General features: G+C 50.6%; 3 protein-coding genes across 5 annotated transcripts; 2 read left to right on the top strand and 1 right to left on the bottom strand.

The window, feature by feature from the left end:
- Positions 1–301: 301 nt before the first annotated feature.
- MPST (mercaptopyruvate sulfurtransferase) lies at positions 302–8,548 on the bottom strand. 2 transcript variants are annotated; one of them, XM_028115575.1, is made up of 3 exons: positions 8,459–8,548; positions 4,059–4,686; positions 302–871 (listed from the first exon to the last, which is right to left on the bottom strand). In XM_028115575.1, exons 2-3 carry the CDS (start codon positions 4,651–4,653, stop codon positions 573–575), a joined length of 894 nt encoding a protein of 297 aa, XP_027971376.1. In that variant the 5' UTR covers positions 4,654–4,686; positions 8,459–8,548; the 3' UTR covers positions 302–572. The 2 variants fall into 2 exon arrangements, with proteins under 2 accessions (XP_027971376.1, XP_027971375.1); XM_028115574.2 differs by lacking the exon at positions 8,459–8,548 and adding an exon at positions 8,362–8,452.
- A 198-nt stretch (positions 8,549–8,746) lies between these two features.
- On the top strand, positions 8,747–21,285 carry TST (thiosulfate sulfurtransferase). Of its 2 annotated transcripts, XM_028115576.1 has the most exons (4): positions 8,747–8,842; positions 9,211–9,288; positions 9,529–10,144; positions 20,824–21,285. In XM_028115576.1, the coding sequence occupies exons 1-4, from the start codon at positions 8,747–8,749 to the stop codon at positions 21,120–21,122; spliced, it is 1,089 nt and encodes a 362-aa protein (XP_027971377.1). In that variant the 3' UTR covers positions 21,123–21,285. The 2 variants fall into 2 exon arrangements, with proteins under 2 accessions (XP_027971377.1, XP_027971378.2); XM_028115577.2 differs by lacking the exon at positions 9,211–9,288.
- A 7,341-nt stretch (positions 21,286–28,626) lies between these two features.
- Positions 28,627–47,708, top strand: CIMIP4 (ciliary microtubule inner protein 4). Its single transcript, XM_028115685.2, has 5 exons — positions 28,627–28,690; positions 32,751–33,193; positions 34,968–35,112; positions 47,300–47,410; positions 47,611–47,708. The coding sequence occupies exons 1-5, from the start codon at positions 28,669–28,671 to the stop codon at positions 47,706–47,708; spliced, it is 819 nt and encodes a 272-aa protein (XP_027971486.1). The 5' UTR covers positions 28,627–28,668.
- The last annotated feature ends 13,240 nt before the right edge of the window (positions 47,709–60,948 follow it).

The raw sequence follows: 60,948 nt of genomic DNA, 5'->3' as shown, positions 1-60,948 counted from the left end.
TGTCTTGACATGAGATGCACAGGTGTGCACTGACCTGGGTGGGTCTTTGGGTGGCACTCTAGACATATCACAGCAAGATTCATCTTAAATAGCCTGGAAGCCAGAAGCGAGACCCCCACCTTCGTGGGGTAGAGGACAGCCTGCTAGGGGCACTCTGGTCACAGGAATGGAAGGGCTCTGGGGCTCCTGCCCTGCTCAGAAGGCAGGCACAGGATCCCCAAGACCCTCAGGCTCCACAGAGCTCCCTTTGCTGGGCATGCTGGAACCACCAGCTCCGCAGCAACACCAGGCAGCCCCCCAGTTAGAAAGATTTAGCCCTTGGCTATTTTATTTCCTCAACAGTGGAACAGAAAGGAGGTAGGGCCCCAGCTCAGCATGTGGGGCAGCTGCCTTCCCCTGCGCCCACCACCACCTTCTCTCCTGCCTCCACTGGGAGCCCACAAGTCAACGGAACTCCTGGCCTCTGGGATGTCCCCTTATGTGCCACCTGACTCGCAGGAAGAAACACACACTCGGTCAAAGCAGAGTCAGAACCACCAGGCCTGCCACAGCTCCCTGGGTCCTGGCCAGCCTCAGTGGGTCTTCCCCCGGCCCTCGGAGATGACTTCCTCCGGCTGGGCGCGCATGTACCACTCCACCCAGGAGCCGTCGTAGATGGCCACGTTGGGCTTGCCGCAGAGGTAGGCCCCCAGTGCCACATGGCAGGCTGTGACACCAGAGCCACACGTGGCCACCAGCGGCTGGGACAAGTCCACCTTCTTGTCCTGGAACAGACGGTGGATCTCCTCAGGGCTCTTCTCCAGGCCCTCCTTGGTCAGGAAGTCCGTGAAGGGGATGTTCACCGTGCCGGGGATGTGCCCGGGTTCGATGCCTGCAGCAGGAGGGCAGGAAGGAAGGGACAAGTACAAGGGTGTATGAGATACGGCCACTGCAGTGTGAGAGCCTCCCAGGCAGCCACGGCGCTGAACCCTCTCTACATGCACCATCCCACTCAGTCCTCACCGCTAGGCAAGCCAGGTGCCACTTACACGCACCCCTATTTTACAGGGCATGCTGAGGTTCGGGACTGCGCAAGGCCGCGCATCTAGCAAATTGCTGGCTGGGATTGGGACCTACGACTCGGACCCCACCAGAGTCGCACTCTGCCCCCGGCTTCCTTCCCAATCACCCATGTGCTCGGGGGGCAACAAAGATAAATAAGCCCTCTGCCCGGCTAGGACTCCTTGCACTTGCAATAAAGGAACCGATCGGGCAGAGTGGCCAGTCATCACTGAGCCATTACAAGGATGAGGGGTGTTACAAAGGCCCTACGGAATGTCATGGGACACATTATAAAAAGATATTAACAGTAATAATAATCCTTGACATTACTGAGCACTTACTTTGTGCCTGGCACCATTCTGAACCCCTCCGCTGTATCTTCTCCTTGAATCCTCCCCAAAGTCTACGGGACAGAAATGATCATCCTCCCCTTTACACAGATGAGGAGACTGAGGCACGCAAACTCAGGTGCCCAAGCCAGAGAGGCCCCAGAGCTGATGCTGTTCACCGCCAGGCCATGGGGGGCAGGGAAGCTTCTCTGAGAAGGCGCTGTGGGTGAGTCACGTAGAGAGGTCTGGGCAGCGGGGACCGAGAGCACCCCAGACTAGGGAAAGGGTGGGTAATCGGAGGAGGCAGGAAATCACGTGGTCTTTAGAGGGGTTAAAGGTCACTGGGCAAACGTGCGGACATGGGGGAGCTTGAAACCGCCTGGATTAAGACGTAGGGCTTTGACCTGACTACAAGGGGAAACCAGACTTCCATTTTCAAAGATCATTTCGATCACAGCATGAAGAACCTGGGCAAGGCTAGAGAGCCATTCATTAAGAGGATCATGCCCTCCAAACTTAATCATTTTGCTTTCACCATCCCCTATGAGGCAGGTGTTGCTAAAATTCCCACTTTCATGCCAAGGACTGAGATTTGCAACAGAATCAACCCTCACAGCCTATGATTCAAAAATCTTGGCCATTCAGACCCTAGGGTGGGGCTCTAGACTAGTGGCTTCTGCCTCAGTTTCCCCCTGCAGTGGAGTGACACTCCTCCAGGGAGCCGTTGACCCATATCGGTAATTATTGCCAGGATTTAGCATATAGACAGCGCTCCAAGTCCATGGGGAGGTGGGAGTGCATCCTGCATCCCCATGTAGGTGCAGAAACGGCTCACTGGGAGACATCACATAGAGACCAACCCAGAGCAAGGAAGAAGCAAGCCCTCCTCACAGGTTGGCCCCCGTCAAAGCAGGGCTGTCCCTGTGCCTTGAACCCCCACCAAGCAAAGCATGCTTCCCCCTACCCTGCCTGACCGATGTGACTCCTCATTGAGGGGCGCGCTTGTCCAGGTCTCAGCCCGTGCAGTGGGGACAATGACAATGAGGTGATGTCCGCCACTGACCTCGAGGCAGCCTTTGCATGCGCTGGCTCAGTCCACCTCCACAACAAGCCTGCTAGTGTGTCCTATCATTGCCTACTTTATGGGTGAGCAAGCAGGGCTGAGGTAGCATTAAGCACCTCTGTGAAGACCTGTAACCACAGAAGCACACATTAATTCTATCACCTCCCATTTCTTAGTGCACTTTATGTGTGCAAACACTGCGCTGAGCGTTTCATCCATTCATTCTCATTTGACGTTTGACCCTCACTGCGTCCCGTAGGCTCTGTTTCTGCTCTTATTTCACACGATGCAGAAGCTGCAGTTCAGAGATTAGGTTAGGTGACCTGCCAAGTGGCTCTCTGCCCCATGTTGCTCTCCCTCCCTCCCCCAAGGGCTGAGCTGAACGACCTCACGGGTTCAAGGTGGCATCCTTATCAGGTTGAACCACATAAAATTGCCACCTATGTAGGTTCAAAAAAATAGCTGGCTATCAGTGGTTTCCTATGGTTTGACCTAATGGCAACACTGCTCTGCACGGTTCCATGTGGCAGGGTCCTTCTCAATTCCCCAAATCTCTCTGGGACATTGACCCCATGCCAGCTATCGGGTGAGTCTTCAGGATGCACTAGACGCATGGCTGGTCCTTGCCGTCGGGCCATCCGAAACAATGATAGGACTGGGTAGCCCAAACTGCTCTGTAAGCCCAGAACAGAAGCCCCACCCCTGATTCGGGGGCATGGGGGATGCAATTCAGGGACAGACTCCTAGAGGAAGTGGCAAGTACCTTGCATCCTCCCCAAAGAAGGCATGAAGCGAAAAGCCTGGGTAATTACTGGTTGCTCACTGCAGTTAAATGGACTGCCTCAGTTCCCTGCTGGGCTGCCTCCTGACCTCGAGCAAGGTAGCCATCCTGAGACCTCATTTCCTCCTCTGTCCAGTGACAGCACCGACCTTTCTGGATCATTGAGAGGCTCACACCAACGTGGCCACTGACCAACCTGTTTGTGGGGACCCCTGCCCACCTGATCCAGGGCTTTCCTGCAGTCTCCTTGCCTGGGGGAACCCAGCTCATAGGCAGAGGCTCTGCCCCCACTCAAGCCCCAACCACCTCTATTCAGTTTCTCTCCAACCTGGGGCAGCAACCCCTCTCTCTCTTTAGTGCCCCCTCCAACCTGCCCCTGCAAGCCTTGGTCCCTCCAGGGGATGTTCCATTCACTCCCCCGCCCCAGACTCCTCCCCCTCCTGTCGGCCTCCGTCATGAGCCGGGATGGTGTACACCCAGCCCCTTGGGTTTTTCCCAAACTGGGCCTGCCTGCCATCCCTCCAGTTCCGCAGAGACCACCCCCTTACATCCATAGAATCGGGGTGGGGCTGTTTGGCTTCTCCCCCTTATGCAGGGCGCCCTGGGTTCCCAACGAGTTTCGGGTAGTCACTGCCCCGAGCACGGGTAGGGGTGGGGATGGGGCAAGTATTATTGTCCACTCTTTAGGAATAAAGCCAGTGAAGCTTAGGGAGGGAGGCAACTAGAACCCAAATCCCGGGCCCCCATTAGGTGTCCTTTAAAGGCAGGGACAAGGCAGAGCTCAGGGCGCACGTGCGCCCCCGCCCCAGCTGACCTCCCGCCCCTTTGCGCGCATGTTTGTTACCGTCTCGGGGCTCCGCCTCGGTGCCCCGGAACCGGCCGGCGGCGCGGGCGTCCACCACCTGGAAGCGCCGGGATTCGAGGTTCTCCTTGATGTCCTCGTAGGTCTTGATGAAGGTGGGGTCCAGCGCGGCGCGAAACTCGGCGGGCTCCGGGCGGCTTTTGCCCGAGCTCAGCGGGAGGCCCAGGCGCAGCCAGTGGCGGAGGCCGCCGTCGAGCAGTGACACGGCCCGGTGGCCGAAGGCGCGGAACATCCACCAGACGCGCGGCGCCGCGTAGAGGCCCTGGTCGCTGGCGTCGTAGACCACGACGTGGGTGGCGGCGCCCACGCCCAGGCGGCCCGCGTACTCCGCGAAGTGCGCAGCGCTGGGCAGCATGTGGTCGTAGGGCGACGTGCGGTCGCTGCACTGGTCGATGTCAAAGAAGGCGGCGCCCGGGATGTGGCGCTCCTCGAACTCGCGGCGCGCGTCGCGGCCCAGCTTGGGCAGGTACCAGGAGGCATCGAGCAGCTGCAGGGGCTGCCCTGCGCGCGGGGCCCGCAGTACCTCAGCCACCCACTGCGCCGGCACGAGCGCGCGGAAGAGCTGCTGTGGGGCCATGGTGGCGGCGGTGGCGACACTGGGGCTGCAGGCCTGGGCGACAGGGAGGATGTCAGGAGGAATTGAGGAAGAGGCCGGCCGGGTGGCGGCAACCGCCTGCACCGCTGGGGCTGGCCCTAGCCGACAGGGGCGGTGGAGCCCCGGGAGGGCAGAGTCCAGGAAGCATAGAAAAGCGGCGGTGGCGAACCCAAGGGCAGACTTCGGTCACCGGGGCCTCTCTTCCTCTCCCCCCGCCAGGACATACACAGCACAGAGCAACAGAATGACCCTGACCTCTGGGACAGGGCCCAGCGGGCCCTTTACCGCGGCTGGCTGGGGGGTGGGGTGGGGACGGGGCTCAAGGCGGCAGGCAGGTAGGGGCCAAAATTCTAGCCCTCCCTCAAGATGCAGCTCTGCTTCACTTGCCACCCACCATGGTCCCTGGTGGAATTCATTCACTCATTCATTCATCAAACGTTTACATAAGGAGCCTCATGGGACTAGTAGCTGGGATTTACTGACTCCTGTGCGGCATTTAATCTCACAATACCTTAGAATACTGCAGGACACAGAGTAGGCTCTCAATTAATTTGTGGAACAAGTGGCCTCAAGAAGGTTGGTAATATTCTGTTTCACAGAGGGCGGGCGACACTGAGCGTCATGAAAAGCCTCCACGGCCTCTCTGTGGGGCTTTATTAGTCCTCCCCCCTCCCTCTTACCCTCTCGGGTGGCACCAGGTGACCCCACCCCTGCCCCCAGCTCCCCACCCGCCGCTCACGCCGAGGCCACGGTGCAGGCCGCCCCAAGCGGCTGTGGACAGCCATGCTTAGGGCGAACCCAGGGGCAAGGCTTCCCTGCTAGACTGCAGCCCCCTACTCCGCTCAGACCCCAGCTTGGCCAAGGTCAGCGGCTAAAGTGGTGGTGCCAGGCTTCACACTGGGCAGCCTGACCCCGGAATCCAGACGCTGGCGGGCAAGCACTGTGCAGGCTCTGGGGGCCCAGCAAGGGCAGATTTTGCCCCCTGAACCTGAACTTTGTCTCTGAACCTTCATGCAGCAGGTGCAACAGTGACTGTGCCTCACCCCCTCTCCCCTCCACTCCCCTGGGGGCCAGCAGCTGAGAGTACACCAGCCCATGACATGCCAGGTCACAACCTTCCAGGGTCAGGATATTCTGAACATGTCGAGCCCTTGTACAAACAGCCCCTGGTCCGTTAGATGCCTTCCTGCAGGTCAGAGAAAGGTGCCCCTTCTGCCAGGGCACGCGACTGGGTGAGTGGAGTGTGAGCTGCAGGTCGGGCCCCCTTCCCCCTTCATCAGGGCAAAACCTTACCATCCATAACCGGCAGACCTGCCACGGAGGGGTAGGGGTGGGTAGAGAACAGGTGCTTTGTGGGCCAGGCCACAGGCTAAGCACCGCAGCCTTTAATAGTGGACCTATGAGGATGCCTGTTTTCTGCATGAGGGGACTAGAGATGTGAGTGCCTTGCCCTTGCTCACACAGCTTGTCGGGGTGGCCTCAGGATCTGAAGCCAGAGTTCAGCTCCTGAGGCTGGACTTCTTCCCCAGCCCTGGGTCAGTGATGACCGGGGCCTAATGAGTCCACAGTGTGACACCTTGTGCCCCGGCCCCTCCCAGACTCATTGCAGTCTGGCTTTTAGAAAGTCACTCTACCCCATGGCCAGGCCCTGTGCTGGACGCTGAAAAACTCTTGATTTTGCCAGGCCCTGGGGTGAAAGGCCACAGGCCTGCTCAAAGGACAGTATAATTGAGGAAAGTCTGGAGTTCAGTGTGAACATGGAGGGGCCACTACCTTAGCCTAGGGTGGGAGCAGAAGAGGTGGGAAATCTTCCTGGAGGACCTTTTCAGGGGACCCCAGAAACTACAGCTTGAGTTTTAGGATAAGGTGGCTGCCAAGGGGTATTTGGCTAAGGGGTGATTCCAGTATCTGTGGGTTACACCACAGCTGGATAATGTTGGGGGATGCTGCAGGTCCCTTCTTGTGGAACCCATCTGTGAACCACAGTGGCTCCCCCCCATTCTTGGAGCTCCTGGTTTTTTTCCCGAGGATTCATTTAGAGTAGAAAGAAACCCGGATTGTGAGTCAGAGCCCCAGCCTCAAGTCAGTGTGAATCACTCCGCTCCTTAACTAGCTGTCTGAGGGCAGGCATGGTGGGCTCCCTGGCCATCTTCACTTCTTATATTGGAGCGTCCAACCTTCAGCTCTTACAAGGGGAGATTAAATAATGAATATTGAGGGGCCATCATAAGGCACCGCACATGGCTGGTTTTAATAATTTCTAAAAACAGCTTAATAAAAATCCCATTATTTCTGAGAAGTTATTCTCACAGGTGGACTTTCAACAATAGCAACACATCTAGAATCTTGGAATTTCAGGATTGGGTGGGACTTCAGAGCTCTGAGGTCATCCTGCCCCACCCACTCCCACTTGATTGGCAGTTGTCACAGAGGCTGAAGGAAGGAGAGGAGGGTCTAGGGGAGCAGGCTGTGTGTCACTGAAGGGCTTAGACCTGGCCCTTGGGTGCTGGCCAAGCCTGGCCCACTACAGGTACGGGTGCTCTGGGAGTGAAAGACTCCCAAGTCACAGGGGACAGCCCCAGGCCCATCTCAAGAGGGTACACAACTGCACTAGGGGAATTGTGGGCCCCAGGCTGCCGTCTGGGGTGGGCCCTGTGGAAGAATTGGGCCTCAAGGACTTGCCCCAGCCTACTCCTTCCTGGTACCCGCTCTGCACCTCAGGGCAAAGCACAAAGTTTAGAAGATTTTCCAGGGAAATGCTTGTCAAAGTATGCATTTTTCCACTTCCTGTGAGAATATAATTATTTCAGAGTAAAAAGAATTTTTAAAAGAGGGATGAGAAAAGCATTCCAGACATATGTCACAGACATATGTATGCAAAAAGCTGAGCAGGAGCAGGGGTGGCCCACCAGTTTGGAGGAACGGGTTGTTCCATTTTCAGGAATTATGTGATGTGGTTGTGAAACAGCCATTGTTAAAAAATGAAATTATACAAACTTACAATTAAATAGGTTAATCAAAAACAAAGGCCTGGGGCGCCTGGGGTGGCTAAGTTGGTTAAAAACAAAAGCATTTTTTTTTTTTAAGTATGAAGCTTTGGGGGTGAGCCAGGTAAACAAAGGCAGCAGGCAGGCCACATGGGCTTCAGATCTGAGATTAACAACTGAGGGGTCTCAACCCCACTGTGAGCCCCTGGGGTAACTCACTCGGCCTGTCTCTCTGGTCTTTAAATAAGTTTCCGGCCTACTCCGCAGGGTTGTTGTGGGAAGTCGGTGAAACCCTAGGAGCAAAGTGCTCGCCGAGCAGGCCTTGGCCAAGGCTCGTTTCGTTTCACTCCAGCAAGTTCTTTGCCAGTTTCTTCTCTTGTAGCCTCTGGGTCACTCGGCCTTGCCTCCACGGCCTCTCTGTGGGGCTTTATTAGTCCTCCCCCCTCCCGCTTACCCTCTCGGGTGGCACCAGGTGACCCCACCCCCGCCCCCAGCTCCCCACCCGCCGCTCACGCCGAGGCCACGGTGCAGGCCGCCCCAAGCGGCTGTGGACAGCCATGCTCAGGGCGAACCCAGGGGCAAGGCTTCCCTGCTAGACTGCAGCCCCCTACTCCGCTCAGACCCCGCGGGGGAGCCCCGCGCCGCGCACCCCAATGATCGACCTCCCCCTAAAGAAAGGCAAGCGCGATGCCGCAGCAGTTACCCGGGTCTCGGGCTCCGGGCTTCCGGGATCGGTCATGGCCCCTGCGCAAGGCGCCCCCTCCCCGCGCCCGAAGCCGTCCCCTCCTCCCGCCACCAACCTGCGGACGGCCAAAGGGAGGAGACTCGGGCACAGCCCACCGCCGCGGCCACTTGGAGCCGCTGCTGCCCGCGCCTTCCACTCGCCGGGCCAGGGGGACACCCGCGCCGCCGCGCCGCCGCGCCCCCGCCCCGCGCCGCACTGAGTCTCCCCGCAACACCCTGGAGGGTCCCCGGGGTCCGAGGGGCGCGCCGCGCCGGGGGGGGGCGGCCGGGGACGGGCGCTGGGGGGCGGCGCGGGGCGGGGATCGGCGGGGCGGCGCGCCGTACCCCCCTCCGGCGGCGGCGCGATGGTGCGGGCCGGCCGGGGAGGTGTGGGCTCGGGGTTTGAACCCGCCAACTTCTCCAGCGGTCAGGGGCGAGAGCCAGGGCGCCGGCGAGGGCGAGTGAGTGCGGCCGGGTGGGGCAGCGGCCAGGCGCCCGGGCCGCTCGGGATTGGGCCGCCGGTCTGGCCCCTGCGACCCACCCAGGGGAGGGTCCCCCTGGCGAGAGCGCGGCCGGGTGCCCAGCAGGGGCAGAGGGCACAGAACCGGGGCTGGGCGCGGGGCTTCTGGAGGCGAGCGAGCCCTACCTGGCCGCTGAGATTGGCCGCGGGCGGGCTCGCCAGAGGCGCGGGCGAGGGTGCGCGCGGGGCCCCAGCGACCCCTCCCCCAGGCGCCCACTCGCCCACCTCCCCAGCCAAAGGGGTTCTAAGCTCAACAGGTTCCCTCCCCCTCCCCCGTCCTGGGCCTCATTCCCCGCTCTTTTCTGGCAGGATCCCGAGGACGAGCACTGTAGAGCTCCCGGGCCCGGGCGCCCTCCCCGCCAGCTCCCCCTTCTGGGGCCCTCGGAGGTTCGGCCCCGCCCCCTTCTGCGCTGGGTGGGGGGGGGGGCCGGGGAGGGGCGGGGCGGCCTTTCCTCGCTGGAAGGGGCAAAGCTTTCCCACAGCCTGCCCCGGTGCCGCTGGGTTGCTGGGCTGCGGCGAACACGCCACCCTGGGGGAGTGCGGTGGGAAAAAAGCTCCTCCCAGATCCCGCCCCGCTGCACACACAGACCTCATGCCGCTCTCTTTCCTGGTTTCCACCCGCGCCAGGTGATGCGCAGAGCTGAAACCATGGTTCATCAGGTGCTCTACCGGGCGCTGGTCTCCACCAAGTGGCTGGCGGAGTCGGTTCGGGCTGGCAAGCTGGGGCCAGGCCTGCGGGTGCTGGACGCGTCCTGGTACTCGCCGGGCACCCGCGAGGCCCGCAAGGAGTACCTAGAGCGGCATGTGCCCGGCGCCTCCTTCTTTGACATAGAGGAGTGCCGCAACACGGCGTTGCCCTACGAGATGATGCTGCCCAGCGAGGCCCACTTCGCCGACTACGTGGGCCGCCTGGGCATCAGCAACCAGACGCACGTGGTGGTGTACGACGGTGACAACCTGGGCTGCTTCTATGCGCCCCGGGTCTGGTGGATGTTCCGTGTGTTTGGCCACCGCACCGTGTCAGTGCTCAATGGCGGCTTCCGGAACTGGCTGAAGGAGGGCCACCCGGTGACATCTGAGCCCTCACGCCCAGAGCCGGCCGTCTTCAAAGCCACACTGGACCGCTCCCTGCTCAAGACCTACGAGCAGGTGCTGGAGAACCTCGAGTCTAAGAGGTTCCAGCTGGTGGATTCACGGTCCCAAGGACGGTACCTGGGCACTGAGCCAGAGCCAGATGCAGTAGGTAGGTGTCCTGGTGGGTGGGTGGCCCCTGGGGAGTAACACCCCATGGAATGATGGAGAGTAAGGATGTCTGGGACCCTCTCCAGGTGGTGCCCTCAGTTCCTCCCGCCCCCCCCCCCCATAGGTAGGTCCTGGTCTGCATCTGTGAAATGAGAGAACAGACCCAAAGCTAAAAGCTATTTCAGCTTTGACCCACGAGGACCTACATATGTGTTCCCATAGCCGCGTGCTAACAAGCAACCTAGCATCGTATGAGGTGGCATCAGCAGAGGTGACTGGTGACATCTCCACCCACATCCATTGCCCAGCACGACTCCCCACCATGCCCAAAGGTATGTCCACGAGGCCACACATGCATCTTTGTACAGAGGCTCTCAAGGACGCCTAGCTTCCCAGGGCCCCCCTAGTTCCCCAGAAACCCACAGAGACATCAACAATGTCCTGCCCACAGCACCTCTTCCCTCCTTCCAGCACCCCGGGCCCCCTGACCTTTCCAAACAGCTGCAGCCTGCTTGCAGAGCTATAAAATAGCTGCCATTTCATGCTAAGCACTCAACACTGCATTATCTCATCCAAGAAGGCTTAATATCCCCATTTTAGAGAAGAGGAAACAAAGATGTGAGGACATTAAGTTACTTGCTCAGTTAAGTGGCAGAGTCGAGATTTAACCCAGTGCTGGCTAGTTTCAAACCGGGTGGCTCATCCTCTCCTGCAGACAAAGGGGAGGCCAGGAGGGTGCCACATTTTTGGAGGGGGGGGGAGACTCAGGAGAGGAAGTGCTGAGTTCTAGAACCTCCTCACACTGAACCTTAGAAGTCTCACCATCCCCTTGGCTGGGTTTCCTGCTTGGGCACCTCTCGTGGCCGGGACCTCACTGCTTTGGGGGCCTCTCCAGGCTGGCCTGAGCCCTCAGAGTGGCCGACACCTCCTGGTTCTGAGCTCTGTCCTTGGGCAGGGTCTGCAGAACCTAAGTCCTATGCAACATTTTTCCTAATTTGTTGAAAAATGGCTCTTCCTTTCTGTGCCTCTGAGGGAAAGAACTGTGTGAAAACTGTTTTGAACGCTCTTGAGCTGGAGGTCCCGAGAGGTCACCTCATTGGACAGAAGGGAGACTGAGGCACACGGAGGAAGGGGCAGGTCCAGGCCCTATGGCTAGTTAGTGGCAGAACCATGGCTCTCTCCAGGCCCCATGTTTTTCCTGCCCACCTTGCTCTCTGGCGGTCTGGGGTTGAAGATTCAGAGATTTAAGGCATGGACCTCCTGCAGCCCCCTCCTGGCCTTGGTCCAAGATGCCTTCTCTACTTGGGACTTAACACTGCCTTCGGGGGAGGAATGGTAGAATTGTTTCCCCAGCTGCCTCTCGGCTTGCCCTGAGCGAGCTGGAAATAAGTGAAGAGATGTCAGATCCCATCTCCTCACCCCTGTTTCAGGATGAGGGCACTGAGGCTCAGAGAGGGGGGTCCTTCCCCATCGCCCTGCTCCCTACTTCCTCCCACCCCCTCCAGATCCCGGGGAGCATGGATCCTTCCTCCTGTGAGGTCAGCCCCTCCTTTGTGGCGGGACCTCAATCTAATCTCTTGGCCCCTCTGGATTCCCTTATTAAAAAACGAGAAGAGGAATGCCAAGCCTTGCCCACCTGGCTGTGTACTTACTTAAATGCATTAGTGGCTGGAAGGGTATTTTGATTTGAAAGGTAAGGAACCTGCAAAGGGCAGGCCATCTAGAAAGCATGGGCGTGGCACTTCCTTCCCTCATTCACTAAAAGGCTTTGCTGGCCTCCAGCACAAGTGTTGGGGGCACAAAGGCGCATGGGGCTCGCTGACTTCATGGTCCCCAGCTTGGCGTGGGCTCAGCGGTCCAGATGTAACACCCAGGGGTGTTGTGGATGGCAAAATGCTGGAAGGAGCATCCTGGTGGAGGAGCTGGGAGTGGGCCTTGGACTCCCAACAGCTGCTTCCTGCTGACATGATGCAAACACCTTCCCTGGCCCCAGCTTTGTGTCCCCAGTGCCTTTGGTCCTGTTTGTAAGGGGCACAAGGTGAGAGGCAGACCTGAGCTTGCATCCTACCCTGGGCAGCCTCGGGGCAGGCCCTTTCCTCCTTAATGAAAGGAACGTGCTCACCTTACAGAGCACTGGGGGAAGCCAGCCAAGGAGGTGGGGAGGTGGCAGTGGATCCAGCCAGTGTCTTTATAAACCCTATTCACTTTTCCTCCTGCCTTGAGGGCAGTGAGGGTGATGAGGGCAGAGATTGAGCCCCTAACGGGCACTTTTATCTGCAAAATGTTTTATGCATGTTCTCTCCTTGACACCCACAGCAACCCTGCACAGGGTGGAAGGTGGGAGTTAGGACTGACCCCACTTTGCAGGTAGGAAAATGGAGAAGAGGGTTCTCTAAGGAGGCAGAGTGGCCAAGCTTTGACCCCAGTCAGCAGGCCTCAAAGTGGGGCCATTTCCCAAGGCCACTGCTGTGTAAGCAAACACAGGGCCTGGAGGGGGGGGGGGAAGGTCACAGCTTCACAGTGTAGTGTTGCTTCATGGGATCCTGCGGCCCCTCTGCCTATGTCCCTCCCCTCCCTGGGGCTGGGGGCTGGTGTAGGATGGGGGCAGGAAGAGTGCTGAGCTGCCTCCCAGTGGCCAGGATTGGGAGCTGCCCACTGGGGCTGCCTGCGCTGGATTGCTTTGTGTCTTTAGGAGGAAAGCAAGAAAGAGCCAAACAGGGTTTCCTGGCCGGGAAAACCCACACATATCAGTGGCCTGAGAGACATTAACTCACCCCCCTGACTGGTAATAGTTCACAGCCTCCTCAGGAGCTGTGAGCTTCCTGGGGTAATCTGAACCCGGCCCCCAGATGCAGAGGGCAGGGAAAGACCCAAGAAAGAGGCCACCCCAGGTCGGGTGGTGGCAGGTTTAATAAGGGAACTTACTTACTTACAAGGCTTGTCTTGGGTGGCCAGCCACAAGACGAGATTTCCACACCCGCCTGCCAGATCTTGAAAGCTTATACAGAAGCCTTAACTCGGTTCAGTCCCATACACACTGTCCAGCTGGTCTCAACCCCACATCACTATCTCAAGGCCATGTCCTTGGGGCAGCCTCTGGGAGTGGGGAAGGCAAGCAGAATGCACATTCCAAGGACAGGGGACGGGGAGAGGAACCTCCAGTTGCCCCGGTCCAGCTTATGGGTCAACTGGTGGTTATGTGCTCTCCATAACCCTCTACCCCTCCTAAGGGCTCTTGGAACTTCACATACCCCCGCTTCTGCATTGTGCCCTGAGCGGTCAGCAAGGGGTTTCACGAGCATGGTGGCAGCTCCCTTGGTGGCTGTCTGGCTACATTGGAGGCAAATGCCATAGCAACAATAGAGGGACATACAAGAGAAAATACAGAATAAGACAATGATTCCCCCATCAGTGATAACGTTTTCCATCAAGAGCCCCGTGATCCAAACCATTGATTTATTAAGTCCCCTCGTGTGGGAGTCAGATTGTTCAGGGCCTTCCCTTGTATTCTCATGTGACTTAATAAAGATGACATAATAGACTCATCAGACACGACCATGCAGCATTGTGTTTGGATAATGGCACAGGTACCTCCTTGCAAGACAGTGATGATGTCTAAGGCACCCTGTTTTGGAGGACAGGTTTTCTCATTGAAGATCTGTTGGTGTTCAGTAAGGACAGGTTTTGTTGGCTATCATTCGAGGCTTGCTGGGTGAATTTAGTTAAGGGCTTCTGTGTGTGCTAGAACATCCTCCAGGCCGACAGAGGGGAAAAAGCAGCCAAATGATTGTACCAGTGAGAATCAGAACGTGCCCACCTGGCCTTGAGGAGAGGGAGGTTGTCAGCTTTAGGACCTCTACCTGGTTGTGCACACCATACATGTTGGCTGGGGGAGACGGCACTGTCAAGAGTGAGGAGATGGATTGGGGGCACCATGTGGCAGCCCAGCACCCCCACCTCTTCTCTTCCAGTGGCGCTTATTCTGTTCCAGGTATAATGCATTTTAGCAGGTCTGCCTTAGAGCAGGACCGTGAGATCCCAGGGGAGAGGGAGCAGGTCTCCCTCACCCAGGCATGTGAAGTCACTCACCCATCCTGGTGGGACATCTCATTGCAAATTCCAGTAGATGACACCTTGCCCACATGTGATGGGGCTTGGTGTTCTCAGCGGCGTAACATGTTGATGTGTAAGGAGCAGGGCAATGGTTATCTCCCTTGATTTCCATACCCTTATAGCATTGGGTGTCTGGGCAAGGGTCCTCAGTCTGGCCTATGGGGCAACAGGCCCTACTGATTGATCATCCAAACATATGAAAGCCTGGGACACTGCTTTAGTGACCCAGCCAAGGTGGTTTTACCTGGGAGTAATTTAATCTGCTGCTTTAATATTCATTTTTCCTTTTTATCAGCCCTACTGCTGGCAGATTATAGAGGGATGGGGACGTCCCTTCTATGTCATGTTCTTTTGCCCAGTTTTGCAATATGACCCCCAATCGCTGTCTTGTCGATGAGGGTATCTAAACACCATATTCCGTTTCTCTAATCCCCTCATGGTGGCAGCCTGGTTTGTAGTGGCCAGGGAAGGCTGGGGTTAGGCCAGATGTCGTGTCCACACAAACCAGGCATAGGAAAAACCCTCACTAAGGGGGAGGGGGCGATAGAATCAATTTGCCAATCTGTCACCAGTTGGGAATTCTGCTGAATGGCCCCAGGCTCCTTTGCCTGTTGCCTTTTGCATGTCGTTTACAACACACGGGACATGCTGTTATTGCATTAACCAAGTCAACCTATTTCAGGGGCAAGCCAACATCCTTGGCAATATGCCAACCCACCTGGGCGCAGTGGTGGCCGCTCATTCCATGCATCCAATCTGCTATATGCACTGAAGGGCCAGTCGCTAGGGATTGTACCCAGGCTAGGGCATCGGCCTCCTGACTGCCAGGGAGGGGGCCTCAGTGCCCCATGGGCTGGGATATGGAAAAGTGAGGAGTGCCTCAGGCTCTTGCAGGCAAGCCCAAATATCCCTTTGTCTATCCTGACCCGATAAGGACTCATAGTCATCCACCCCTCAGCTTCCCACTGCCCAAGCAATAGGGTTAATCTGCTTAAAGACCAGGGCTCAGGAGTGACTACGACCGCTGGCTGCTGTGGTGCCTTCCTCCCTGAGCTTCTCCATCTGGAGCGGCGCTGTGGACACTGCTAGGAGCCGGTGCTCTATGGGGGTACATGGAGGTTTTGCCCCCTTCCAGAGCTGGGACCAAAATCTTAGGGGGACTCTCTCCTATTGTCTGCCACAGTGCCTGAGCCATATCTTCCAGAGTCCCAGACTCATTTACTCAAATGGGAGCCCTGCTTGGGAGATGCCCAGAGATTTAACATTTCATTAGTATGTTTACCTTCTCAAAAGCAGCTTGCTGAAAGAAAAGTCACCCTTTCTTTCCCAGGCTGAATAAGGGACAGCAGCACTGTGCCTCAGGAAATACAAATCCTCAAAAACCCTACGATCCCTACAAAGGCTTGCATCTCTTTTGCCTTTTTATAGGTTGGATGGACTTGTGTCTTACCAGTCACACCGTCTGGGAAGATGTGTGTCTTACCCAACCAAGCGATTCCCCAAAACTTTATTACAGTGCCTGGGTCTTGGATTTTCTGCAAGTTCACCACCATTCTTCCCTCACAGATGTTCCAGCAAAGCCTGCAGCATGTCTTGCAGCAGATAAAAGTTTTCACACGTTAATATTAGAGCATCAATGTAATGGGCGCATTTTACTGACGTGAAGAAGGAGAGTCGGCACAGTTCTGGGGCTACCATCCCGTGTAATTAATTCTTACTTAGGTCAGTGGTATGATCTTAGTTCTCAGAAACCTCTATTCGTCCGTCCGTCTTGCCCACAAATCTCCCTAAAGAGGAGACCCCTTTGCAGGAAATGCTTTTGCAAAAGCATCAGAGTAAAGGAATAGCTCTGATGAGAATTCATTCTAACGCAATTGACAAGGAAATGTGCTTATTTTTGTGATAGATATTTTAAAGTAAAAACCAAAATTATGATTGGTAACATGATACCGGGACATATAAAATTTTGGGGAATTTTATATACTCTTGGGAACCACTCTTATTAATAACTTCCATATAAATAGTTCCTAAGAAAAGATTAGCATCACTTCCTACTTGACGATGCTTCCTGTGTAATTTAACATATGAAATGTCTGATTAGTTTAATATTTCTCTCTTACAAGGAGGAAAAACAAATCTTTTGAGCTGGGCCAGGAAACTCCCCAAGTTAGTTCAAGGTCAATAAAGCTTCATTTAGAATTTGATTTGGGGGAAGTTTGTCAAAAATATCAAAAGGTTTTAAAATACATGCTCACGTAGGATCATGCATCATTGTGAAACAACATTCAGTTATCCATTTAACCAAAATGACAATTTAAGCCTTCAAAGGCAAATAGAGAAATTGCATAGTTGTAAAAAAAAAAACAAAAAACAAAACAAAACAAAAAAAACAAACCACTTAGCTCTTTTAATAGAGGAGACTCCATTTTCTTAAGTAATCAAAGACTTGGTAAAGACTGCATGAAACATGGGAATTTATTCTGATAAAACACAGAATCTTTGTTTACTAGGTAGGTACCCTAAAAGGCAAAGAAAAGCCTTTCATGATCCCATCAAGAACAGACCAATCGTCCAAGAAAACTTTATGGCAGATGAGAGAAAATTAAATTTCAGTTTTACATAAGTTCACTTTGATATATAGCTTATTTTTAAGCTAATTAAATAGAGCTCTTTTACAGATTAATTTTGGTAATACCTTCAGGAGGTAGAAAAAGGTATATTTAACATATATCCATAGACATATGTCAACATACAGATAGAGACCCCGTAACTTAGCCCTCAGTGAGTAATCCTGGGGAGACTGGGGGCTAGGCTTTGGACAAGGGAACCTCGAGAACAGTCTGTATCCCTCCCCAACCCCCAGATTTTTTCCTACAGTCTCTGTGGGTACTGTTTTGGTTATCTCCTAGGGTGTTTACATTTCAAAGACATGATAAGATTTACAACTTTGGGTTTAGTTTTCCCCTAGGTTTGGGGGCAATTGCTATTGGAAATTTTCCTTTGTATTAGGGGTGGGAAGGAATGGGGCATCTCCCTTTCCTCCTCGACCACAACATCCTCCTCTTCATTCTGGTCTCTTGGCCAGCGAGCCACCTCTCAGCACCCTAATCAGCCTTTGTCACAAGCTCCTGTGTCTTAATCCACAGCATCTCGTGCCTTCCTTGCCTTGCAAAAAAAAGGGGTGCACTAAGGTCCCCAGCTGACTTCTGCTCTCCCGCCTTGGCTGCCAGCCTCAAAGCCAGCAAAGTAGTGGATACCTGCACAGCCTTCTCTAACCTCAGCTCTTCCAACTTTCTAACTTGACTTTGAACCTCTAGCTGGGCACCAGTGTCCAGCTGAACTGCCCACAGTAGAGGCCAGTGCACTGTGACAATCATTCCATTCATTTCTCTGGCGCAGTGCTGCGCATAGTTCCTTAAACAAGCTCAATAAAGCAGCCGGAGTTTTGGGGATGCCCCTAGACTCATGCAGAGGTCCACAAGCACCTAACATATGGGTCACCCCTCCCCACATAGAGGTCACTGGCCGACGTAGGATTTCCCGCACGGATGCCTCTTTCCCAAGGCCCATTTCTTCAGCCTCCTGGCTGGCTGGCCAACTTTTAGTTACCAGCTTCCTCCGGAGCCTCCCCGGGGCAATCTGAAACCAGTCCCAGAGGCAATGCAGAGGGAGAGGCTGAAGAAAAGGGCAGGCCACTCCAGATTGGTGGCGGCAGGTTTAATAAGCAAGGGAACTTACTTACAAGGCTTGTCTTGGCCTGGCCATACCATGAGATTTCCACACCCACCTGCCAGATCTCAAAAGTTTATACAGAGGCCTTAACTGTGTCCCTTACACACTGTCCAACTGGTCTCAGACAACAGCACATCACTATCTCAAGGCCATGTCAGCGTCAAAGGCGGGGAAGCGGGGAAGGCAAGCCGAATGCACATCCCAAGGACAGGGGAGGGGGTGAGGAGCCTCCAGTTGCCCTGGTCCAGCTCATGGGTCAACCAGCGGTTGCATCCTCTCAGTGACCTCCCCCACCACTGGCCTCTTCTTGGCCAAAGCTGGAGCGCAAAGTCCCAGGCCTCTGAGCTGTTGAGGAACATGAGGGTTCATCGTACCCATTCCCCTGGCTCAGTCCCCTTTTCCAGAAAGGCTCAGGGTAGTCCAAGAACACAGGTTTTAGGGTCGGACCGATCTGATTTCACTTCACATACCTGTGTGTCCTGAGGCAAGTTTCCCCACCTCTCTGAGCCTGGGCTCCCCGTCAGAGCCAGGAGGATAATCTGGCTTTGTGAGGATTCGAGAAGACAAAGCTCTTGAGCTAATCCACCGTCTGGCACCTAATGTCACAGGTCTGAGCACGGGGCCCTGCCTGCTGGGGGGCGGAAAGCCTCGAGGTCCAACTTGGGCGGGGGGAAGCAGCAGGAGTTCCTGCTTCGGGGCCGCGTGCCTTCCCTTCAGTTGGCTGTTCTCCGAGGTTCTCTGGGCCAGGTTCATCCTGGGCCTTGTCACGCACGGGCGGTCAGTGCCTGCTCATTGAAATTCCTCAGACGGGCCCTGATCCCTTGTTGGCAGAGGAGAAAGGAGGACCCCCGCCTCCTGAGGCTGGCCCAGTTTTGGGAAGCCCGCGTCACAGAACCACCCCCCACCCCGCCGACTTCTTTACTCAGAAGAGGTGCCTTTTATGTAGTCAGAAGAAAGCAGTAAAGCTGTTTTCACTGGGGATTGGGAGGAAAGAAACAAAACAGCATTCAGAACTTAACAAACGCACTTTTAAATGCACTTAAATTCAGCCCACTGCCTGGATGCCGAAAGATTTTTAAGTTGGGTGTCTTGGCAAAGGATGCCTTTGAAGCCGACAGATCTATTGTTCCTCGTTGGTAGGGTCAGCGCACATCCAGGCTCAGGTTAAAATTTCCAGACAAAAAAGATAAAATGACAGCAGGAAGAAATCACTGTAATTTATAAGTTCGGACACCAATTCATTCAAAGTTACTCTTGACTCATGTCAGGGAATTTTGCAAGCCTCTTTGGCTTCAGGGTGCGGGGAATGGGATGTTGCTGGCATGATTGTGCTCCTACTATGTGCCCGGGGCCACTAGGGGCTTCTACCTACCGTCGCTAATCTTCTCCACAAGCCTGTGAGGTAGGTGGGGTTATCTCTCCATTTCACAGATGAGGAGACTGAGGCTTAGGGGTGCAGGGCCTCCTGGCTGCACCCTGCCCCAGCATGTGCCTTGGTCCGGTCCTCTCCCTCCCACTGCGGCTCACCCTGGTCCTGCCCTGTCCTGTGGTCCAGGTTTAAGGGGGGTGGTAGGGAATTTTGGAGGAAGGGTAGCCCAAAGAGATGCCTAAATCTGTCATGGGCTCCGCTCCCAGCGTCTAAAGTCTACCAGGGCGTGGGGTGCTTGAGGAAGAGAGGAGCGACCTTTGGCACGCTGAGGGAGGGACCAAAGCCTTGGCCCTGCAGGTGCCTCCGGCTCTGGCCTTGGCCCAGATCTCTTTGCCCTCCCCCGTTGCTGGCTATTCTGAAACCAGGTTTGGCAGAGGAGCCTCACTGGGAGGGGAGACCGTTCCGGAATAGACCTCAGAGCCAGCTCAGACCCCCACTCTACTTCTATCCAAGCCTTTCAGCATTGCTAGGAAGGGCCTGCAGGGACCACACTGTCCTCATCCTCACCCTCCCCCAGGGTAAGTGGGAGCATCAGCATCTGAGGGTGCATGGGCCAGGTGCAGAAGCTGGTGCTTTGCTCCTTACAACAGCCCGGGCCCGTGGATACTCTCATTCCCATTTTACCCCTGGGAAAACCAAGGCTCAAGGAGGTGACATGACTTGCTTAAGGTCACCCTTCTGGTAAGTGGCATAGTTGGGATTCAAACTTATGTCTAGCAGCAGGTCATACGCTCTTTCCACAACTGCGCTTAACAGGCATGTCGGGGGACTTGGTGTAATCCTGGGTCTGCCTTTGCCTCTCAGCGTGGCCTTAGGTGAGCTATTTAATGCTGCTAAGCTTCAGTGTATACATCTGTAAAATGGACATTATATTTTATGAATTTGTATTTCTATTATCTTTGATGAATCATGTGGTTATCCATTTAGCATCTGTCTTCCTTGCTAGAGTGTAATTTTTCTGAGAGCCTGGACTGTGTCCACCACTGTGTTCTTAGCAACTGACCCGGCATGAAACATTTGCTTCTCCATAACCCTATGAGATAGGTATGTCCCATTGAGCCCATTTTACAGATGAGAAAACTGATTCAGAGAAGTGAAGCGTTTGCCCAAGCTATATGTTAGTAAGAAGGCCAGTAAATGGCAGAGCTGAGATTCATCCCTGTCCTCCCAAGCAGGTATGATTTTGGGCATCCCTACTTCAAGGCAGGTTTTGGGGGAGGGGGCCCTTTGTCTTCTGTCTCCAGCCTTCAGTGTAGGTTGGACCAGGGGTAAATTGAGCTCTGAGAAGGGCAAAGGTACTACTTTTGTTTCTGAAGCTCCCTGGCCTTATGGCCACACCCCACTTGTCCCCGCCCCCCAGTGCTGCTCCTAAACCTGTCCTTCCCTCTGTCCTCTGCTGCGCCCAGGACTGGACCCGGGCCACATCCGAGGCTCAGTCAACATGCCGTTCATGGACTTCTTGACCGCGGACGGCTTCGAGAAGAGCCCAGAGGAGCTGCGTGCTATGTTCGAGGCCAAGAAGGTGAACCTAGCACAGCCCCTCATTGCCATGTGCCGGAAGGGAGTCACCGCCTGCCACATCGCCCTGGCCGCCTACCTCTGCGGCAAGCCGGATGTGGCCGTCTATGATGGCTCCTGGTCTGAGTGGTTCCGCCGGGCACCCCCGGAGACCCGTGTGTCCCAGTGGAAGCGCGAGAAGGCCTGAGTGGTGGGCCTCCTCGCTGGCTGGCAGCTCCCATCTGTTTAGTGACCGCAGCCTGACATGCAGCGCATACCTCTTCAGCAAAGGAGACTGACCACGTTTTAGAATTGCTATGCAAAGCTCTCCTTTCCCCTGAAACACTGGAATAAATTGCCTTTTCTGAGTAGCTGTGTTTGCCTGCCTCTCCTTGGGTGTCACCCTTGCCCCATGTGCCCAGCTCCTTCATGTTCCTTAGAACCCACCGAGGCCAGAAACCTCCAGAGCAGCCCCTAGCTGGGGAGGCCACGCAGAGGGTGCCATTCTATCATTTCGTTTTGGCAAAGGAGGCCACCCGTTGTCCCATGTCAGGTACAGCATACTGGGGCCTACCTGGAAGTGGGACAGGAAGCTAAGGAGAAGCAAAACCGAGCCTAGCTGGGCGCACACTGCTCCTGCTGCAGGCCCAGCGCTCTGGGTGCGGGCAACAGGGTGGGGGCACCCGGCCTTCCAAAACTGTGTCACCCCACAAGGCCCTGGGGCCCCTCAGAAGAGGCAATGCTCAGAAGCAGGCCCGAGGAAGGTGGCCTCCACCTGGGGTGTCCTTGGCTCAGAATATGACCCTCTGGGGAGCACATGAAGAGGGGCTGGAGAAGCAGCCTCAGCCCCGGGAAACAGTTCCAGAGCCCTGGCAGTGTGAAGCTACCGAAGAAGACTGGACCCTCGTGGCTGGATTTTGAGTTTCCTAGAAACAGGCTTTCTAAGCCCTCCTTTGGGGCCATGTGTTGGAGGACCTATAGCTGATGTACTGAATTCAGAATCATCCGTTTACAACTTGCTGATTCAGGGGGCACAAGCCCCCCCTCACCCCTCAGGGTCGGCAGGTAGCCCCCTCAGCTTCCGAGCTCCCACCTGGGAAAGTGAAAACCCTGGGTTTATTTTGACGGGAGATGCAGTTTCAATACACCCACACAAAGGAAGTTAAGTCACAAGATTTATTACTTACAGATCCCAGACATGGGTGGGGGGTGATGAGCCAGAGGAGGGCAGTCCTCTGTCCCAGGTCACCCGTGAGCTGGCAAGACAGAACAGAGAGCCTATTACTCATAAGGCAGTTAGGGCTGAGGGCACTAACTTTCCACGGGCTCAGCTCAAAGTGGTTATTTTCCTAGGTTCCCTGGGAAAGACAAAGCTGGAATTTGAGACAGGAATCTTAAGCTCAGGGCCTTGTCTATGTCCAGACTTGGGGTTCAAGGAGGGTTGTCCTATCGTCAAATGTCAGGGCAGCACCTCAGGAGGGCTGTTTTCCCCTCACAGGCTGCACGCTGACCCCTGGACTCACCTAATGGGGCTTCCCTGCTTCCACCGCGCAGCCTTCCTGGGCAAAGACAGGGCCACCGAGGGCCAGGGACCAAGTCTGTCGATGACGTGCCCCAGCCCTTAGGCTGGCGTAGAGGCGGGCAGGTGCTCAGTAAATGCTGAGGAGCCTGGGTGTCAGGCTGTATCAGGCTGAAGGCCTGAGGGGTCTGCGTGGAAGAGGGCTAAGGCTGACCCTTCCTGCCTCCATGCTGTCCTTGTCATGCCAGCTTTAGGTCCTTTGTTGGAGCCTTGAGTGACCAGAGAATCCAGCGAAGCCACGCCCAGACCCCCCAACCCACAGCAACTGCCATAGGGAATGTGTGAAGCTGCTGAGTTTGCGGTCATATTGTCACTCAGCAATAGATAACGTGGATGAGAGTAATCCCAGGAGACCAGTGAGGAGGCAAGAGGTCTGGACTGGGGGCCGGGGTGGGGGGCGGGCAGTGGAGGTGGCTGAAGGGGTGCGAGTTTGGTGTACTTTGAAGGCCTTGCTGATGAGTCGCTTACGGGGTTAGCTGTGAGTTGCAGGAGACATCTCTCTGTGGCAAGCGATGCGCTAGGCGCTTCTCGAAAGTGATTTCGCTCAATCTTCGTTCTTACCCTTGGCGGTGAGCTGTGTCTGTTTCACATATGAGGAAAGTTCAGCCAAAGAACTCGGCCAAAGTCACTCTTTTCTTAAGTGGCAGGCCCAGACTCAGGGGTCCCGAGTGTCACCAAGCTCTCTGCCACCTGGGGAGCCCCTGGAAGGCTGGCATGAGGAGGCAGCCCCTGGACCCCTACCCCTGCTAAGCAAAAGCCAGACAGGACCGAGTTCCTGCTGACACCAGCTGCAGAAGCCACTGAACTATTCATCTTTGGTAGCCCTCGTGGTTCGAGCAGGGGAGAGCCGACTCTCGTTGTCTCATCCTGCTCTCATTTTACTCCTTGGTCCCTGATCCCTTCATGTCCAGCTCAGAGAGCTTCAGGTGCACCTTTCTCTCCCCTCCCCTCCCCACTCCTCTTGGCCTATATTTATGCTCATAAACACATCCAGGCCTTTTATAGTCAAGTCCCGTCTAAGCTGTTAAACTCCTATGCATCCTTCAAAGCCCAGCTCAAATGACTCATTTCCCCAGACAAAACTCATCATTCTCTCTACTTAATCCTTTGTCATCCCAAGAACTTCCTTTCCACCTGATGGCATCTGGACCCTCTGTGCCTGATACACAACCTGACACATGTGGGGGGCTCTGGAAACATTTTGAGGGGATGAGAGGGTGAACGATGCCTGAAGGCTCCTCCCCCTCCCCCCAGTACTGGCTTTCCCTGGCCTCAGTTCCCTAGGGTGGGCCTAGAAGCCCTCTGAGGTAATAGAGCCCTATGAATAATGCTCACCACGGTGACTCCAGTGAACAGTGGAGCAGGGCTGCTCCCTAGCAACCACCTAGTAGTCTTCACCAGCAGTTTCTGGGTGGATCTGCAGTGTGGATCTGCACTCCTGGGCTTCAGCACACACCAGAGTGGTTCACGTGTTTTCTGATGTTATGAGAGAGAGTGGAAAAGTGAGGCAGAGAACTGTGAGGTGGGCGGGGGTCTCCCGAGGCCTGGGATTTCATCTTCCCTCTCTCCATTCAGGGCTGCTCGTGAGGGAAGAGTACCCAGAAGCAACTAGACCTCCGTCCCCATCCTCCTTGACTGACGTCTCTTGGGAACCTTTCTTTCCAGATCAGAAACTGGCAGTGAGTCCACACTTCTGTTCAAGGGAGTCCAGGCTGCTCTGGACTGGGGGTGCCATTAGGGCAGATGGGACACAGCCGTGGGCACAGCGGGTAGGTAACTGGGGATGGGGCAGCTCGCTTGAAGGAGACAGAAGATGTCGGGCTTGGTTTCAGTGCCACCTGGCTGAGGTCTTATTTCTTTTCTGAGCCTCATTTTCTCCACCCGTGAAAGACAGAGAATTAATACTTTCTCTGAACACCTGAGTCCTTATGAAGACTAATCGACTAGATGTGAGAATGCATATGAACTGCATTAGGTATCTCTTGCCGTATAACAAATCACCCCAAAATTTAGTGGCTTTAAGAACATTTTTTAAAATTAACTAATTAATTTTTGAGAGAGAAAGGCAGAGTGAGAGAGAGAATCCCAAGGATGCTCCACACTCAGTGTGAAGCCTGATGTGGGTCTCAGTCTCACAACCCTGAGATCATGACCTGAGCCAAAAATCAAGAATTGGATGCTTAACTGACTGAGCCACCCAGGTGCCTCTAAGAAGATTTTTTATCTCACAGTTTCTTTGGGTCAGAAATACAGATAGAGCTCCAATGGATCCCAAGTCTCAGGGTCTTCTACAGACTGTAATCAAAGTTCAACTAGAGAAGGACCCCTTTCCAGGGCCACTCATTTGGTAGGACTCAATTCCTCGTGGATTGTTGAACTGAGAGTCTCAGTTACTCATGAGCTGTTGGCCAGGAGCCCCCCTAAGATCCTTGAGGTGGGCTTCTCCAGAGGGCAGCTCATGACATGGACCCTTCTTCTATCAGAGTGAGTGAGCCAAGAAGAGCCTGAGAGAGCATGAACAAGACAGAGTCTTCAATATTCAATCTTCAATAACCCTGGAAGTAGCATCCTATCACATATTCTATTGATTAGAAGCAAGTCAACAGGTCCAGCCCACACTCAAGGGGAGGGATTCTACAAAGTTGTGAGTAGCAAGGAACAGGATCCTTGGGAGCCATGTCAACTGCCCACCTCACTGCCCCCTCTAGGCCCCGATAATATACATCCCTTCCGTACACAAAATGCATTCATTTCTGCCTAAGATCTACAAAGGGTTCATTCCATCAGCTCTAAATCTAGAACCTGGTTCTACAAATCAGGCCCAGGCATGGATGAGACTCCTTGGGTGTGGTTTCTTGAGCTCAGTCCCTCCCCAAGAGTAGGTCTTATGAAACTAAGCTACCTGTTCTGAACACACCCACCACAAAATGGTGTGGCAGCCCCAGGAAAAGAGTGATAGACATCCCTATTCAAAAATGAGGACACTGGAGATACAAAGGAGTCACTGGCCCATAGCAGTTCTGAAATCCAGCCAAGGAAATGTTGAACTTTTCCTGTTTGGGTTTCAAGGCCTGGAAGTAATTCTCCATGGTTCTCAGCTCTGCCCAACAGGTACTCTCTTCCACTCTCTATCCTTTAAAAAAAACAAATAAAGAGCGCCTGGGTGGCTCCGTAATTAAGCGTCTGCCTTCGGCTCAGGTCATGGTCCCAGGGTCCTGGGATCGAGTCCCACATCGGGCTCCTGCTCAGCGGGAAGCCTGCTTCCCCCTCTCCCTCTCCCCCCTGCTTGTGTTCCCTCTCTCGCTGTGTCTCTCTCTGTCAAATAAATAAATAAATAATCTTTAAAAAAATAAAATAAATAAATAAGAACATGTGTGTATGCTGAGCAGTCTTGTCAGACTGTTCTACCAGTAGAATTTGAGAGTCCACTAATCTCTCCCATTTTTTTGGTCCCATTTTGTACTCTCTCTGCCCTCTTTATTGCAAGCTGGTTGTGCTTTTGCTGATATGGTTTTCTCAATAACTGAAGCCTGCAGGGGCTCGCACCGCTAGACAATAGCTATGCTCCTCTCTCCTGGGGCTCCTGCAGAGAGACAGCACCCGTAAGCTTCCTAGAGGCCCTATTACCCGACTGGGGGGTCTGTGAGATGCATCCTTATCTCTTTAAAGGATCATTTGTGTGACAGAATAATATGCTCTGAGCTTTTCATCTTTATAAGCTTTTAACAAAATGTGGTATAGTCGCACCCTTGGTTACCTTTTCCTGACAGTGCTCTGAAGCCATTTCTTAATTTTAGCATTTTTTGACACTTGGAGAGGATGAGAATTTCCAAAACTATTAAGTCTTGCCTCTTTTATGTTTAATGGTCCTTCCTTCAATGTTTCTTTCTTCTCTCACAATCACTACACGCAGCAGGAAGAAACCAGGAAGCACCTTTGAGAATCTCCTTTGCTAGATCCCCTGGCTCATTAGTCACATGTTCTGCTTTCCTCATAACTGTCAATGACAGTGTCACTAAGTTTCTGTCACTACATAACAAGGGCATGTCTTCTTCCAGGTTCTAAGAACATGTTCCTCACATCCTTCTGTGCCTGCGGTGACAGCATCCTCCAAGTCCAGATTTCTACTCATTATCTGTTTAAGGCAATTTAAGCCTTTTCAATCATGTTCCTCAAAATCCATGCATGCTCCAACCACTGCTCAGTTCCAAAGCCACTCCCACATTTTTAGGTATTTGTTACAGCAGCAGCCCATTCTTGGTACCAAACTATATGTTAGTGAGCTACTGTTGCATGACAAATGACAAATGACCACAAAGCTTAACAACTTAAAAAAAAGTACAAATTTATTATCTCCCAGTTTCTTTGGGTCAGGATCCTGGGTGTAGCCCGGCTGGGTCCTCTGCCTCAGGGTCCCCCACAAGCTGTAATTAACGTGTCAGCTGGGCTATGTTCTCATATGAAGGCTCAACTGGGGAAGAATCCACTCCCATGCTCATTTGGGTGGCAAGATTCATGCAGTTCCTCGAGGACTATTGGACCAAGGGTCTCCCTTCCTCATGAGCTGTTGGCTTCTCCATGGGGCAGCTCAATACATGGCAGTTGCTTCCACCAGAGCAAACAAGCCAAGAAGAGCCAGAGAAAGAGTGTGAATAAGACAAAAGTCATTAATCTAATCTCAAAGTGACATCCTCCCATTTTCATCATATTCTTTTGATCAGAAGCAAGCTGCTAAGTCCAGCCCACAGTCAGGGGGATGGGGTGGGGGGCTAATGCTGTGTATGAATACCAGAAGGGTATTCTGTTAAGCTCAGTCCCTCCCCAACAGTAGGTCTTATGAAACTAGGGATCATGGGGAGTCAGTCCATCAGAAGCTGCACGATCACACAGTTATCACCACACAATTATTAAGTGTCAACATTAATAGGGTGTTTTGCTTTGTGATTTCTTCAAAAGAAAATTGATCTTTTTTTAAGATTTTATTTATTTGAGGAGAGAGCACGAGTGGGAGGAGAATCAGAGGGGGAGGAAGAAGCAGACCCTCTGCTGAGCAGGGAGCCCGAACCCAGGCCTCGATCCCAGGACCCTGAGATCACGACCTGAGCTGAAGTCAGAGGCTTTACCTACTGAGACACCCAGGCGTCCCTAAAATCAATCTGGTTCTTAATTTGCTCTGAGCTTACCAGCAGACCAGCTTGCTGGGTGACCTAGCACAAATCACTCCCCCTCTCTGGGCCTCAGTTTCTTTATCTGTAAAATGAAGAGATTGGATTAATTGATCCCAAAGATCCCTTTCAGCTCTGACCTGCTACTTCTATGCTTTCCTTATTACAAAGCTACTTCCTGCTTAGGCCTGGGTACTAAACATTCACTGTATACAATAAATTGTTTTCCTTTTCCTATTACAAGATTCACAGAAATCTTAAAGACACTGCAATAAAATCAGGTATTAGGAATAAGAAGAAGTTCACTAGGAAAAGGAACACAAACCCGAAAGCCACAGGGGCTATTGTAGATGACAGGGCTGCTCTAAATTGGCCGGAAGGCCTGTTCTGTGGAGCAGAGACTGAGGTCACAGCCGCGAGGCTCCTGCTCTCAGCTCTCCTATGATGGCCAAGCCGGTTCCTTTCCCTTGAGCTTGAATGACCAGCTAGTAAAAGGGACACAGTCCTACTTGCAGGGAGGCAAAAAGTCACCAGGATAAGGGGCTTGGGGCAAAGCCTCCCACAGCCAGGGGCCTGCTGGGGAATCCCAGGGGAGCATTGGGTGCTGCAGATGGGGGAGAAGGTGGAAGGAAGAGCGTGCAAAGGGCAAGAGGCGCTCAGGGCCCCCAGGCTGTTTGAGAAAGTTCTTTGAAGCACTGGCGTTGGAAGTGACCCGGGCTTTCCAGAGAGGGCAGAGTCTGCAGGGGTCCAGGAGGCAGGCGGGGGGGGGGGGGGGGGGGGAGGGGATGGGTGATGGCGGCAGCACGGGGGAAGGGGTTTGCTGAGTACCAGAGAGGACTGGAAACAGCATGGAGGGACCTCGGGTCAGGGGCTGGGCAGATGGCCACAAGCCTCCCTGTTTAATTCTCTGTTCATCCTTTTCTGCAGAGACTGTGTCATCTGAGATGACTAAATGTGTTTCTTTGTCTTCAGGACTAAGCTTGGAATTACCTATCCCAGAGCAAGAGTCGATGGAGCTGGGCCACCGAGCAGGTAGGACAGGCTGACCAGGGACATGCTGAATGCCCATTCGGGGCTTCTGTACGGGTGCCCTGCGGGCAGCAGGGAACAGCCCCTTTTCCTCCTCCCTCGGTCTCACCTGGGCCTTCAGACCCACTGTGGGGCCCTGACTTCCTCCGCATTCTATTTGAAGACAGAAATCAAAGGGAGGGGAATATTGCTGGGCCCCTCCCCTCTGTCCAACCAGGGACTGTGGCCCCACTGCAGTTCCCCTCTGCGGGGCTCAGTGGGGAAGTGTGCACCCAGAGGGCAGGGCTGAGAGAGACCCTAACGGGGGCCAGGGCTGGTCAAGGGGGTGGAAGGTACATGTAGGTCCTGAGTAAGCCCAGCCCAGGGAGTGGTGTGGCCCAAGGAGGGGTGAAGGGAGTGTTCCAGGAATGGGGAACAGTATGGGCAAAAGTCTGGAAGTGAAAGGTCTGGTGCTTTGGTGGAGCCTAGGAAAGTCAATATGGCTGGAAGGCTGGAGAGGCAGGTGGGGGAGAAGCCCAGGCTGGGTCCTGGGCCTGATCCCCGATGTGGGGGCTCTGCTTTCAATGCAGGGGTGACTGGGTCAGGTCAGCTCTGATAGGGGCCCCACGGTGAGTGGCCATCCAGTGAGACTCAGGGGACATGGCTGCTGGAAGCTCTCTCCAACACCCTAAGCACCCAGGCCTTGTTAAACACTCGGATTCCAGCCTCTTCCAAGGAGGCTCTGATGCAGGCCCGGGGAGGGGCCCAAGAATCTGCAAATGTCATGAGTGGGGAAGTGGGGGGGGGTGGATTCTGATAAAGGGCCAAGCCGGGAAAACTGACCGTGGACCATTTGACCCTCATGACACTAGCAAGTGAAGCTGGGTTCACTCTGCCCTTTTTATGGCAGAAGGGATGGGGCAGAGTTGCAGTGAGGCTCCTCGGCTGCCAACAATCACTCATTCATTCAACAAACACTGAGCTCTGAGAGGACAAGGGTTGGCCTTTTAGTTCCCTTGCATCCCTAGTGCCTGGATCTGACATAGGGCTCCCTCAGTGCGTGAATTGGGTCAATATCGGCTCTCTGAGCCAGGGCCCGGCCAGTGAAGCGCTCATCACCCCAGAGGGCGGGCAGGGGGTGCAGGCAATTCCACTATAACATGCTCATAGATGAGGCAGGCGGGAGCATGGCCTGGGAGAAATGGGAAGCTCTACTCCTGGAGTCCTGAGGCCTGCATCCTGTGGGACCCCAGGTGGAGCCCCTCGCTGTGCTGGGAGCAGGAGGGGGGGCCGTGGCTGAGCAGGTGGATGCTTCGTGTGCTTCGTGTGCTTCATACCTGCTTCCACTCTATTGAGCAGGGTGCCCTCCCTACCTTGGCAACCTCGGTTGTCCCCAGAGGCGCTCGTTGACTTGGCTGCCTGCTTCCTGGGGCAGAACCGGGACTGGAGGGAGGGGAGGATTTCTGGTCTCGGGGAACAGGTTTTCCCTCTGCCTTTTGAGTAGATGACAAAGGAGCAAGAATGAAAGAGTATCTGGTTTCACCGGTTGGGGCGGGGGTGGGGGGGTGGGGAGGGAAGGAAAGGAGGAGGCAGGCGGGCTTGGACATCAGCTTTCTCTGTCTCTACCGCCCAGGGGAAGGGTCTGCCGTTCTTCGTGGGTGGGCAAGAGGGGTTTTTCACAGAGCACCACCACCTCTTGGTGACAGCAGAGCAGGGTCCGGTGAGAGCGAAATAAAACCCCCATGGCCAGCAAAACCCGCTGCTTTCCAGCAGCCTTCTCTGAAAAGGAAGCCTAGAACAATCCTCTTGTTCCACCACAAGTGGGGCAGCTACTAAATCCTGCCAGGTTTGAAAGGGAAGTGGGGTCTGTGTCTGCCGCCATAACTCAATCCTCAAGGCCCAGTGGTACTTTTTTTAACGGCAAGTTACAAAGCAATACATAGAATCCAATCTCATTTAGAAACAAAAACAAAGCACAACTATGAATCCTTCAAGAGGGCTGGAGGAGCCATCTAGAATATTTTGAAGGGCAGCTCACCAGATGTGTTTACAGCTGTCACCTGGGATTGAAGATTGGGGGGCAGGTGGCGAGGCCAAGTCCGTGTGTGTGTGTGTGTGTGTGTGTGTGTGTGTGTGTGTGTGTGTGTGGTAGGGGGGGATGGGGGTGGGCAAACGGCTCCTCTTCCGTATTTTGCACAGAAAATACAAGAAAGAATAAGATAAGGAAGAATTTATACACCACGTGGGTATTATCATGTGTCACATGTTATATAAATTGTGTTAGGTCACCATCAGGTTAGTTGTCAGATACGCTGTTATTTATGTGACTTACCCGCCACTTAAAGAAAGAGAAAACCCTGCTGGTTAGACTAAGGGTCACCAACTGCCAGATGCATCCTGATGTCAGCGGTAGGACCATGAAAAGAAATGATGTGTTACATTGATGAGGCACAGGGTTCCTCTGGGTCTGCCGGCCCCGCCGCCCCTACTCCCCGGGCTGGCTGACGGCCTCCACCCACAGCTCCGATGCACCGGGCTTGTCTGGTGGGTGCTGAGGGAGGTCCAGGGTCAACTCACCCGTGGACCCGCCTCAGTGAGACCACCACCTCCCATCTTGGTGGGAAAATGGGAAGGTTTGTAGCCATAGTGATGGAGAAAGGGAAAACTCGTGAGAGGGGTGTGGAGCCTGTGGCCAGGCCAGCGTGGGGTGGGCGTCAGAGAGGACTTCCTGGTAAGAATACATTTGAAGGAGCTGAAGGTAGGATTCTGTCTCAGGGAGAAGGAGGGGCAGGCTCTCAGGTAGCAGAACCAGCCTGGGCAGACCCTGGGAGGTGGGACGGCACAGGACATGGCTGGGGGAGAAGGAGTAGCCGGTTTGGTGGGAGCCTTGGGTGAAGAGAGGGAGGAGGCTTGCAGGCTGGGAGCAGGGACCCCCTGGGACTGGGAGTCAGGGCCAGAAGCGGAAGGGACCTGTGGGGGTATGAGAGCAGGGAAGTGGCTGGGGTGACACCACCTGAATAGTGACAATAGCAGAGGGAAGTGGGGGTTGGGCAGCAGCTCTGAATGGGGAGCAAAGGCCTGGCTATCCAGCTCTGTGACTTGGCCAAGCCAACGATGCTGCTGGTTTTCTTCACTGGTTCGCTGGGGGGTTCAAAGAGGGGAAGGGAACTAATCAAATGGAGCTAGGTTCACTAAAGCACAGAGACATCAAGGTCCCACAGCTAGACCTCAAGACTGGAGAGTCTGGGGCTGCCACTCCTTTTGTCAAAAACAATGTGGGGGTGATCCCGTCTGGTGGGAGGCTTGGCAGACTGAACTACCTGCTTCCTCTGTCTCTCCTGATTTCTCCCCTGTGCTTCTGGCTCCTGTGACTTCTGTCTGTCCCCATCCCTTTGATGCAGGCTGGCTGGGTCCAAGGACCCAGAGAGGGGTCCCGCAGCACCAGCCAAGATGGTCTTTGGTTTCACACAGGATAGAAATCAAATGCGTGCCGAGAGGAAGTGAGAGCAGTTTACTGAAGACAGAGAGAGAGTGCAGATACCAAGTGTCTGGGAGCCTCAGAAGGGAAAGGACAGTGAGTCTCGTCTTTGCTCGGGGCCTGGGGTTTGTACTGAGGACGGTGGTCCAGTGCCCTGTCTTCTCAGCCATCCAGGAACAAAGATGCGTGTTTAGGTGTCCCCATAAGTCACTTACACCCTGGAGCCAGGGGTCTTGGTAAGTCGGTGGTCTTGGAAAATGTTCATGTCACTCCTTAGGTACTATCTATTGTGCTGGAAGACTCCAAAAAAACATTAAATCCTTGACCTTTATGAGGACTGTCTGTTCTGTAGGCGTGTGTGAGGCAGGGGTGCAGGTCCCAGCAAGAAGAGGCAGCAAAAGGAGCGGAGAAAGCAGTTTCTCGTGGAGTCCCTTCAGTTTCCCTTACCTTCTTTTGCTGCTCCGAGGCTCTGGGGCTCTGTGTCTTTCTCTTTCCCCGCTCCCCACTCCCATCGCTGTCTCCCTTCCCACTCCCCATTCTGCACTCATCTATTTCCCTCCCTCCTTCCCTCCCTCCCTGCCTCTCTCCCTCTCTCTCCCTGCTCAGGTACAACCACTTTGCCCAGGGGCCATCTGAACAGCAAGGAAGACCAGCAGGACACGAACCCCTGGAGAACTGCCCCCAGCCCTTTGGACACCTCCAAGTTCAAGTACCAGGCCCCAGTCTCCCCACAGCCGACCCTGTACCGGGGAGGCAGCCCCCTAAGGCAGGTCCACCTGGAGGAGGTCAGGACTCCACCCCCATCGATCATCAGCAGCGACCGTCTGTCCCCGGGGATGGACCCCCAGTGTGGGTCCCCGAGGAAGGGAGGCTACAGACCCTCCTCGAGGGAGAGCAGGGCTTCTTTCCGAGAGGGGGCTCAGCTGAACCAGGGGCTGAAGGAAGGCCCCAACACAGGAGCCCAGGGCCAGAGGAGCAGCATCATTCCTGACAACATTCGTCACAAGTTTGGGAGCAACGTGGTGGACGAGCTGGTCTCTGAGGAGCAGGTATCTGAGCGGGCACAGGAGACCAAGGGTGGCGGAAGCGTTATGCATGGAAACTTAGGACCCCCAAGGAGCCTGCTCTTGAGCACAGAGTCCCTACAGTAATATCATTCGAGAGGGATGTTGACTATGCCAGGCAGAGCCACATAAAACAACTCATTTGATCTTCCCAGTGAGGAAGGTACTATTATCACCCTCCTACGGATACGGAGCCCAAGGCTTAGAGGGTTTCAGTAAACTAACCAAACTCACCCAGTTCTATGGGATGAGGATCCAAGCTGGGCCAATGTATTCTGGGGGCCTGGCCCTTACTACTTTTCAGTTATAAGGCTGGTGTTGGATTAGATGCTTTTAACAAGTCTCCTAAAGGAGACAGCATTGACTGGGGATCAGAAGAGTTGGGTTTGATCCTGGCTCTGCCCCCTGAATGCTGGGTGACTTTGGATAAGTCACTTCCCCTCTCTGGGCTCTAGTGTCTACCTCTGTCAAGTGAGGCAGTTGGACTAGATCAGGCTGACAAATGGCATTCATACCCCAACTTTCCTAGACTGCATTCATGGCAGACATCACTAGTCGATGCTGGCACCATTCCCCCACCTGATACATTATTCCAGAGAATCACTACCGGTCAACTGAAAGTTGAGATAAAACTGCTGTTTCTGGTCAAATGCTAGGAGTTCTTCTTGCTCTGGAGTTTTGAGACATAGATTAAAGCCATCACCTCAACCCCCACAGTGACTATGTTGTGCGGTAGGCCAGGCCTGACTTATGGCTTCTTTTTGAACATATAGTACAACAGAGGTTCAGAGAGGTGATGTGATCTGCTCAGGGTCACACTGAGCAAGTGGAATTCCCAGGATCACAAAGGGCTGGGTCCCCCTCTGCTTTGTCATCTTAAGATGTGGTGACCACACCCACCTTGCTAGTCTGGGAGGTCACAATCCTAAATGCCCTGTCCTACTTGGAAGATCTTATCCCAGTTTGAGGCTGGCTCTATGGTCACTATCTCTCACTGCCCCTCTCAGCCTTGGAAGCCGTCATTTCTCTCTTTGGCCATCATTGTCCTGGGTTTGAATCAGGAGATCTGGTTTTTCTATCTATCTTTGACACATTGTGGGTGTCACTGAGCTAGTGATTATCAGAGCTGGAAGCTACTTCAAAGACCATCCAGTTCTGCCCCCACCCCCATTTTACAAGTAGGGAAACTGAGGCCCAGAGAAGACCAGAGACTTGCCCAATGTCAGCAGCTGGTTTATGGCAGAACTGGAACTCAAACCCCAGTTTCCTGGCTCCTAGGCCTGGGCTCAGCCACTCTGAGCCTTCCAGGTCCCTCGCTGGTACAGGAAGGAGTTGGCCCCAGTGAAATCTAAGGAGCCACCCCGAGTTGACGTGGGGGATGCCTCTGTTCTAGAGGCAAGCGGGGCTCTACGGTTTATCAGCTGTGGCGACCGGGTGAGTCCTGCCCTGAGGCCCAGCTTCCTCATTTATAAAATGGCAGGAGTAATATCAGCTTATGAAGACCTCTTCTGATGACATACAGTAGGTGCTCAAAGCAGGGAGGAGGTTCTATGATCACTACCATCACTTGTGCCCGTGTGGGAGGTGGGGTGGTGTGAGGAATGGGGGGCCTTCCGCTCTCCCAGCTCCCGGCCCTGGGCCTGGTTGAAGGCTGCAGTATAGCAGTGGGGCAGGTGAGAGGGAGGAGGGGTTGGCGGGGAGATAGAGGGCTGACCCTGCTTCTCTATCCCTTGTCTCTTCTCCCTTGCTCGCTGCGCAGGCTCGAAGGGCCATCGGTGAGGTCTTTGAGGGCCAGAGGAGGGCAAACTCATGGCCCAGCAGGACCCAGAGTCCCGTGGAAATCACCTCCATCTTCTCAGACTACTATGATTTGGGCTACAACATGCGATCAAACTTGTCTCAAGGTCAGGCCAAGGGGCAAGGGTGAGGGGCTGTCAACACCTGTGGGTCCCAAGCCACCCCTTCCTGTACCCCTAGGGGGTCTGAGACCCAGGACACATTCCTGGGGACATGGGACACTCATTGCGTGGCCACCAAGCGCCCTCTCTGGGCCAGGCCCTGTGCCTTGTGCTGGGAATATCCAGGCCCCGGGCAAATGTATTCTCACCGTGCAGATGATCCATCCTAGTTGGCAAATAGCTCCTCACTCCCTCGGGGACCTCTGGTGTCCTAGTCTGCCAGAGGGAGGCCCGGGCACCCCTGGCTGGCCTGGGCACCTCTGGTCACAGTGACAATGTCAGGCTTCCTAGGTTCAAAGCTCAGCTCTGCCCCTTCCTGGGTGTGGCCTCGGGCGGGATCCTTCACCTCTCTGGGCCTCGGTCACCTTCTTGGCACCATGGGGATAATAATGATGACGTGGCCCTCATTGGGTCATTGACAGGGCTCTGAAATGCCACTTGAAGGTGCTTGGCCTGGGGCTCGAAACGAGTAGCTGGCAGGCCATTGTTTTTCCTTCCCGGAGCTGTGGTGGCACCATCTGGGGAGAAGGGTGGGTTGGAGATTCGGACAGCAATGTGCAGTGTTTCCTGAGGGCCAACCGTAGCCCTGTTTGTTTGGGGTGAGAGCTATTAGCTCCATTTCAGGGACTCATTGGAAACAGTTTGCCCAAGATCTCTCAATAACAGGAGGTGGATCAGAGCTCAAATCCACGTTTTTCTCCTGCCTCCAAAGCCCCAGAGTCTTTCCTTGGCTTTGGGTCACTTCCCTAGCTATGACCCTGTTCCCAAAGTGGTTTAATGGCCTGCTCAGCTGGGGGTCCACAGCCTGCCCGCAGGGGCCTCTCTCGGCCCCCAACGTTCGAGTTTTGCCTCATTGCCAAACATGACATCCTTCTGGTACTCTTCTTTCTTCCCTCTGTCCTGCCAGGCCCTCTCCCGTGCCCCCAGGGCCTGGCAGACCTCCTCACTGGGCTCAGATCCCCGTCACCCAAGGAACCAGACAGCCACGGGAAGCCTTTCTGGCTCTTTCTTTGAGCCTGGAGAAGGGGTGGTGCTGGAGGAGGGAGAGAGAAGACAGCTCAGATTGTCTTCTGTTCTGGGTCTCAGAGTTCCTGCCTTCCATTTGTCTCTGTAATAATTATCACCCGAGGGTGCGCACAACCTTATATGGTAACATCTACCCAGACATAAAACAATTGTCTAAAAGACATCTGTGCATGTTTCGCCAGCCTGAGAAACACAACCTTGGCAGCCGTGCGAGGGGTGGTGCTGGAACCAGCGCAAACCAGCTTGTACCCACCCGCTCAACAAGAGTCAATTGTTATATTTTCCCTAACTGATTGGCTCGCATTGCTATCTTATGGTGAGCCATAAATTCGGGCTTCATTCAGCCTTGGCACCAGTGGCCTTCACCCAGGCATCCCTCTTGTTTCTACCCACCCCGTCAGCCTTGCCCTTGCTGATCCAGGCTGTGGCTGAACCAGAGCAAGGGAGAGGAACTCAGGAGATAGGCTCGGTGGGGAAGGCCGCCAGAAAATCTTTTCCCTTGGGGGGGTGGGGAAGCCAGGGGAGCGTCTCAAGCAGGAGAATGGCATTGTTGGTTAAAAGACCATTCTCGTTGTCGTGGAGAATAGTTGCAGGGGAGCTGGGGCGGAAACGGGGAGACCAGTGAGGAGTCGACTGCAAAAACCCAGGTAGGAGAGATGATGATGGCTTGTCTAGGGAGCAGGGCTGGGGCCCTGCGCAACTCTGGAGGTACCATTGTACAATATGGTAGGATTCTGGGTATTTGTGTAAGCTGGAGCACACAGAATATGCTAATAAATGGATCTGGGGTGTATGAGAGAGGAATTAAGGTTGAATTCAAGGCTTCTGACCTGAAAGCCTGGGAGGACAGGATTGCTATTTCCTCAGAGAGAAGGTTCTAGGAAGAGTGGGTTGAAGAAATCCTATCCCATGCTGAGTCATAAAGAAAATCTTTTATATGGTCTTTTAAAATGTTTAGTTTTGCTTTTCACATTTAAGCCTTTAATCCACCCGGAGTTGATTTCTGTTGTCAGTTAGAAGCAGGGATTCCTGTTTAATTCCTCCTTTATGTGGATTACCAATTGTCTCAGAACCCTTTACTGGGTAGTTTCACCCCTGCCCCCAGGGACCCGCAGTGGTACCACTGGTGTCCACCAAGCTTCCACGTGCGCAGGGGTCAGTTTCCAGGCTTTCCATTCTGCCCATTGGTTGACTATTATGCTTTTAATGACCAAGTATGAGAGGTAGTCTGGTATCTGGTTGGGCAGATATCAGCCTGCTTCTCCACAACCACCACCAGCTAAGGTTTGGCTATTTGAGGTCCCTGACTCTCCCATAGAGATTTTAGACCCACCTTGTCAATTTCTACAACAAAACAAAACAAAAACCCTGTTGAGATTTTAATTGGAAGTATGTTGAATCTAGAGCTCAAATTAGGGGCAATGGTCAGCCTTATTATGATAAGGAATTTTCCAATCCATGAATATGCTAGGCAGGTCCATTAATTTAAGTCTTCTTTCCGTATCTGTAAATTACATTTTATAATTTTTTTTCTATAAGGACTATGCAGTTTTCTTAGGCTTCTTTTTTTTTAATTTTTATTTAAATTTTAGTAAACATATAACGCAATATCGGTTTCAGGAGTAGAATTCAGTGAATCGTCATTTACATAAAACACACAGTGCTCATCACAACAAGTACCCTCTTTAATACCCATCACGCATCTGATCCATCCCCCACTCTCCTCCCTCCATCATTCCTCGGTCTGTTCTCAATCATTGAGTCTCTTTCCCCCCTCTCCTTTTTTCCCCCTCTTTCCATATGTTCATCTGTTTTGTTCTTTAAATTCCACACATGAGCGAATGTGGTATTTGTCTTTCTCTGACTGACTTATTTTGCTTTAGCGTAACATACTCTAGCTCCATCCAAATCATTGCAAATGGCAGGATGTCATTCTTTTTGATGGCTGAGTAATATTTCATTAAATATATACACCACATCTCCTTTAACCGTTCATCAGTCAATGGACATTTGGGATCCCCCCATAATTTGGCTATTGTTGATAATGCTGCTATAAACATCAGGGTGCATGTACCCCTTCAAATCTGTATTTTTGTATCCTTTGGGTAAATACCTAGTAGTGCAGTTGTTAGGTTGTAGGGTAATTCTATTATTAGTTTTCTGAGGAACCTCCATACTGTTCTCCAGAATGCACCAGTTTGCATTCCCACCAACAGTATAGGGGGGTTCCCCTTTCTCTGCATCCTTGCCAACACCTGTCGCTTCTTGTGATATCCCATCGTGGTTTTGATTTGTATTTCTTCATGTGTGTATTAGCCATCCGATGTCTTCCTTAGAAAAGTGTCTATTCATGCCTTCTGCCCATTTCTTAACTGGGTTATTTGGTTTTGGGGTGTTGAGTTTGATAAGTTCTTGATGGATTTTGGATACTAACCCTTTATCAGACAGGTTGTTTGCAAATATTTTCTCCCAATCCGTAGACTACCTTTTAGTCTTGTTGATTATTTCCATCACTGTGCAAAAGTTTTTATCTTGATGGAAGTCCCAATAGTTCATTTTTGCTTTTGTTTCCATTGCCTCCAGTGATGTCTAGTAAGAGGTTGCTACAGCCAAGGTCAAAGAGGTTGTTGCCTGAATTTTCCTCTAGGATTTTGATGGTTTCCAGTCTCACATTTAGGTCTTTCATCCACTTTGAATTTACTTTTGTGTATAGTGTAAGTGGTTCGGTTTCATTCTTCTGTGTGTTGCTGTCCAGTTTTCCCAACCCCATTTGTTGAAGAGACTGTCTTTTTTTCCATTGGATGTTCTTTCCTGCTTTGTTGAAGATTAGTTGACCATATAGTTTTAGGACCATTTCGGGGTTCTCTATTCTGTTCCATTGGTCTATGTAGCTGTTTTTGTGCCGGTACTATACTATCTTGATGACTACAGCTTTGTAATAGAGGTTGAAATCCAGGATCTTGATACCTCCAGTTTTATTTTTCTTTTTCAGAATTGTTTTGGCTACTCTGTGTCTTTTGTGGTTCCATACAAATTTTAGGATTGTTTGGTCTAGCTCTGTGAAAAATGCCGGTGGTATTTTGATAGGGATTTCATTAAATGTGTAGATTGCTTTGGGTAGTGTAGACATTTCAACAATGTTCTTCCAATCCATGAGCATGGGATGCTTTTCCATTTCTTTGTGTCCTCTTCAGTTTCTTTCATAACTGTTGTATAGTTTTCCGAGTACAGATCTTTTACCTCTTTAGTTAGGTTGATTCTTAGGTATCTTATTGTTTTTGGTGCGATGGCAAATAGGATCAATTCCTTGATTTCTTTTTCTGCTGCTTCATTATTGATATATAGAAATGCAACAGATTTCTGCGCATTGATTTTATATGCTATGACTTTGCTGAATTCATGTATTAGTTCTAGCAATTTTTCGGTGGAGTCCTTCGGGTTTTCTACATAGAGTATCGTGTTGTCTGCAAATAGTGAAAGTTTGACTTCTTCCTTGCCGATTCGGATGTCCTCTATTTCTTTTTGTTGTCTGATTGCTGAAGCTAAGACTTCCAGTACTATGTTAAATAGTAATGGTGAGAATGGATATCCTGCCTTGTTCCTGACTATAGGGGAAAGGCTCTCAGTTTTTCCCCATTGAGAATATTAACTGTGGGTCTTTCATATATGGCCTTTATGCTGTTGAGGTATGTTCCATCTATGCCTACTTTGTTGAGCTGTTGAGGGTTTTTATCAAGAACGGATGCTGTAGGCTCTTCCTCTTTCCCCCTAAGCGGCCTGAGGTGACCTCTGAAAATGGTTCGCTATTCGCTTGACCCAGAAAACCCTACGAAACCATGTAAATCAAGAGGTTCAAATCTTCGTGTTCACTTTAAGAACACACATGAAACTGCCCAGGCCATCAAGGGTATGCATATCTGAAAAGCCACCAAGTATCTGAAAGACGTCACTTTACAGAAGCAGTGTGTGCCATTCCGTCACTACAGTGGTGGAGTTGGTAGGTGTGCCCAGGCCAAACAGTGGGGCTGGACACAGGGTCGGTGGCCCAAGAAGAGTGCTGAATTTTTACTGCACATGCTTAAAAATGCAGAGAGTAATGCTGAACTTAAGGGTTTAGATGTTGATTCTCTGGTCATTGAGCACATCCAGGTGAACAAAGCCCCCAAGATGCGGCGTAGAACGTACAGGGCTCATGGTCGGATTAACCCGTACATGAGCTCTCCCTGCCACATTGAGATGATCCTTACTGAAAAAGAGCAGATTGTTCCTAAACCAGAAGAGGAGGTTGCACAGAAGAAAAAGATATCCCAGAAGAAACTGAAGAAACAAAAACTTATGGCCCGGGAGTAAATTCTGCAGAATAAATGCAAATAAAAATAAAAAGAGAAAAAAAAAAAGAACGGATGCTGTATTTTGTCAAATGGTTTTTCTGGACCTATTAACAGGATCATATGGTTCTTATCCTTTCTTTTATTAATGTGGTGTATCATGTTGATTGATTTGTTAATATTGAATCAACCCTGCAGCCCAGGAATAAATCCCACTTGATCATGGTGAATAATTCTTTTAATGTCCTGTTGAATTTGATTTGCTAGTATTTTATTGAGAATTTTGCATCCATGTTCATCAGGGATATTGGCCTGTAATTCTACTTTTTAGTGGGGTCTTTGTCTGGTTTTGGAATCAAGGTAATGCTGGCTTTGTAGAATGAGTTTGGAAGTTTTCCTTCCATTTCTATTTTTTGGAACGGTTTGTGAATAGGTATTAACTCTTCTTTAAATGGCTGGTAGAATTCCCCTGGGAAGCTATCTGGCTCAGGACTTTTGTTTGTTGGGACATTTTTGATTACTGATTCAATTTCTTTGCTGGTATAGGTCTGTTCAAATTTTCTATTTCTTCCTATTTCAGTTTTGGTAGTTTGTAAGTTTCTAGGAATTTGTCCATTTCTTCCAGATTGCCCAATTTGTTGGTGTATAATTTTTCATAGTAGTCTCTTATAATTGTTCGCATTGGTTGTGATCTTTCCTCTTTCATTCATGATTTTGTCTATTTGGGTCCTTTCTCTTTTCTTTTTGATGAGTCTGGTTTATCTGGTTTATCAACTTTATTAATTCTTTCAAAGAACCAGCTCCTAGTTTCATTGATCAGTTCCACTGGTTTTGTTGTTGTTTCTATAGCCTTTATTTCTGCTCTAATCTTTATTATTTCCCTTCTTCTTCTGGTTTTAGGCTTTATTTGCTCTTCCTTTTCTAGCTCCTTTAGGTGTAAGGTTAGGTTGTATATTTGAGACTTTTTTTACTTCTTGAGGAAGGCCTGTATTGTAATATACTTCCCTCTTAGGACTGCCTTTGCTGCATCCCAAAGATTTTGGACTGTCGTGTTTTCATTTTCATTTGCTTCCATGTATTTTTTTTATTCCTTAATTTCTTAATTAACCCATTCATTCTTTAGCAGGATATTCTTTAACCTCCATGTATTTGAAGTCTTTCCAATTTTTTTCTTGTGGTTGACTTCACGTTTCATAGCTTTGTGGCCTGAAAATATGCATGGTATGATCTTAATCTTTTTGTACTTGTTGTGGGCTGATTGTGACCCAGCATGTGACCTATTATGGAGAATGTTCCATGTGCACTCTGAAAAAAAAAAAAAGAATGTGTATTCTGCTGTTTTAGGATAAAATGTTCTGAATATATCTGTTAAGTCCATCTGGTCCAGTGTGTCATTCCTTGTTGATTTCCTTGTTGATTTTCTGCTTAGATCATCTGTCCTTTGCTGTAAGTGGGGTTTAAAGTCTCCTACTATTATTGTATTATTATCAATGACTTTCTTTATGTTTATTAGTCATTGATTTATATATTTGTGTGCTCCCAAGTTTGGGGCATATTTACAATTGTTAAATCTTCTTGATGGATAGACCCCTTAATTATGATATAATGCCCTTCCTTATCTTTTGTTACAACCTTTGTTTTAAAATCTAGTTTGTGGGGCACCTGGGTGGCTCAGTTGGTTAAACATCTGACTCTTGGTTTCAGCTCAGGTCATGATCTAAGGGTCATGAGATCGACCCCCACGTTGGGCTCTGTGCTCAGTGTGGAGTCTGTTTAAGATTCTTTCCTTCCCTCCTGCTCGTGCTCTCTCTCTATAAAATAAATAAATAAATCTTTAAAATAATAAAAAAATAAAGTCTAGTTTGTCTGATAAAAGTATGGCCGCTCTGGCTTTCTTTTGACCTCCATTAGCATGATAAATGGTTCGCTTTCAATCTGCAGGTTTCTTTAGGTTCAAAACAGGTCTTTTGTAAACAGCATATAGATGGATCTTGTTTTGTTTTGTTTTTTATCCATTCTAATACCCTGTTTTTTGATTGGAACATTTAGTCCATTTACATTCAGAGCAACTATTGAAAGATATGAATTTAGTGCCATTGTGTTACCTGTGGAGTTGGGGTTTCTGGTGGTGTTCTCTGGTCCTTTCTAGTTTTTGTTGCTTTTGGTCTTTTTTTCTCCACTCAGAGTCCCCCTCAAAATGTCTTGCAGGGTGGTTTAGTGGTTATGAACTCCTTTAGTTTTTGTTTGTCTGGGAAACTCTTTATGTTTCCTTCTATTCTGAATGACAGCCTTGCTGGATAAAGAATTCTTGGCTGCATATTTTTCCCATTCAGCACTTTGAATATATCCTACCAGTCTCTTCTGACCTGACAAGTTTCTGTGGACAGATCTGCCGTGAACCTGATCTGTCTTCCCTTGTAGGTTAAGGACCTATTCCCCTTAAAGTTAAGGACCTATTCCCCTTAAAGAAAGTTAAAAGCTTTCAGGATTCTTCCCTTTTCTGTGTATTTTGTGAATTTGACTATGACATGCCTTGGTTGTCACCAAGCTTTTGTTGACTTTTTAAAAAAATTTTATTATGTTATCTTAATCACCATACATTACATCATTAGTTTTTGATGTAGTGTTCCATGATTCATTGTGTATAACACCCAGTGCTCCATTCAATACGTGCCCTCTTTAATACCCATCACCAGGCTAACCCATCCTCCCACCCCCTCCCCTCTAGAACCCTGTTTGTTTTTCAGAGTCCATAGTCCGTCATGGTTTGTCTCCCCCTCCGACTTCCCCTGCTTCATTTTACCCCTCCTACTATCTTCTTCTTCTTCTTCTTCTTCTTTTTTAACATATAATGTGTTATTTGTTTCAGAGGTACAGGTCTGTGATTCAACAGTCTTACACAAGTCACAGCACTCACCATAGCACATACCCTCCCCCATGTCTATCACCCAGCCACCCCATCCTTCCCACCCCCCACCACTCCAGCAACCCTCAGTTTGTTTCCTGAGATTAAGAATTGCTCGTATCAGTGAGATCATATGATACAGGTCTTGCTCAGCATAATACCTTCCAGTTCCATCATGTTGTTGCAAATGGCAAGATTTCATTCCTTTTGGTGGCTGCATAATATTCCATTGTGTGTGTGTGTGTGTGTGTGTGTGTGTGTGTGTGTGTGTATCACATCTTCTTTATCCATTCATCTGTCAATGAACATCTTGGCTCTTTCCATAGTTTGGCTATTGTGGACATTGCTGCTATAAACATCGGGGTACATGTACCTCTTCGGATTACTACATTTGTATCTTTGGGGTAAGCTTTTGTTGAATTTAATGGGAGTTCTCTGTGTTTCTTGGATTTTGATGTCTGTGTCCTTCCCTAGATTAGGGAAGTTTTCAGCTGTAATTTGTTAGAATAAACTTTCTGCCCCTTTTTCTCTCTCCATCTTCTGCAACTTCTATGATACGAATATTATTACGTTTTAATGAGTCGCTGAGTTCCCTAAGTCTGCCTTCGTGGTCCATTACTTTTGTTTCCCTCTTCTTTTCAGCTTCATTATTTTCCATAATTTCATCTTCTATATCACTGATTCGTTCTTCTGTTTCATCCATCCTCATTAGTATGGTATCCATTTGGGTTTACATCTTGGTTATAGCATTTTTAACCTCAGCCTGACTAGATTTTAGTCCTTTATCTCTGCAGTAGGGATTCTCTAGTCTTTTACGCTTTTTTTCAAGCCCAGCTAGTGTCCTTATAATCATTGTTGTAAACTCTGGTTCAGACATCTTACTTATATCTGCATTAAATCCCTGGCCATGAGTACTACTTCCTGTTCTTTTTCTGGGAGGTGAATTTCTCCATCTTGTCATTTTGTCCAGAAAAGAAAAGAAGAAAGAAAGAAAGAAAAAAACCCAACAAAACAAAAAAGCAAAAAAACCCCTAGGTCCTATGTGTGTTTTGGTCTGCTTGTTAAAAGAATCTAGATCCAAAAATAAAATAAAACAAAATAAAATAAAATAAATATATAACAATAAAAATTTTAAAAATAATAATAAGTTTAAAAATAAATTAAAAATGAGAAAATAAATGAAAAAATAATAATTAAAAAAACGAATAAAAGTGAAAAGGAAGCTAACTCCCCTTTCCCCTAGAGCTGAAGCTTTCCAGCCCTCTATGATCAGTAGACTTGGTGCCAGCAAGTTGTTTTTGTACCCGTCTTCTGGGGGAGGGGCCTGTTGTACTGATTCTCAGGCTTGTTTCAGTGGAAATGCTACTCCAGTGCTCACGGCTCAGTGTAAACAGTTCCAGTCTCCACTAGGTGGCGCTGTTTTGCTCCCTGAAGGCTTTCAGCGCTCAGGGAGGGATGAGATAAATATGGCCGCCCAGCTCTCCAGCCCCGGAGATGAAAGTTTGCACCCCCATCCTTCAGGGTCCCTCATAGAAGAACAATCAATCACTCTTGTGATTCCATGTTTATCCTTTCTCTGTGTCCTTTTGTTTTACCTATGCTTTACATAATATATATTTGGAAAATCTCTTCTGTAGTCTGATCATGTTTTTTTCATCAATGGGTCTTAGTCTACTTATATTTACACTAATCCCTGATACATTTGGAATTATTCTTATGACTTTATTTTGTGTTTTCTGTTGGTGCTGCCTTTTTCCCTCCTTCTTTGTTTTGCATTTGAGTGAAGTTTCTTTTTTTCCAATTTGTGTCTTTAATCTCCTTATTTTTTAGTGGTTACCTTTGACATTTTTACACATGTAGCTAACACATTCTAAAGTTGAACAAGATATTTAGGCTTTCCTGAATAATATAGGACACTAACAGGCCTCAATTTTATTCTCTCTGCCCCCATCTCAGCTTACATGTTATTATTTTACCGAATTTTAATTCTACAGAAGCAAAGTAGTTTCAGCTGTGGATTCTGGGGCCACAGGGTCTGGTTTGGGCCCTCGATCGTTAACTTACCAGCTGTGGGACTTTAGAGGAGTGACTTAACCTCTCTGTGTTTCCGTGACTTCAACAGTAAGAGGGGGATAATAATCATACCTACTTCTTAGGGTTGTTGAGAAGATTCCATGAGTAAGCTCTATCAAGCTCTGAGAATGTGCTTGGCACATAGTAAATCTTCAAAGATGGTTAGAGATCATCGTCATTATTTTACCCCATAAATTAAAACCCATGTATATTATGTATAATTTATGTATATGCATATGTATTGATGTAAATATACATCAATGTATGGCCACTTCTAAGATTTCTTTGGTTCTGGTATTTCAAGTTTTATTTGGATGTACCTAGCTAAAGAATTCTTTTTACGTATGCTGATTGGGAAACTGATTCTTGAGTCTGAGAATTCATATATTGCACTAATTCTGGAAAAATTCCCACTATGATTATCTTTTCAAATGCTACCTCTCTGGTTTCTCCAGTCTCACCATCAGAACTCCACTTACACATATATCAGAACTTCATCTTAGCGTTTTCATATTTTCCACATCTTTTTCCCTCCTGTATGCTGCATTCTAGTTAATGTCTTCTTTTTTTCTTTAGCAGACTCCACGCCCAGTGTGTAGCCCAATGCAGGCCTTGAACTCATGACCCTCAGCTGAGATCAATAGTTGGATGCTTAACCAACTGAGCCACCCAGGTGCCCCCCTAGCTTCTTTAGTATATCTTCCAGTTGACCATTTTTTTCTTAGCTGCATCTCATCTGCTATTTTCCTTATCCCCTGAATTTGCTTTTAAACATTCTGATGCCAATTTTCAAACTTAAAAGAAGAGAGAATAATTTAATGACTATTATGTTGCACTTGTAACCCAGCTTCAGCAATTAATCCATGGCCAATCTCGTTTCATCTTTTCTCCCACCCATTCATCTGCCCACCCTGCATTATTTCAAAGCAAATCCCAGACATCTTATCATCCATTGAATTTATTTTTCAATTATAGGTTTTGTTTCTGAAATCCCACTTGCTTCTTTTACTAATCTGTTCTTTCTGGGTAATTTCTTATTCTTTACTGATACTTTTATTCTCTCTTTCATGATTTCAAACATTAAATACACTTATTTTATATTCTGTAACTGATCATTTGAATCCTTGCTATCTTTTGGGATTTGGTCCTCTGTTGTTTCTGCTGACTCTTGATCCTGATAACTTATTTTTGTGTGTGTGTATTTTAACTGTCCACATAGAAATACATTTTCTTTTAATTTAAATTTTAGTTAACATACAATGCAATATAGAAATAAATTTTTTAAAGATTTTATTTATTTATTTGAGAGAGAGAGAGACAGAGATAGCGAGAGAGCACAAGCAGGGAGGAGAGGGAGAAGCAGGCTCCCCACCGAGCAGGGAGCCCAATGCAGGGCCCAATTCCAGGACCCTGAGATCATGACCCGAGCCGAAGGCAGACTCTTAACCGACTGAGCCACCCAGGTGCCACTAGAAATAAATTTTCTGAAAACACAGATATTAATTGTCCCATGCCAGATGGTCCAACCAATTTCCAATAATGTAATCTTCCCAATCTTGCAAGAAAATTTTATTCCTTTGAATAGATAAAGAGACCAAAGCTCTGAGAGGTTAAATACTTGTCTGAGGCCACACTGTTCATAAATGCCAGAGTTGGTGTTTGAACCCAGGCCCGCCTCTCCACATCCCTGCCCTCCCACAGTCCACCATCCATAGGGAAACTGACACCCAGATATGAATTCTTGAGTGTCTGACCTCCGTTGACTTGGGCCTTCTGGGGGTTTCTTCATGGGGTTCCACAGGGGCCCCCGAGGAGACGAAGAGCCTCATGAAGGCCTCCTACACCCCAGAGGTGATTGAGAAATCAGTGAGGGACATAGAACACTGGCATGGCAGGAAGACGGACGATCTGGGTACGCGGGGGTGCTGGGCTGTGGGAGGCGGGCGCTCCCCTACCCGGGCAGGGTGTGTTGGCCCCAAGGTGCAGAGGGAGACCAGAGCAGCAGGTAGAGCTCTGGGGTGGGCCTGGGAGAGGCATGAATCACCACTGGGGCCCAGGCACTCCAGAAGTCCTCTGGGTGATCTGGGCTGGCTCCTTCCCTGCTCTTTGCAGGACGGTGGCACCAGAAAAATGCGATGAATATGAACTTACAGAAAGCACTGGATGAGAGATTTGGAGAAAAGAGCAAAAACAAGAGCTCAAAGTATTAGATACGACTGGGAAGAGTTGCCCTCCACTCAGAGAAGGCGCTAACAATAAAGAGAAATGCATCTGAATGTTCTCCTCTTCTTGTTGCTTCCCTTCACGTTGGGGTGGGGGCGGATGTGTGGTACTGGAAAGACCAACTGGGGGAGGAGAGAAGCCCCAAGAGCCCAAACTCTCCCCAGACCTTCCCCCTAGACATACACCCCTTCCCTCATAATTCTAGGACAGGATGTGGGAGCTGAGCCCTGCTTGGCTTCTACCTCATGTCTTATGGGAGAGGCCTCGCCTCACAGTGGCCACTGCAGGAGGTTACATTGCATGCCCACCGTAGCTGAACCCCGATTATTTCCAGACATCATTCCTCCCCCAGGAGCCCACGGACTTCAGAGGAATCAGGCATTCCCTCCCCCCTCCCCCCGCCGCCCCCATGCAGGGGTGGGTTTGATTGGTCGCAGGGTAATTCTTGCCTCTCTCCCTGCGCATACAAACTGATTGGTTCAGAAATGGGCGTATGACTCAATATGGGCCAATGAGATGCAAGGAGAGGTGCGGGTGTGTGGAGCCTTCTGGGAAATTCTTTTGTCCGCTGGGAGAGCTGGGAAGCATCCCTCTCTCCTGTTGTGTTGAGTGAGGAATGATGCAGTGCAGACCGCTCCTGGTGGAAAATCTGGGACCGGAGGAATCGCAGACGCTGGGGCACAATCTGGATTTTCCTTGACCTCACTGAGCTGCTCCATCCACCTGGCCAGAAGCCACCACTTCTGGACTTCTTATAAGGCAAACCTGGGCAACTTTTCATCATTTAAGACAAAGTCATCATTAGCCAGTCAGGGTCCCTGGTAACAACAGGAGAGGGACCTGGGGATTGGGTTCCCAGGGAAGAGTCCTCCAGGGATGGGGTTCCAATTTAGACCGTCATGTCTATCTGCTGATCCCAAAGGGCTTTACCTGGTGGGTCTCCAAGCCAGCAGCAGTGTCACTGACATGCATCCTTAAAACATGTCCCACTCATGGGTTGTTATTTCCTGTGTTCCAAACCACCCTCAAACCAAGAGCCTTAAAATGACAATGATCATTTATTTGCTTGTGATTATGCAATTTGGCTCAGTGTGACTCATTTCTGCTCCATGTAGTTGTGAGGATGACAGCCGTTCTCACATGCCCAGTACCCGGTGGGGATGAGTGCCATAGCTGGTGGCTGCCTGGGCATCACTCTCTCCCCATGGGGCCTCCCTTGTGACTAGCTGGGGCTTCTTCTTGACACGGTGACGGCATTCCAAGAAGCAGCTTTCCAAAGGGACAAGACTCTAATGTGTAAGAGCTTATCACACCTTGCACTGGCTTGTTAATGTCCCTGTGGTCAAAGGGACATATGGTCCAGCCCAGACTCGTACTAAGAGACTGCACAAGAGTACTAGCACAGGCAGGACAAGTTCAGGTTCAATAACAGTCTACCACAGTGATCACCATGCTTTGGAAAAATTGAAAGCAGATGGCTGTCAGGAGAAGGGGAACCACAAAAGGGAAAGACTTTAAGATAGGATTGGAGCAGGATGCAGCACAGGGAAGTGAGCTTGGTTTGATTTAATATTGATTGGGTACCTAATTATGTGCAAGGTGCTGAGTTCAGCTCAACTTCTTTACTGAGTATGTAATTTCTACAAGGCACTGTTCTCGTGCTGGAAAACCAGACTTCATTTTTATTAAGTAGCTACTATCCGCTCATCACAACTTACAGCTGAAGAAACACACCATCCTGGGTGTTGTAAAAATAGCAGACTTCATGCTATTCTGACCTAGAAATTATAACATGCCTGGTGCATATGATTGTATGTCCAATGCTTTACACACACAACCTTCTTTCCTCCTGACACCAGTCCTCAGAGCTAGAAGCTTTATGAAGGTGGGAAATCCAAGGCTTGGAGAAACCAAGTAAATTGCCCAAACTCATGCCACTAGGAAGCTGGGATCGGAAGTCCAGAAATTTCTGACCAAAGCCATTTTCTACTCTACCAGACAATCGTACTGTCATGTCAGCAAATACATACTGAGCGCCGCAAACACTCAGCCCTGTTAGGCACCCTGAGGGACAGTGATGTGAATCCAATACGGTCCTTGTCCTCAAGGATGTTCTGGTCTGCAGAGGACTGATGTGGAAAAGGCTGGCCTTGGGGCTCATCCATCCATCTGACCAACATGTAATGTGCATCTACCCTCTGACCAGCACTGTCCAATGAACGGTGAGTTGCGAGGTGAATAAGACAAGGTGCCTGTCCTTAAGGAGCCCAGAGTCTGATGGAGAGACAGATATATCAGTGCATGGATGCTCAGAAGTTTTGCAGATGCAACGAGAAGTTCATCCAAGGCAGAGGAAGTACAAAGGAGAACTTGGGATGGGTTGGGGCTGGTGGTCACAGAGGCGTTCACAGAGGAGGTAGCTCGAGTCTTGGCACATGAATAGGTAACTCAGGTGGATTGGAAGAGACACAGCATTCGAGACAGAAGACACAATGTGATTAAAAAGCCAGTACGGTGTCCTTGGCCACCCATACAGACCAGGGGTCTTATTAAGCTTGGAGGGTAGGGCTCCCAAGTTGGGGCACAGAGATCAGGTGGGAAAGACAGACGGAAAAATCTGCGCCTGGATGGGGCTGTGCCCCGGGAGAGCCTTACATGTGAGATCCAGCCCCTTCCTCCAGAAGCTTATAACCTAGCCAGAACAGAGGGTTCATAAGGACTGAAGAAGCCAAACAGAAGAGTTGAGAAGATGCTCAGCATCCCCAATGATCAGAGAGACACAAACTAAAACAAAGTCCTTGGGTTGGCAAACATTCAAAAGCAAGTGTAGGTGAGGTGGAAAGTGGGACCTCTCATACAACCCATGAATTGTGAATGCACAACAGCAAGGAAGAATTAAGCAAAATTGAAGTCTTATAACCTAGAAACTCCACTCTCTGTAGCCTGGAGAAACTCTCACATGATCACGAGGAGCCCCACACAAAGACACTCACCGCCGTGCTGTGTGCACGTACATGTCTGCCAGCAGGAAAATGGACAAACGAGTAATCTACAGCAGGGAAAAGCAATGACCCAGGTCGCCAGATGGCAGCATAGAAAGATCTCACGATACGTCGCAGTGGGTTCTGGACAGGACAATCTGCAGAACAAGCCTTACTGTATGAAACGGCACCATTTGTGCAACCTTCAAAAGGCACACACAGAGCCCCTCATTGCTCATGGAAGCAGTGATGAGTAGCAGAGGTAGGTTGGAAGGAGGCAGACATTCAGCTTCACATTGTATTTATTTAGCTCTTTTCAGATGCTTTGCTTTCTGCAATTGCCAGAGAGTTGCCAAAAGGGGAGCTGATTTAACATCAAGCCAGCGATTTCCAATTTTGACGTAAGTGAGCAAATGTAACAGGTGTCATGACTTTACCTCAGCTTAAGATTTGACCCCAGGACATTAAGAAGAACTCTTTTAGGTTAAATATCGAATATTCAAGAGAGAGAGAGAGAAGCCATAATACAGGCAAAATAAAACATGCATAGATTCTTTTTAAACTAAGTCCTTTATCCCATTGGTGCTGTTTCCAACACTGTTCCTTGTTCTTCGTTCTCCTGAAGTCCCTAGATGGTGAAATTCACAGTGATTCTTAAGGTTTCAAGGAGGTACAGGGACCAGGTCTTATGTAGCATTAATTCACGTGGCGGAAAAGTTATCCATCCTTTAATCCATGCCACCCCATTTGCTCAGAGTGACTCAGAACCATCTTCTTAATTTCTCTTCTACCCAAGTACAACCTGAGAGGGAACCTAAAAAAAGCAACCTCTGATGCTCTTGGGGAGAGCCAGCCCACCTGCCTCACTTGGCTATTATCTTGGTCCAGCTTGCCCCCTGGTGGCAGTGTCTCTAAATTGCAGGCTGAGTATGTAGGGTTCATAAATCCAGGATGTACACGTTAAGGAGGGGACCTAGAGAGCATTAGGTTACATCTTCCTAACCATGCCTTTTCTGCCCTCCACCCCTAGCCCCACTTACAGATGAGGAAACTGAGGCCCAGTTGAAGGAATTTATGTCTAATCTGGAAGTGAACAGCCATGGGGCCAGATTAGCAAATCCAAACCGTCCGCAGTGCTGTGGGGTGGCAGGCAGAGCCTTCTCCCGTTCTCCCTCCAGGAATCACGGCCTCTGAGCTGCAGCAAAAGCAAGGGAAAATCCAAATGCAGCTTTGTAGTCTAGAGGCAACGAGGGACTTTATAGCCATAGGGGACTCTCACACTGGGCTTGAGTCCCTGGGAAGAGCACCTGACTTGTCAGAGCCTGGTGCTCATGTCTGGCAGAGGTCTTCATCAGGATTACCTGAGAAAGCGCATGGCCAGGGCCTGGCACAGTGCAGAGCCCTCTTACAGGTGGAATGAACGCGTGGTCTTTTCTTTCCTTTCCTTCAGGACCAGGCTGCAGGGAACACTGCAACATGCTAATAGGTGTTCTGTAAAAATTGTCCCATTGTCAAGTGAATTTGGGTGACGCTGGTTTAAATAACACTAAACAGATTTCTTTTGCACAAGACTTCTTGGAACTGGGAATATGCTAAAATTCCTTGTGTCACTCCATATTCTTGCACGTAGGGTTCCGTTTCCCATTGTGCTTGGTGCAGGCAGAGTGAGCTGCTAATATCTGCAACAAGAATAATGATTTTATTAAAATTGCAGGTTCAGAAGCCTGGGAAGTCAGGCCAGGAAGAGTAACCCTGTTTTGGTGGGGGGGTGGTAAATGGGTTGATGTGTGAACCAAGATGCTCATTATCAAGGTTTCTGCAGAACTATGGCTGTCAAAGAGCCTGGGCACCTCTTCCCTCTGGCCAACCCTGCAGGTAGCCCACCTGGGGAGCAGATAAATAATCAGAGAAGGCATGAGCCTGTCCTTGGGACAGCGGGCTGAGTTTTATGACTGGTATTGCACCAGGCAGGCTGAGGGAGGGCTAGCCCAGCCTCCTGCTCACTGTCTTGTGCTGCTAGCTTCCCCAGTTTAGCAGCAAAAGGGTGACCTCCCCCATACCCCCCACCAGGCAGTGGCCAGGAGGCAGACCTGGGCCTCTCCTATTCCAAATCTCCTTCCAGTGGGCTGGTATTTACTGAGCACCTACTATGTGTCAGGTGCTTGGCACCATGAGAGAAACAGGGATGAGTTGTCCTTCTGCTCAGAGGGCTCCCAGGCTGGGGGGTGATAATGGGGAACACAGATGAGCATATTACAAGGGGATGAGAGGGTCAGAAAGGAAGAGGGGGAGAGGGTTGCCACATGGGGCTCTGGGGCCTCTGGGGCAGGCCTCTGGGAGCTGTGCTCTGCTTCCTGCTGTGGGCCACAGGGGGTTTCAGGTGAATGTTGCTGGAGCTCTGGAGGAGGTCAGGGTCCTGGTGGGGTAGAACATTCCAGATCTGAGGGAAGGAGGTTTGTGACTGCTGACCTTGTGGAGGTCAGAACTGAAGAGCTGCACCGCTGCCTATCTGCTCCTGTTATAAAGAAAACCGCAGGTCCAAAATGGAGTCACTTAGGCCAAGTCACCAAGTAGGGGCTTAATACTTAACCTAACGCAATTCCAGCCTCCCTGGGAACTCTCTGGGCAGCATCCACGAGGTCATCTGTCATGGGGTCTCCCCATCCCCTGAAAGGAGATGAGGTCATCTGTGTACCTGCTCTTCCCCCTCAGGGAAAGTGACATGGCCAGAACCGATCCTTTCTGTTCTGTTGCTAATTTCCCCACCCTGTTTCTTCCTATAAAATCCTTCCATTTTGTATAGCTAGCCAGAGCTTCCCTGTACCTGGGATGCTGCCCGATCTGTGAGTAAAGCCAATTAGATCTTCACATTTACTCAGTTGAATTTTGTCTTTTAATGGGCCGCTGCTCATTCCCACAGCTCTTCCCCTTTGGTTCTGTAGGCGCTCAAGCCCTTGTGATCTATAAGGTTCTTCCTTCAATTCATCTCCACCCTTGGCTCTTAAGGGATTTCCCCTAGGTTTTGGTTTGCCCTTCAGTTGGGTCTGTTAACCACTTTACCCAGGGTAACTCCCCGCTCCCCAGCCCCCTTGCAAATGTCCACCACGGAGAAGTTGAGTCCCTCTGGAGACTACCTCCCCAGACTGGAGGCTCGCCCCTCAGGGTGACTCCATTAGGAATAGTAGCTAGGATCACTGACACCTCTGTGTACATTAAGTCAGTCACAACCCCCTTGGGATGAGGGAGCAGAAGGCAAGCTGACACCCCGCACCTCTCCAGCCCCCCCACCGTCCCGCCCCCCACCCCCCGGCTCCCAGGTGGGACATGTGTGTGACATTCCTCAGGCCCTCCCGGCTGCCCTATAACTAAGGGGAGGAAAAACCAAATGGTTCACTGGGAAATCACAGTCCTGCAGGACAGGAGTCTCCATCAGCTTACAAAGGTCTTCGTGGTTGACAAGAAAAGAGCATTCTTATCAATAGCCTAACTTTCAGGAACACATAGATTCCATTTCCTGGAGCCCTAACATTCCCTCCTCTCCACAGTGCACGGGAAACAGAGGCAGAATGGAATGTCAGTACAATTAAACGTCTTTATAACCTGCAGCCCATTGACAAATACTTGAGATAGAGTAGAACATTCCTCCAGGAAACTCCCAACTGTCTTAAAGTTAGTGCCTTACTAGAGGGGGAAATAAACAACCTTAGCTTGACAAAACCCCGGCCTCCAGGATCCCGAGAGTCTTCTTTAGCAGATGAAGGTCCTTTTAGACACCCCCCTTTGTCCTCACCTCCCCCAACTCCCCAGTAAACAATCGGTCACCCCTCACACTTATAGTGCAGCTCTTTCTGCCCACGGGGTCCTGTCCCCATGCTTAATAAAATCACCCTTTTGCACCAGGCGTCTCAAGAATTCTTTCTTGGCTGTCGGCTCCGGACCCCAACAGCATTCCAAAACCACATCACGTGCAACATAAGTGCTCTTACTGTCTCATTTTACAGATCCGGAACGAGGGACAGAAAAGTCTGGTGACTTGCCCAAGGTCACACTGGTGAGTAAGTGCCAGGACTGGGGTTTGAATCCAGATGGTCTAACTCTCAAGTCCATGCCCTTAAGCCCTAGGTTACAGTGTTCTGAGGAAGTGTAAACAGTGTTTTTTGTCAGGAACGAGTAGGGGCAGGGGTGAGGCTTCCAGAATGTTTGTATTCAGAGTTCAGAGGAGGAAGTTCACACAGAGGTTTCATATTTGCTGCTCATCTCCAAATTCTTCCTCATAATGAAATGCCAGTGATCTTTTAAAGCTGGGGAAGGAGGAGGAAGGGCGGCAGAGCATTTGACTTGAGTGAGCGCCAGTCTCAACGCCTGCAAAAAAAAACTAACCCAAGCAGCGTTTTTAACCTGAGCGGTGTTTCCTGGTGACCGACTGAGAACCCAAAGTCTTTAGACCAAGTGCTCCCTCCCTAAAGAAGAGCAGGAGCACAGAGGCTGCAAAGTGTCGAGGGACCCCTGTACCCTCTCATTTAACACATGGAGAAACTGAGGCACATGGAGGCGAGTGAAGTGGGATCTCAGTGAGCTCATGACTCTCGCTACGTCAGCTCACGGCTGGCAGAGCTGGGACTCGGGTCTCAGATTCTCCCTCCAGGTGCCGGCTGGGCCACCAAACAGCACTGGGCAAGCCTGCTCCCAGCCCAGGTTCCTGGCTTGCAATCTGATAGTCAGAGATCTTCGTCACAGGGCGCCTGTAAGGCTACAAGTGTCCCTGAGTGTGGGGCACAGAGTAGGCGCTTTGATAGATGCTATTGTGTTATTATTTCCCACATAGGCCCTTGCTCCCCAGAAATCGTTAAAAAACAAAGAAGCCAAGAAAGGAGAAGCAATGGGGAGGCAGAAAAGCTGAGAGGAGAGATGAAGGACACCTACAGGGTCAAAAATCGGGCTCGCTTTCTGGAGGGTGAGCAAGGCTTTGCATGCAGGAGACAGAAAAACACATTACCCATCACCCAGCTGTCCTTGTCCATTGTCAGCTGGCTGAACAGAGAGAAACTAAAAACAACAACGAAAACCCCCTCAAGAACAGCCCCCGGGGGCAGAGCCCTGATGGCTGGGTACCAGCCTGGGAGGCAGCCTCAGAGTCTGGGTTCCCTGGAAGCAGACCCTGGGGCGATGATCCCGGGAAGCCCTTACAGGGAGATGCCCCAGGGGAGTGGGGAAGGGAGAGAGAAGGAAGCCAATAAAATGTACATTGTCTGGTAAATGACTGCTCCAACCACTGGAAGGAATGGAGATCCCCCAAGGAACTCTGGAAACTGTGTGGCCCCTGGGCTTCCGAGTCATCCCACCAGAGGGTGCAGGGTGTAGGGCGGCTCCGGCAGCCTGAGAGCATCCTCTGGGAGGCCATACACGTCTGGCCAGGGAAGGCAGGTCAAGTACTCTGAGCAGGAAAGGGGGCAGGAGTGTGGCGTCAAAGATAAAGCCAGACATCAGTTGAAGAGGGGAAAATAGATTTTGAAAGGCCGAATGAGGGTGCAGCAGTGGGAGGGGGGGCTCAAGGGACAAGTTACAAAGGGTTGGTCAGCGTCAATGCCATTCGGCAGCTGCGTCTGCTGACTGGCCCTTATGGAAGGTGGGATCCGGTCCTCCCACAGAGACTTGACAGAGAACTACCCCTCCAGATGACTGCATTTTAGAGGAATGGCTTTCAGGTCCTGGAGAAAGATACTCCTGGGTCGTAGGAGATACAGAGATGTCTCAAGGGGGCAGAAGAAGGATTTGCAAGTCTAAGCTCTTTTTAGTGGATGCCCTAAGAAAATGAGCGCAGGGACCTATCACCAGGTTTGGCCGAAACAAACAGAAAATTCTGGTGGCAGTGAGCTTTCTCAGGCAGACATTTCAGTGGGAGCCTGGGCTCATCCTAGGGACACAGCCTAATGCTGCTAGAAGCCCACACTAGAGCTTGGTCAAGCCTCTCAGTGCAGGGGTTTGGATGGAGTGGTTATGTGCGGAGAGTTCCTTCAATTCTGTAACACCTGTGAAAGGTAACATCAGGGAAGCCAGCGCATTTGCCATTCCCCAGCAGCCTCAGCTAGAGACCCGAGGCTCCTGTGACTCGGAATGCAAACACCTGTTCTATCTCTCACACACACATAAACATACAGACACAAACATACCATACACGAACATACACAAAATCACCTAAGCAAACATGTATGCACATCGCACACATGCTTGTACAGACTGGTGCGTATCAACACGATGCACAGGGCAAATGAACATGTGTGTACACGTACACGCAAATGCACGGCATACAAAAGCATCGGTAACATGCACACATCCAAATACAAGTGTGCAAGCAGGGGTGGCTTCTTAGGGACGCAACCTAGGCTCAGAAGGGCCCCACACCTGTGTGGTGCCCCCACTGTTCTGGTTTTGAAATGCTTAATAATGCACACACAGGTGTTCTCTCTCTCATTCTGTTTTGCTCCGTCCTCCTCTCTTGTCTTTTCACAGGAAGTTCCCACGCAGTTCCATCTTCAGCCCCGAAACCAGGTTTCTTAAAATGAAAACTGAAAACTGCCGCTGGAGAGGTTGCCCCCACAGATCGGGCTTGAGGTCATGTCGGCCGTCGACCTGTAGGTGGCAGCACCGAGCAGAGCCAAGCTGCAGTCAGGGGCGGAAGAAAGGGGGAGGGGGGAGACAAGGAAGTGGGTGTCACCGGGGCACTCCCGGAATCTACTCTCTTCCAGAAAGCGTGGAGATTTCCCGAAGCAACAGAGTCTCCTAGGGGTTTTCCAATTCATTTTTTTGTGCCTGTATTTTTTCCAATTCATTTTTTCCCGTTCTTCTTAAATATATTTTTTGTTGTTTCTTAAAATTGATGACAAATGCAACATATTTTATTACAGAAAATAGCACACACATACAAAAGTAAAAATCACCCATAAGCTGACACCTTTTGGTTCTTTCTGTCTTAAGGCTGTGGAAGGAAGTGACAATACCTCACTGTTTGGTAACTTGGCACATGCCCTTCCAGACACTTTCCCCCACCTAAGCCCCTACCCATATTTCTTTTATTTTTTTTTTAGATGTATTTATTTATTTGAGGGGGGAGGACCAGAGAGAGAAGGAGAGAGAGAGATTCTCAAGCAGACTCCCTGCTGATCGCTGAGCCCGTCGCGGGGCTCGATCTCATGACCCTGAGCATGACTAGAGCTGAAATCAAGACGCCCAACCAACTGAGTCACCCAGGCGCCCCTACCCATGGTTCTTACCTCCAGGTATAAACACACATATGTGTTTTATTTTCCCCTAAATGGACTTATATTCTGCACGCCTTCTTCAACTTACTTTTCACTTAATGTGACTCGTTTACGCATTCGCATCCAGTATTGCTAAGTCGGGCTTCAGCATAACGCAGGTGGCGGGGTAACTGAACGGTCTGCTCTCAGCGGGTGCACCCACAAGGCAGCTTTATGTTCTCCCGAGGCATCCTCACCGAGCTGCCCGGACTCTCCCCTTCTCGTCCCTAATGACGTCTTGGGCAAGTTCCCCTGCTTTCTGACCAATGTCAGTTATTTTAAAAGTCCACTCCCAGGCAGTCTCATTGCTCCTCCCCTAAGACTCGAACCCTTGCTGAGAGAACCAGAAAGGAAGGGTCTTGGTCACTTGGTTCCCTCTCCCCCTCTCCCGCCTGCTTCCAGCTCCTCTGACGTCTTAGGGTGGGAGGGCTGGAGAAGGGTTCCGCCTTTCCCGGTGCCTCTGTGGACCACTGGAACTTGGTTGCTGCCTCTCTGGCCAGCTCTGACCAGCTGTCGGGGCCCTCTCTTGGGTTCTGGCCACCCAAGCCTGGATACCTTCCTCAGAGTCCAGTGGAATGTTAGCCATCAGATGGGGGAGTACAGGCAACTCCTCTGTACCCACCACTGGACCCACCATGGCCTCCAGTTTTCTTTCCTCCTCGTTGGATGTTCGGAAGGCAGAGCAGCAAGCCCCTGCAGGCCCTGCCCCCTAACTGGGGAGGGAAATGTCAGTCTCCCCTTCCGGCACACAGCCCCAGCCTCAACCAGTGGTTCTCCTGCAGGCATCCTCACCTGGCTTGGGATGGTGGGGAGAAATACCCCTTCCCCGTGGGGAGGGAGGGGAAGAGCCACAGATTTTCCAAGTGGTCGAGCACTTCTGGGTTGGGGGGGCAGCCAGAGTGTGTCACAGATGCTTTGGGTGGCAGAACCCGGAGAGGATATTTGACCCCTATCACTTGTGATTCTTTTCAGATCCTTGATACCTCTCTGTCTAAATTTGGAGGGATGAGATTGGATCACATACAATAATCAACTTGAAATAGATTGAAGACTTAAATGCAAGACCTGAAAGTGTAAAACTAGAAGAAAACATAAGGGAAAGCTTCTTGACATTGGATTTGGCAAGTTTTTTGGATCCGACACCAGAAGCATGGGAAACAGAAGCAAAAATAAACAGGTGGGACTCCATCAAACTGAAAAGCTTCTGCACAGCAAAGGAAATCATCAACAAGATGAACAGAACAACCTACAAATGGGAGAAGATATTTGCAAATTATATATCTGATAAGGGATTAATAGCCAAAATACATAAGGAACTGTTACAACTCAGTAGCAAAACCAACCAACCAAACAACATAATAGAAATAACAAAAACAAATATATGATATAGATTTCATTCCATATATATTCCAATAACTAATTATATATATGTATCTGCATACATATATAGAATGGGACATTATATATATATATGTATATATATAATGGAATGGAATATATAAATGGAATATTATTCAGCCATAAAAAGAAGGAAATCTTGCCACTTGTGACAACAGGGATGAATCAGGACATTACACTACATGAAATAAAGCCAAATATTGCATGATCTCACTTCTATGTGGAATCTACAAAAGTCGAACTCATAGAACCAGACGGTAGAGCAGTTGCCAGAAGCTGAGGGCTTGGGGGAAATGGGGAGAGGTTGGTCAAAGGGTACAAGCTTTCAGTTATAAGAGGAATAAGTTCTTGAGATCTGATATATAGCATGGTGATTGTAGTTAATACTCTCTTCTAGACCTGAAATTTGCTAAGAGAGTAAGTCACAAGTGTTCTCACCACACACACACACACACACACACACACACGGTAACTATATGGGGCCATGGATGCATTAATGAACTTGACTGTGGTGATCATTTCACAACGTGCACATATATTAAATCACCATATTGTACACTCTGAAAAATCACCTTGTACAACCTAATTGTGTAACTTTTTTGTCTGTCAATCATAGGTTAATAAAGCTGGGGGGAAGACGTTGGTGTGGTAGGACACAATAAGGCCTACTGAGGACAGAGAAGCCGGTTGCCATCAGTCATCTGGGGACACGGGACGCATCTTGTACAGATGTGCAGCTGCCCAAGACAAAAATATTATCTAATGAGCATGCAGAGTGCTCAGAGAGAATCGTCATTAGAACAAATTCAGAACAGGACGTAATTTGTGGTGATGTGCAAGCACGTGGTAACTGATAGAACTAGCTGGATCTTTCAGGTGAACCCCCATCTCCCCCACCACCTTTTAGAGACACACAGGGCAGGTGCATCTTACCGTTGGAGGACAGAAGCAACAAAACCCTTGACCTTGGCATCCCCAGAGCTCCTTACTCTCTTTCGTCTATTTCTGCCATTTTCTCTTTGCAGACCGGGGACGACAGTGGGAGAGGCCACCTTCGAGATGAGTTCTCTGTGGTCCGTGGGGTAAGGTGGAATCCAGGTGTAGTGGAGGCCAAGAGAAAGATCTTCAGAGGTGCTGTGGCCAGCATGAGGGGAAGCAGAGATGGAGTAGGAAAAGTATAGCATGGCCTGAGAGATCTTTAGCAGGTGTTAATGGGTCATGGTGTACTTAGGACTGAAATAGTCGGGCAACTATCAGAGTTTTAATCTGTACAAGTGAAAAAAAATCTTAATAGATGGAGATATGATGTGGACCACCTCACTAGGGAGTTCTGCCCCCTTGACCAGTTGCTGGAACTGAGCCAGCTCACAGACCCAGAGCCCCTTGATTGAAGGGGAGGGTGGTCCTCTTGAGGAACGACTCAGCTACTCTGCCTAAAATGTATTTGGAAAATGCTTCTCCCTGCCTTCTCCAAAGGCACTGTGCACTGGGGAAAGGGAAGGACCCAGACTTTTTGAAGATTATTGCTCCAGAAACAAGGCTAGAGCTGG

Source organism: Eumetopias jubatus, unplaced genomic scaffold (assembly GCF_037043125.1).
Source record: "Eumetopias jubatus isolate StellerSeaLion01/CBP00866 unplaced genomic scaffold, mEumJub1_p1.0 scaffold_8, whole genome shotgun sequence".
In the NCBI taxonomy this organism is placed as follows: Eukaryota; Metazoa; Chordata; class Mammalia; order Carnivora; family Otariidae; genus Eumetopias; species Eumetopias jubatus.
This window is presented reverse-complemented; position numbering and strand designations above follow the sequence as displayed.

Coding starts and splice junctions, on each gene's coding strand:
- CIMIP4 (XM_028115685.2), top strand. CDS start 28,669: ATGGAGCTGGGCCACCGAGCAG. Junction 28,691..32,750: donor GGAGCTGGGCCACCGAGCAG/GTAGGACAGGCT, acceptor CTCCCTGCTCAG/GTACAACCACTTTGCCCAGG. Junction 35,113..47,299: donor GCGATCAAACTTGTCTCAAG/GTCAGGCCAAGG, acceptor GGGGTTCCACAG/GGGCCCCCGAGGAGACGAAG.
- MPST (XM_028115574.2), bottom strand. CDS start 8,397: ATGACCGATCCCGGAAGCCCGGAGCCCGAGACCCGG. Junction 4,687..8,361: donor GCCCGGAGCCCGAGACCCGG/GTAACTGCTGCG, acceptor CCTGTCGCCCAG/GCCTGCAGCCCCAGTGTCGC. Junction 872..4,058: donor CGAGGCGGAGCCCCGAGACG/GTAACAAACATG, acceptor CTCCTGCTGCAG/GCATCGAACCCGGGCACATC.
- TST (XM_028115576.1), top strand. CDS start 8,747: ATGGTGCGGGCCGGCCGGGGAGGTGTGGGCTCGGGGTTTGAACCCGCC. Junction 9,289..9,528: donor CCCTTCTGGGGCCCTCGGAG/GTTCGGCCCCGC, acceptor CACCCGCGCCAG/GTGATGCGCAGAGCTGAAAC. Junction 10,145..20,823: donor GCCAGAGCCAGATGCAGTAG/GTAGGTGTCCTG, acceptor TGCTGCGCCCAG/GACTGGACCCGGGCCACATC.